Source organism: Furipterus horrens, unplaced genomic scaffold (assembly GCF_987537825.1).
Source record: "Furipterus horrens unplaced genomic scaffold, mFurHor1.1.pri manual_scaffold_12, whole genome shotgun sequence".
Taxonomy (NCBI): Eukaryota; Metazoa; Chordata; class Mammalia; order Chiroptera; family Furipteridae; genus Furipterus; species Furipterus horrens.
The window spans coordinates 42334265-42406353 of record NW_028327182.1 but is presented as its reverse complement, the minus strand read 5'-3'; the positions used below and the strand labels follow the sequence as shown (position 1 = coordinate 42406353).

Genomic DNA, 72089 nt, shown 5'->3' with positions numbered 1-72089 from the left:
TAAATGGGATATACAGGCATTCAATTCACCTCTACTTTTTGCCAACTCTGCTTTTTTTCCCCCTTGCTTCTGGAGTTATATATGGTTCTGAGAGAGGAAGCCATTTTCTATCTGAGGGAAAAAAAGAGCTGACAGCTTTAAAGAGAAACCTTCCATCATAAGGAGCAACATTTGGTTGGAGAGATAATGCCTTTGTTTTCAAAAATGGAATCCTGCTTCAGTGGTGTTACAGCCTACTGAAATTGACCCTATTTCTGATCAGATGCTAAGAACTTCACAGAAGTGATTGGTATCAGTGTACCTGTGAGGGCAAATGGAGGATAGATATGATCAGCTCCATTTTTCAAATGGGGATTTTGAAGCTCAGAGAGGTTAAATCACTTGTTTAAGATCAGAATGGAAGGCTGCTGGGGCAAATTGAGGTTAATGGAAAAACAGAGAGAGAGAGAGAGAGAGAGAGAGAGAGAGAGAGAGAGAGAGAGAGCGCCTGTGAGCTAGATGCTCCCCCTTTTAACCCACCCCACCCCCATCTATCTTGTGTACTTGTCCCTAGTTTGTGACACTGGTATTGTTGTGCTTGACTTGCAGATGAGGACAGTGAGTCTCTGTGACATTAGCTATTGGCTGAAAGTCACACACTTCATTATTGCCAAGCAGGTCTCACGCTTAAACCTTGAGTCCAGACCCTCCAGCTGCCTTCATTAGTACCCGCCACTCGACTGCCCCAGCTCTCACAGAGAAACTAAATGTAATGGATGGCTGCTGCAGAATTCCAGGATATTTTAATTTATAGAAAAGAATAATGGGGTTCAGGTGAATGCCCTCTTCTGTATATTCTCTTTGGAATGAGGCCTAGTTTTATTGTCCTTTCACTTCCCGTTAGTTCTAGCTAAAGTGATCCTATAATGACATATAAATCCAAACATGAGTAATTGATGGCAGCCTCAGGAGCTTGAGCAGGATAAAACCAGACCAACTAGAATCTCCAGGGTGAAGAATTAACATTTATTGGTTTAGTGAAATGAATTTATGTCCCAATAAAGTCAGTTACAAACTAGACATTGATTTAATGATGTGCTTTCTGTAAAAAGAGCAAATATGAACTTCTGGGCCTGGGTTAGATTGTAATTGATATGCCACCTACTAAACCAGTTTTTCAGATATGTTCAGAAAAGTCTATGAAATTTCCTTAATCCATGAAGCTTGTGTTTTACCCATTCTGTCAATGGAGTTGAAAGTTGAAAGGAAATTGAATCAGCATCTCTAAAACCATGAACAGTACATTTGTTCATTACTCCCACCAGATTAGGACTCAGAGCTCTCCTGGAAGCTTGAAGAATGAAGATTAGGACAAATGCCACCATAAAAATAAAGAAAATAAATACTGAAAAAGAAAGAGCATGATGCTCTTTAACTCTAGAGGGTCCTTGCTCCAGGTCTATAGGAGGATGGGAAGGAGGGCAGAAAAGAAAATGTACTTCTCTGGGCTGGGGTGGAGGGCAGAGGTGGACATCCTGACTACTGTCCCTTGGCCATTAGACAGTCCATATCTGCCATTGTAAGCCAAGTTGAAGCCTGCCTCCCAATACTGTTTTTGCTTCTTTATTAAGGGAACTGAGAAATTGGTTTTCTTTGATAATAAAATTCTCAGGGCAAAAACCTCATCTTGAGTCTTAGTTTTTATATATAGTATCTAACTCATCTACTTTCAAAATATCTCCTAAATCTGGCCACTTCTTACCATCTCCATTGCTACCTTCTCTTTGCCTGGGTAACTTCAGAGGCATCCAAATTGGTCTGCTTGCTTCTATTCCTGATTCTCTCTCCCAAACCCCACAGAAATATTTACAATCTGTTCTTAATACAGTAGCCAGAGGGGATGCTTTTAGAATAAAAGGCAGATTCTGCCTTCTCTCTGCTCCAAACTGTCAGTGGCTTCCCATTTCACACAGAGAAAAACAGAAGTCATTACCATGGCTCACAAAACCCACAACAGACAGGCCCTCACCCTCCAACCCCTACTTTCCGACCTCATCCCCTACCGCCTCATTCTTGGCTCTTTCTCCTGCAGCCTCACTGGCTTCCTTGCTGTTTCTGGAAGGCAGCAGGCATGTTTCTGCCTTAGTGCTTCTGCTGCTTGACTCTCTTCCCAGGTATCCCTTACCAACTTCATCTTTTTTCTCACTTTCCCCTTCTCAATTGAAGTTCACTCTGACTTTGCTTTTTATCATTGCAATTTCTCCAAGGCCCTCAAATACTTCTGCTCAAATACCTCCATCTCAGCTTTTTCCAGAGCACTCATTACTTTTTGACATGGTAACATTATATTTTTTGTTTCATTTCTGAGTCTCTCATTTGAATGTAAGCTCTGCAAAGGGCTGGAATCTGCCTGTTTTGTTTGCTGATACAGCCAAAAGCTTAGGACAGTGCCTGGTATGTGGGAAGTGCTCAGTAAATGTTTGCTGTCCTAAAATAGATTTACCACTGAAGTGAGAAGTAGGGCTGAGTCAATTTTGTTCTTACAGTCTGATATTTTAGCAGCCTGAATTTTGTCATATGTTATTTATTTACTTATGTATATTTTATTATTTATGCATTACAGTAGTCCCAATATTTTCCCCCCTTTGCTCCCCTCTGCCCAGTACTCCCCTTCCCTCCAGCAATCCCACACCCCTTGGTTCATGTCCATGTGTCATGCATATAAGTTCTTTGACTTCACCCTCTCCTATATTATTCTTAACTTCCTCCTGTCTATTTTGTACCAACCAATTATACTTCTTAATCCCTGCACCATTTCCTCATTTCTCCCCCCCGCCCCCCCCAGCTGATAATGCTCCAAATGATCCCCATACCTATGATTCTGTTCCTCTTCTGGTTTGCTTAGTGGGATTTTGTTTTTATTTTTTAGATTCATTTGTTGATAGTTGTGAGTTTGTTGTCATTTTAATGTTCCTTTGACATTTCATGTAATAATGGCTTGGTGATGATGAACTCCTTTAGCTTTACCTTATCTGGGAAGCATTTTATCTGCCTTTCCATTCTAAATGATAACTTTGCTGGATAGGGTAATCTTGGTTGTAGGTCATCGCTTTTCATCACAATGAATACTTCCTGCCAGTCCCTTCTTGCCTGCAAAGTTCCTTTTGAGAAGTCAGCTGATAGTCTTATAGGTACCCCTTTGTAGAAAACTCTCTGCTTTTCTCTTGCTGCTTTTATACTTCTCTTTATCTTTTACCTTTGGCATTTTAATTATTATGTGTCTTGGTGTGGTCCTCCTTGGGTCTAGCTTGTTTGGGACTCTCTGTGTTTCCTGGACTTGTATGTCTATTTCCTTCACCAAATTTGTCAAGTTTCCCTTCACTTTTTTCTCACATAAGTTTTCAATGTCTTGTTTTTCCTCTTCTCCTTCTGGCACCCCTGTGGTTTAGATGTTGGCACGTTTGAAGTTGTCCCAGAGGTTCCTAAGCCTCTCCTTATTTTTTTCAATTCTTCTTTCCTCATTCTGTACTGGTTGACTGTATTCTTCTTCCTTATGTTCCAAATCTTGAGTTGAATCCCAGTTTCCTTCCCTTCACCATTGGTTTTGTGTGGATTTTTCTTCGTTTCCTTCGTAGCATAGCCTTCACCTTTTCCCTTATGTGTCTGCCATACTTAAGCATATCTTTCAAGCCTGTGAGCATCTTTAACACCAGTATTTTGAACTCTGCATCTGTTAGGTTGGCTATCTCCTCATCACTTAGTTCTCCCACTGGAACCTTGATCTGTTCCCCATTTTGGGCCATACCTCTCTGTCTCCTCATCTTGACAGGCTCCTGTGTTTGTTTGCCTCTGTGTCATAAGTAAAGCTGTCGCACCTGTTACATTGTAAGGGGCGGAGCCTTAGGTATTCCTCAGTATAGGGCGACCCATTCACCACATTGTGGTGCTGTTTGTTGGGGAGAGGTCTGAGAGGGAACAATGTTGCTTGCTCAGCACTTGCCCCCTTTCCAGGCACTTCTTTCACTTTGCATGGAACTGGTGCCTTTCTAGCTGTTGCCTTGGCTGTTGTTCCCAGAGTGGGTAGGTCTGCGGATATTCCAGGATTGTGGGGTCCCCTCAAACAAGCAGACTCTGCTGAGAGACTGGCAGTTTCTGCCTCCACCCCAATCCCCACTGGTCTGCACAGTCAGGAGCAATGAGGCTTTATTTTCCCTGGTGCTGGAAACATGAACTGTGTTGTCTGGTCTTATTCTGGGAGCCCTCTCCAGGTGTCCCTCTCAACTTTTAAAAACGTGTGACTGCACTTTCTGCCAGCCTGCCACTGCTGCTGCTGCTGCCACCACCACACCGCGTCCTCTCTGCCCCAACTCCACTCCTCCTACCTGTCTGGATCAGTATTTTTTCTTTATAACTTTGTTGAACTTCCATGCAGCTTGAGTTTCTGGAACTTCTGGTTATCTCTAGTTTTGAGGTAGTTGTATTCCTTCTTGGTTGTGGAGGGAGATGCAGGGTGTCTGTCTATGCCTCCATCTTGGCTGGAAGTCCATTATATGTTTTCTTTTTAATTTTGGAAAGTAAGATACATTGAATTGGATTGAAGTTTCATTCTTGATGTCTATGAAATTTTCAGATCTTTTGCAAAAGAGCCTAAATTAGGTGAAGAGGATTTTTTTTAAGTATATTTTATTGATTATATTGTTACAATAGTTCCAATTTTTTCCCCTTTGCTCCCCTCCGCCCAGCACCCCCCTTCCCTGACAATCCCCTCCCCAAGTCCATGCCCATGGCTCACCCTTTCATATATTCTTCTTCTTTTTTTAAAAAATAATTAATTAATTAGTTAAATATTTTAACAATAAAAAATAACAATCCCTCCCTCTCAGACTTAAGACCCTTTAAAATCTTATAAAGGACAATGGACGAAGGTCTCGAGCTCCTCTAGCTGCTTCAAGCTGGACATGGTTGTCGTCCTACCTACCCTTGGGTCAAGAAATCCCTAATAAGGTTTCCCCCCTCTCAGGCCTCTGGGCTCTTTCTGTCCAAGCCATTAGGATAGAAAAGAGAAACCAGTTTTAAAGTGAAGCCCACAGACCACCCCGTTCTTCACCAACCCAGCCACTTAGTTCAGCCAAACCATTGAGTCTCAGGAGGCAGCAATGCAGACAGGATTAAGTGAGGCCTATACGTACAGACAATCACTCAGGTAATGAGATCGTAGGCTTATGCCCTTTGAAAACAGAAAACACATGTTAATTTATGTAACATAACCCACACACAAGTTTATAGATCTGTAGGATTGTCTTATTGGAAAGATATCCAGTTGCAAGGCATTTGACATTCTTCTTGCCTGTAAATTAAACATCTTTGATAATGCCACAGACATAGTTTAACTTTCAAATGAAAACAAATTTTAAATGAAAAGAAACTTTAAAGATGGTTAGCTGCACTACTTTATAGTCTACCACTGTGCATTGTGATCTTCCTTGAATCTTGATTTTTCTCCCTAAGATTACCCTCCTTGTCATTAAAGGGACTGCATTAAGTCCATTTTTAATTTATCCTGTTCATTTGCATAAACACAACAAGAGCAGCAAATGATCACTTATGATCTGTAGTTCTGCTTTGCTGGAACTTACGCAAGGAACATTTAGGGTGACCTTCAGTCTGCCCTTCAGGGCACAGAAGCTGAGCCACATACCTGGCATTCAGCCTTGCCTGTAAACACCTGTCTTTTCCGGGTCCTCCTGGTTTTCCATTGTGCCTTAAGGTCCCTTCTAGCCATCTTTCAGGAAAACAACCTTCGTTCCTTCCCTGGAAAGATTGCTATGGACCGCTCATCCATCCAAGGTACCAGGCCTTTTATCTCGTGGACTTTTATTACCTTTGAAAGTCAGTCCCAGTTGCTCAGGGCTTTTTGGTAACAACCAAAGCCCAAGCATGTCTCCTTTAGGCATGACATTCCATTCAAAGTCTTAGTTAAAAAAAAACCAAAAAACCTCTATTAACATCTGGTCTTATTAGTTTTATGCAAAGAAACTTAGGTCATTACTTACTTCTTTAGAATGCCAAATTCTGGAGGGATCAGATAGGGAGAAAATATATACAGTGTGAAGGAAAATCCTTGTCCTTCTAATAGTCACTGAACTTGCATTTCTATTCTTTATATTTTTATTTTTTCCCCCCACTAAAAATTTTTCTGTTTGTTTGTTTTTCCATTACAGTTGTCTCACTTTTTTCCCCCTCTTGCTTCCCTGAACCCTGCCCCCCCTTCTTCCACATTCAGTCTCCACCCATTTGTCCATGTCCATGGGTCATTTATACATGTTCTTTGACTAGACCCTTCCCCTTCTTACCACTTCTCTCCCTCCCATCTCCCCCTTTCTTACTGTTAGTTTATTCCTTGTTTACATACCTCTGGTTCAATTTTGCTCATTTGTTTGTGTTGTTCATTAGTTTCCTTTAACAGGTGATAGCATAAGGTAATTTTCTTTTGTTGCCTGGCTTATTTTGCTAAGCATAATTCTCTCTAGTTCCAATCATGTTGTTGCAAATGGTAGAAGTTCCTTCTTTCTTTCAGTACTTATTCATTGTCATTTTCCCCCTTTGTACTCGTGTTCCTCTCTGTCTCTCTCTGTTTCTTCATCTTCTTAAAGCAGACCCTTTAGCTTCTCTTGCAATGCTGGTTTGCTGGAGATGTATTCTTTTAACCTTCTTTTGTCTTGGAAACTCCTTATTTCACCTTCCATTTGGAATGAGAGCCTTGCTGGGTAGAGTATTCTTGGTTGTAGGCCCTTGTTTTTCATTACTTGGAATATATTTTGCCATTCCCTTCTGGCTTGTAGTGTTTCTGCTGAGAAATCTGATGATAGCCTTATTGGAGCTCCCTTGTATGTTATTAGTTGTTTCTCTCTTGTTGCTTTTAGGATTCTCTCTTTGTCTTTGAATGTTGGCATTTTAATTATGATGTGTCTTGAAGTGGGCCTGTTGGGGTTCATCTTCATTGGGACCCTCTGTGCTTCCTGGACTTGCATGATTCTTTCTCTCTTCATGTTAGGGAAGTTTTCTGTCATTAGTTTTTCAAAGAGGTTTTCTATCCCTTGCTCTTCTTCTTCTCCTTCTGGAATTCCTATGATACAGATATTATTACGTTTCATGTTGTCCTGCAGCTGTCTTAGAGCCTCTTCAGTCTTGTTCAGCCTTTTTTCATTTTGTTGCACTGTCTGTGAGTTTCTGTCTACATTGTCCTCCAGCTCGCTGATCCGATTTTCTGCTTCCTCTAGCCTGTTTTTAATTCCTTCTACTGTGTTCTTCAATTCAGAGATCGTATTCTTCATTTCCTCCTGGCTCTTATTGATAGCTTCCATGTCCTTTTTGATGCTGGTATAATTCTCAGTAAGTTCCTTATAGTTCTTCTGGAGTTCACTGTAGTTTTTCTGGAGTTCTTTGTAGTTTCCGCTGAGCTCATTGAGCTTCTCCATAATCCATGCTTTCAATTCCATATTTGATAGTTGACTCCCCTCTATTTCATTTAGCACTCTTTCTGGGGACTCTGCCTTTCCTTTCGATGGGGGGTTGTTTCTCTGTCTCCCCATTTTTGTGACTCCTATTGTTTGTTGGTGCTTCTTAGAATGATCTTGAGGATTTTTATTTGAATAATTATTGTTAAATCCTATCGCATTAAATCATATTAAAATTTTTGAAATTTGAAACTATGTGGAACAACATTAGAAAAATATAGACTCTTGTAATGTCACCACTGACACTGACAAAATATTTGAGCACTCACTTGGTGCATAGCAGTGGAAAAAAGCCCATTAAATATGTGGTACACACATCTGTGCAACTGTGAGTACAGATGTTCTAGTTGTGTGAGTTTTATGTTTCCAGTACTTCTACAGATTCATGCATTTATATGAACTTAGTGAGGAGTGGCTGTTAAGTGTAAAATGTGGTCAACAGCAAAGAAAGCACACTGGTTTGAGTGGAAATATCCTGCAGCACTTGGGATAATTTTTAAAAATTATACTTTATCAAGCAAAATGCAGACAATAGTTGTCATCCTAATTCATATTGTATAGAACTGTGCAGCCTAAAAAGCACTTGCTTATAATAGATCATCTCAAGTGCATAGTCTCTGGGAAAAGCTTTGCCAAAACCATTGTCTAGCACAGCCCGGATGTAGATTTTAGTTCTGCAGCCCTGGAAGCTAATGTTTCAGTGTTACATGGATGAAGAGCCCTCAGAAGGAGCCACACTTGTGTGTAGGTCACCAGGCAGCCACACAGCTGGTGTTGCATTGAGAGAACAGACTCCACCATCGTGCTGCCTGGTTTAAATCCAGGTTTGCCTCTAACTTGCTGTGACTATTTGTGCCTCAGTTTAGCCATCTGTAGAATGGAGTTAGTAACAGTGACTCCTTAAGTGCTCTTATGAGAAGTAAAAAAAATTATAAATGGGGAGTGCTTACAGCAATTCCTGGTACCATGGGACCCTCCCATGAATATCAGCTGTATTAAGAAACAGTGAAAGAACCTGCTTGTTTCTCATCTCTCCTTCAGTTTTTTTTTTTTTTTGGTCAGAATGCTAGAAAATTTTTCCTTAGAGTCACTCATTGTGTATATAATTTTAACATTGTTAAGGAATAGAACCTTATGAGAACCAGATGAAAAGTGTGGACCTTTTCTCCAGGACAATGAGCATATTTACATGTATATACAATTTTGCCTACAATTTCAAAGGATTTATAGATTTCTGAAGTCCAGATTAAGAATCTCCAGGTTAGGGTATTGTGTTTCCAGAAGCTCAGATCAGTTTGTGCCTGGTTTGACCAGCATATTAAGCTACTGATGCCTGTGACAACACTGCTATGTTATTTGACCTGTCTCATCTAGAGCATGGAGCATTGGAAGGGCAGACTCAGGGGGATTCTGGTGCATTTGTCCCCTGAGGGATATGCAACGGGCAACTCAAAGCAGACAGAGGGGACACAGACAATGGAACAGACACCAGATTTCTCAGTGTAATCACTCTCCTGGGGCACCTCTCCTCCAAAGCCATGGTAAGCCTGACACTCTCTTCTCTTCTGCATCCTCCCAAACTAAGTTATTTCTCCCTGGGGACAGCTGCTGCTAAGAAGCCCAGAGAGGGAGAAAGATATCCTAGTGAAAATGAAGAAGGTCTGCGCAGATCAGAGCAGAGACTGAGAGTGATCTGATAAAGACAGTTACACCATGGAAACAGAACTGTATAATTGGATGTCTATATATGTATTCAAAACAGTCTCCAGGTTTCCAACTTCCCAGGGAGATGAAAAGAATCTTTCAGTATGAAAGTTTGTTGCATCTCAGTGAAAGCGTGATGGTGCTTCCCAAGGACAGAGAAAGATTGTAGAGTGACAAGCTGTGTGACATGGGATGGCTTTGACAGCTTCTTCCATACAGCTTGGAAGAGTCTTCAGATTGCTGTTGTGTGACCCTTTCTTTTCTATAGCTTCCAAGGGTAGACAGGGTGGCCTGATGGTCAGAGTTTGGCTTGTAGAGGTAGCAGCCCTGTGGTTTGGTCCCAGATCTGCTCTGTGGAGGAAAACGCTGATTCTCCATATTTTATCTGCTGCTAGAAGAGGATAATACAAGGTTTCTTATTTTCTTTTCCTCTTGGGGATTTGAAGATTAATTAGATGCTACCTGTGAACTATGAAGGGTTTTAAGCTCTAGCAGAATAAGGTGCTAAACATTATTTATAAAGTTAGCTTCTTTAACCTATTTTCTGAAATAGGAATCTCCACTCATTAATCGGAGTGTCTTCAGAAGCCACCTATTCTTCATAGTAAAATGGCTAGTAGGTGTGGTGGTGGTCCTGGGGGCTTGATGATTAAAACAGTGATCAATTAAATCTATTTCCTTCCAATGGGAAACATTTTTATAAATTGTGGTACTAGTTGAATAAATCTGAAGTAGTGAGAGCAGATGTGGGCTGGGCTAGAGCAGCAGGATACCTCTGAGATTTCTTTTCCTAGGGGTGGGTGAGAAAGGGAGGGGGCATTGTGACTGAGACCAGGCAGCCAAAGACCCCAAGATGGGAGATTACACCTGTTTTTCTACAAGGCAGAGTGGCAGACAGAACACCTTGACCCAGAAGAGTCAACTCTCCTTGGCCAGGCAACTATACCTCATGGCATCCTAGTGTGCAGTGAGGCCCAGTGAGAAGGGTCTTATGACTTCCTTCTTGGATGGCCTTCCACACTGCCAGAGTGAAGCATAATCACATATCTGTTCTGATTGGAGGATAAGGACTTGAATCAAAAAAGGGCTATAGCTGTGATCAAGATAGTCAAGGTCCCTGTTCCCAAAGAACTTACATTTTAGCAGGAGAGACAATCAGTAAACCAGTTAAACAAATCCTATTTGTCTCCACCAGAATGTAAGCTCTACATAGCCAGGGTTTTTTGTTTTTGTTTTTGAATCTGTTTTGCTTATTGCTGTATTTATAATAACAAGAATAGGCCCTAATAGCTAGGTATTGGGCGTTCAATAAGTATTTTCTGAGTAAATGAATGAAAAAGATAATCTCAAATAGTGTAAGTATTATACAATGAAGGTAATGAATCAGTGTGCAGGTGGGAGATAAAGATGGATAAGTAAGCAAGAATTGGAAGATGTAAGGTCTTGAAGGCTTCAGTAAAATTTGGATTTTAAGCAGAGGAAAAATGCAATTTAGTTTACATTTTCAAAAACAAAAACAAAAAAACACTAGAGTGTTGGGGAGAACAGATAGGAAGGGGAAGATACTGGAGTCAGGGAAAATAGGGAGCTGATTTGGTGGTGCAGACCAGAGGTAGTGATGCCTTGCCCTGGGCGGATAGCCAGGCATGTGGTGGGAAGTGGTCAGGTTCCAGATGCATTTTGGTGGTAGAAACAGTAGAATTTGTTGATGTACTTAGTGTGAGGACTAGGCAAAAGAAGAGTCAAAGATGACTATAGGGGTTTTGGCCTGTGTGAGTACATAGATGATGGTGAATACTAGGGTTTTTGGAACACTGGCCCCAGAAATGGATGAGGTTGGGCCGGGTGGAGGTTAATTCTTCTGGGATGTATACTAAGTACCCGAGACAGTTTGGCCAGACTTGTTGAGGAGTGGCAGGGGTGAGTTTGCACTTAACAGGGCAGGGTAAGATTCAAGCTTTGGAATCATATATTTTTCAGCTTTATTGAGGTATAATGGACAGAAAAAATTATAAGATATTTAAAGTATACATTGTGATGATTTCTATATGTATTCATTATGAAATGTTTCTTTTCACTTGATTCATTGACACTTCTATCTCTTTGTTTGTTTACTTGTTTATATTTGTAAGAACAGTAAATTCTACTCTTTTAGCAAATTTCAATTATACAATGGTGTTATCAGTTATAGTCACCGTGTTATACATTAGATCCTCAGACCTTATTCATCTTATAGCTGCAAGTTTGTACCTTTTAACAATCTCTCCTTATTTCCCCTACCCTCAGTCTCTGGTAACCATTTTTTCTACTCTATTTCTATGAGTTTGATGTTTTTTTCTTAGAGTCCGTATGTCATGTAATATTTGTCTTTCTCTGTCTGGCTTATTTCACTTAGCATAATGCCCTCCAGTTTTATCCTTGTTGTTACACATGACAGGATTTCCTTCTTTCTCATGGCTGAATTATATTCCATGGTGTGTGTCTGTTCATATATTTTCAAAATACTTTATCCACTCATTCATTGACAGACATTTAAGTTGTTTTCATATTTTAACTATTGTGAAAAATGCTGTACTGAACATGGGAGTACAGATACCCTTGCAGTTTCTATTTTCATTTTCTTTGGATCTTATACCCAGAAGTGGGGTTGCTGGATCATATGGTAGTTTGATTTTTATTTTCCCGGGAAGTACCATACTGATTCTATATTAGCTGTACCAATTTACATTTCCACCAACAGTGCACAAGTGTATTCTTTTCTCCACACCCTCGACAACACTTTATATCTTGCCCTATTGATAATAGCCATACTGACAGGTGTGAGATAATATATGATGTCTCATTGTGGTTTTGATTTATATTTCCCTTATTAGTGATGTTGAGCATTTTTTCATGTACTATTGGCCATTTGTATATCATTCTGGGAAAAAGGTTTATTCAGTTTCTCTGCCTAATTTTTAATTGGATTTTGGCTTGTTTTTGATATAGAATAATATGAATTCTTTATATATTTTGGATACTAACCCCTTATCAGATATGTGACTTGAAGATATTTTCTCCTATTCTGTAGGTTGCCTTTTCATTTTGGAAATAGTTTCCTTTGCTGTGAAGAAGTTTTTTAGTTTTCTGTAGTTCCACTTGTTGATTTTTGCTTGTGTTGCCTTTGTTTTTTGTGGCAAAACAAAAACAAAAACAAAAAGAAAATAAAACTGCTTTCAAGACAGATGTCAAGGAGATTACATACTATGTTTTATTCTAGGAGCTTTATGGTTTCAGGTCTTATATTCAATTCTTTCCTCCATTTTGAGTTAATTTTTGTATATGTTATAATGGGTCCAGTTTCACTCTTTGGTGTACAGCTGTCCAGTTTTTCCAACACTGCATATTGAAGAGACTATACTTTCTTCATTGTATATTCTTGGCTCCTTTGTCATAAATTTATTCTATATATATATATAATATAGAGAGAGTATATGTATTTGTGGGCTCTCTACATATTCCATTGGTATATGTGCCTGTTTTTATGCCAATATATACTTTTTTAATTACTATAGCTTTGTAATACAGTTTGAAATCAGGAAGTGTGGTGTCTCCCACTTTGTTCTTCTTTCTCAAGATTGTTTTTGACTATCTGGGGTCTTTTGTGGTTCTATACAAATTTTAAGATTTTTTTTATTTCTGTGAAAAATGCCGTTAGAATTTTGATAGGGAGGTTCTCTTGAATCTGTAGATTGCTTTCGGTAATATGGACATTTTAACAATATTAATTCTTTCAATCAGTGAACATGGTAACATTATCTTTTCATTTATTTATGTGATCTTCAGTTTCTTTCATCAATGTCTTATAGTTTTAGTGTTCATATTTTTCACCTCCTTGGTTAAATTTATTACTAGGTATTTTATTCTTTTTGCTGCAATTATAAGTGGGAATATTTTCTAATTTTTTTCTGATAGTTTATTATTCCTGTAAAGCATTGAAACTGCTTTTTGTATATTAATTTTGTATCCTGAAACTTCACTGAATTTTTATTATTTCTAACAGTTTTTTTGTAGAATCTTTAGTCTTTTATATATAATACCATATCACCAGCAGATAGAGATAATTTCACTTTTTCTTTTCCAGTTTGAATGCCTTTTATTTCTTCTTTCTCTCTTTCTCTCTCTTTCTCTCTTTCTTCCTTTCTTCCTTCCTTCCCTCTCTTCCTCCCTCCCTCCTTCCTTCCTTCCTTCCTTCCTTCCTTCTTTTCTTTCTTTGACAAATTACTCTAGGTAAGACTTCTAGCATAATAATTACCGATTCAGTCTCCTTACATGTAATTTGGTCTATTCTGATATTCTATTTCTTTATGATTCTATCTTGGTAGGTTGTTATGTTTCAAGGAATTTATCTGTTTCTTCTAGGTTGTCCAATTTGTTAGGGTATAATTATTTGTAGTAGTCTCGTATAACATTGCTTATAACTGTGTGGTATCAGTTGTATTCTCTCCTCTTTCATTTTAATTTTATTCATATGAATCCACTTTCTTTTTTCTTGGTAAGTCTAGGTAAAAGTCTATCTATTTTGTTTATATTTCCAAAAACTAGCTTTTAGTGTCATTCACTTTTTTTCTTAGAACTTTTAATATTTAGACTATAAAGGACTTTAGAAATACCTAAAGTGTTTAACTTTCTCTTTCTGCTTTTAAAAGACAAGGAACCTTTTCTCTAAGTGATAACTTATAAAAAGCTCAATATGTAAGATAATTTAATTGTTCTCCTGAACCCAAATCCAGGTCTTTTATATTTGGCTGTCTTTTTTTATGCCTGTCTAGATATGCTCACAAAGGCAACAAATATGTCTTACTCCAATTTACTGGTAGATTGATATCAGAAGTTGCTCAGGTAGAGATTCATTCATTTGACTTAATATTTTATTATTTGTAAAACTGGGGCTAAGCACAGTAAGACATTATTAAGCCGCACCGATCCTTAAGAGCTTAGTGGAGCCAAGATTATATTTTTCTTTGGAGTTAGTTTTGATTGATGGAGGAAAAGTGGCTGAATCATGAGTGTGAGAAATGGGACAAGGTCTAGGGAGAAGCTCTGGAGAGGAGGAGGCCTTGTATGGTAACCTTGCTGAGGACTCTTGAATTTGTAGTGTGTAGTCATTTTTACTTTCTAGATTTGCCCCTTTACATCATCTTCAGGACCCTTTGTGCCTTAACTTCCTGTTGGCTTTGATAAATTACTAAGGCACTGTGTCCTCCTTCCTCTGCTTCTGGGCAATATTTTATGTTGCTGTTGGTGGCAAATAATTCAGAAAGGAATACCTGGGTCTTCTCCAGGTGAGACATTCTCATGGCCAGCTAGATCCCTCCACTCTACTACCCTCTCACTCTTCAGTTATAGAGAGGATCCATGGGACTACGGACAAGAACAAATAATGATTCTTTTACTTGGTTAACTGTAAACCTCCAAGGACTGTCTTAGTCCTGTCAGGTGACTTGTATATTGTAAGTAGGAGGGAATCCTTCTCCAGGAAATGATTGCCCACCAAGTAGTCACCTCACATTACTGTTACATATTCTGTGAGAGCTGATGAAAACTACAGGTATTTCCCTCAGTGTATGCATGTCCACCAAAATTGTGTGCTATTTTGTAGAGCTGACAGAAGCCCTAAAGTCCCATTCCTAGGACCTCGAGGGCTGCATGGAGGCCAGGTTAAGAATCTTTGAAGGAAGCTGGACCCCATCACTACCTTGAAGGCAGTCACTGGTGATTGCTGTTAATGTAGCCTATCAAAACCCCACAAACCAAACTGACACAGACCACAAAAAACAAAAAGAAAAAACAAAAATGGAGACATCATTTACTTCTTCCTCTCACTTCAGGTCCTCAACTAGAAAAATGGGAATAATAATAATACTCCCATAATTAGCTCAAAGGGTTATTGTGGGCATCAAATTATTCTGAAACTGTTATATATTACTGAAGAATCAAGCATCTAAATAAATGCATCTGGGCTGGGGTGGGGACTAGGCAAGTAACAAATCTGTTGGTTAAGGCCAGATGTAAGATAATAGAGACTGGTGAGGCCTGTGGCACATTGAGACATACATTTCAGAAAATTCAAATTTTATGAAACCATGTAGAGCCATGCAAAACATCTGTGGGCTGAATCTGACCTTGGGCCACAAGTTTTAGAATCCTGAAAAACATAAAGTAGGGCAATTTATTAGCTATTGTGTGGGAAGTCTGGATGGGACAACCAAGACCTGTTTTTTATGTTTCTAGTGTAGAAGAAGACTGATAATTTAATGTGGTTTAGAGGGGCTTCTTCTTCCCTCTTAGGCCTTCCAGAAACTGATATCCTAACTATTAAGATATGGGGTGGGGGTGGGGGGGGGAGTGGAGGAGGAGGAGAAGTTATGATTAAGGGATTAATGGTTCTTATTAAGATGTAAATATGTTATTTGTAATGGAACACCTATTGATTCTGTTTTGGATATTAACAGTTAAACATTTTAAGACAGTAATCAAAAACGTCTGTAAACGGTAATTATACCTTTTTGCTTTAATATTGCTATTTGACTACCTACTATGTATAGGTACCTTACTAGGGGCTGGGATTACATAGATAAATCCAACTTGGCCTTGTATTCAAAGGTGTTTGACTGCAAGGGCCAAGATGGTGCCCTTTTGCTCAGTACTGGATACCTGGTATCCCACAGTGCCAGAACATAGTAGGAACCTAAATGAATGGGAGCTAGGCACCACCACAACCTTGAAATATGTGACAAATGCTAAAACTAAGGTGTGGCAGGACTGTGAATGAGCTTATCAAATTAGCTCTGGAAGGGAGAAGAGCTTGGGGAGATGGGCACAGATGAAGGGAGAGTGAGGGGTTCCCTAATGAGGAAAGAGGGGATCCTGCTGGGTCTGGGAAGCTTGGGTGGTGGAATCCCCAGAAGAGGAAAATGTCAGTGAGTAGAGGGAGCCAGGAAAGAGCTGGAACTGGGGGAACCAACCTAGTCAAAGTGAATGTCAGGATGTCTCTGGGGGCCTGGTGGGGCTGGTGGTGGCCAGCTTGGAAGTCTCTGCCAGGTGGGCACTCAGCCTGCTAGAAGTAGGCTCCTAGCATAAGAGAGCATCTCGTGGGGCCCTTTTACACAAGCAAAGAGCCACAGAGGCCAGGAATCCCAGGCAGTACTGGACTCTGTGATGCCTGTAATGAGCCTCATAAACATTCCTGTGTATGAGTTACAGGTCTTTTCCCATGCCCATTCTTTCCTGGCACCTGGTGAAAAGGGTTATTATCTCACAATCCTTTCTCATGCTTAAGTGATAATTTTAATAATTTCAGGGTTTTCTGTTGGTAATTTGCCACTGATAATAGAGCTGCAGCTCTTATCAACGGCCATTTCGGTAAGACTGCTTGAAGTGAAAACAATGCTTTCAGGTATAACTTGGACTCTTTTCCAAGTTTAGCAACTTGACTTAGTTCAAGGTCAGAACATCCTGTTAGAGCCTGGAGGCAAGGATTTAAACTTGACTCATATATCTGTGGGCAGCATTAGTGGTTTTTCCTGGTTCCATAATCTCACCTGCACATTTCAGCCTTGCCTTCTGCCATTCCAGTGTGCAATACAGCACTCAGAGTAGTTGCCATTACTGAACATGCTTGATGGGGTTTTTTAAATTAATCTTCACCCGAGCACATTTTTTCATTGCTTTAGAGAGAGAAAAAGAAGGAGAGAGAGAGAAACATCTATGCAAGAGAGAAGCATCAATTGGTTGCCTCCTAAACACACCTGGATTGGGGATTGAATAATCTTTTTGTTATGGGACAACATTCCAACCAACTGAGCCACAACAGATAGGACTATACCCAATGTTTTCATATTTGGAACAACTGAAGGATTTCACTTCTTAAGTCTCCAAAAGCTTTGATTTGCTCATTTTAAAAATGGGGAAAATCACATCAAACTCATAAATTACTTTGAATAAATGTGATGTGGTTAAAAGAGCATGGATTTTGGAGTTAGATGGAGGAAAGTTTTAATTTCTTCTTCCCCATTTACCACATTACTGTTGGTCTCAACTGGTAATGTGCATATAGTCATACTGACCTTCATCAGGTACACAGAAGGCAAGCTTACATGACAGCACCCTCCCTTTCTTCCTCATCCACCAGGCTCATCCTCAAAGTCTTAACTCCCTTGTGGGCATGTAATGAAAGGCTCATTATGGAGTCTTATTCTTTTATCTTCACTGGGCTTCCAGAACATTCCTTCAATGGGCAGTTCTATCTTTCTCAGCCTACTATTACCCTTGGCTGCAAAATGACCACTCCTTTCTCCCTCATCCCACTCCCCCAAAAGTTTGGCCTCATTTAGGTGTTAAGAGAAAAGCAGTCTGATTAAATTAATTTATATCAATGTGCTAATGAATGATCCACCTTTAAGCTTTACAGGGATTATTTGCATTTTCTATCAGAATTCCCAATCAATGGCAGAATCACCCTGTAGAATTTCTGGCTGGAGGGCAAAGGAAAGTGTAGAATTTCAGGCATTATGGTGGAGGCCATGTTGTGAATGTTGGAAAGGTAGAATAATGTTGAGGTTGGCCAATTTTGCCTGTTTCCTCCAGTGCCTTCACCTAAAGCTATTGCTGGGCAGTGCATGAATTAAGAACACAGCTATCTGAGAGCTAAATCTAGAGGGAGATGTTATCTATTTGCACCCAAATGCTATTCCTTCAAACATTTGCAGGATTAAGATTTGGCTCACTGTTAAAATTATTGTTTAGAATTTGCATGGCCCATTTTAATTTCAGAGTTCTTTTAATTTATTAATTAGTTATTTATTTATTTAATGCAGTTTTTAATTGTGCACTTATTCCATCTTACAAAGGTAGAATTATTCAGAAGAACACTGAAAGGAAATTAACAGTATGACAAGGCTTATAATTGTGCTTTAACGTTAAATTAATATCCTCGTGTTTTCATGGTACCAGGACAATTATCCTGAACAAAACCAGAAGCAGGAAATTATGTATTGCCCTATATATGGCATTCCCTCCTAGAGAGCACACCATTTATCACAGCTTTTTAATCTCTTCCATGTGCAATAGAAGATAAAACATCTCAACAATATTTCAGTGTTTGGAAAAGACTAAATCCCTGCAAACAGTTGTGTTTATTTCACCCAGTTCCTCTGTTGCATCTAACTGGGTCAGAGTTCAGGTGAGTTTGGATACACCTTCAGGAGTGTGCCTGTTTATATGGAGTTTTGGGGGATGCTCTAAAAAAGTCACGTAAGTAACCCTAGCAGGAAAAACTGGAAACATGCAGGTTTCTCTCAATATTTCCTCACAGCACTTCCTCTTTTTCAGTGCTAGCAGGACATATGTGCTTGGTGACATTCACTGAGCTAAGAGTAAAGGGAACAAAGCCAGCACTTAGATCCTCAGACTGACCATGGATTTCTTTTTTCTTAGAGAAGAGCCCCTAGCTTTATGCTACAGCCCCAAATGGAAGTACTTGCCCTCACCTTGTCTGCCTCAGGGGAGGCTTGAGAAAGATGCTTTGGGTTCCTGGAAACTATATTAGTCAGTATTCTCCTGAGAAACTGAACCAATATGGTAAACCATTATGACCTATTAATACATATTGGCTTACATGATTGCGGGGACTGTTGAGTCCAAAACCTGTAGGGCAGGCTGGAGATTCAAGTAAGAGTCGATGTTGCAGTCTTCACTCTTAAGATTGGAAACTCAGGCAGAATTTCTATGTTGTAGTCTAGAGGCAGAATTCCTTCTTTTTTGGGAAGCCTTCATTTTTGGGAAGTCTTTGCTCTGAAACCCTTCAATGTATTGGATGAGGTCCACCCTCATTATGGAGGGTAATATGCTTTACCTGAAGACAACTGATTTTAAATGTTAATCACCTCTAAGAAACACCTTCCCAGTAACATCTAGACTAGTGTTTGACCCAAGACCAAGGCATCACGGCCTAGCTAAGTTGACATGTAAAGTTGACCATCACAGAAACCAAGGGTCCTGCTGATTACAGAGTTTATACTGCCTTCTTCACATGACCAGCAGTGACTCTAGAGCTGCCTCTCACCCTGACAGGGCCTGGTGGGCTTGCCTAGTTGGCAGTTTCCTCCATCTACTAGATTCCCTCTTTTGGAGAAAAGCTAAGTGTAGTCCTTGCAGTATGGTCATGGTTTCTTTCTGTGTTCTTCCTCCTCTTGTTGGTATCAATCCCCCTCCTCCTGTCCCAGGTCTCCTGACCTCCCAGTCAGGAGCACATAGTGCTTTTCCAGAATAGAACTTTAAAAAAGTAAACTACTTCACATACATATAATATACATAAAGAAAATTCCAGAAATCATAAGATGATAGCTCGATGGATATTCACCAATGTAATGGGCCCCAGAGCAAGAAACAGAAGCCTCCCTCATGTCAACATCTCATCACTACTCCCCAGCCCTAGGGTTATCTCTACCCTGACCTCTAGCACCACACATTAATTTTGCCTTTATTTTGAGTTTTATATAATGGGACTACACAGTAAGTCTTCTTTCATCATAGCCTAGTTTTGTGTGGAGAAATTTCATGATGGGAAATATCATGAGGTGTCTCTGTCCCCTCCTTCCTACTATCGTTGCAAATAACAAGCATGGCTGGTGTGTTACACATGGGACAATTGTGCCAGAGACGGTGGACACACACAGTTGCCCAAGAAATGTTACAGAACAGCAACCTGGAGGCTCTGTGAAGAAACCAGAAAGGGGCCTGGTTTCTTCAGCAATCTCAGAACTGGCATGAACCCCTAGTGTCTTCTCAAGGGGACCTGTGAAGGCAGCACTTCAGATTTGCCCCATGGAGAAATGACACTAGAAGCACTCTTTTGAACTTCCCCTTCTTGGCAGAGCCCCGGGATGGGTTATTCTGTTACTCTGGACCCACCTGTCCTTGCCTCTCAGGGCTCTAGAGATTCTCTGTAACTTTTTGATAACTAGTTGCTGATAAGCACTGTGGTTATAAGAATTTACTGAATTACCGCTGTGATAAGGTGCCTGTAACTCCATAATACCATAAGCCACCCAGCAGCTGTTCCTCAGTGGGATGACCCAGGGGGTTGTTTGCTTCTGTCTCCTTCAGTGGCTTCTTTCCTCCTAGAGAACCCAAGGTTGTATCCTCATGCCCTCTCTTCATTACATTGCTCTTGGTCATAGTTATCAGTTCCTTCCACACCTCTAAGAACCCTGGCTTTCCCCCAGGCCCCAGCCTGCATTTATATTGCCAAATGGACCACTTCCTCCTGTGAATCTTGCCCATGCCTCAGACTCCTGCTCCTAAAATGCCCTCTTTCCCTCCCCCAACCTCACTGTGCCACTCTCTTTGTCCAGCTCTCCACAGCTCACCAATCCTCTTCATTCTGCTTGCAAGGTGCTCATGTGCCTGTGCCTTCTTTCCAGTCTCCATTTTCAATTCTGTCTGGCTTGTTGAAAATGCTGCCCTTAAAGCTTCATCATTCTCCCTCCCCGTGATCCCTGGATCATCATCAGATGCATTTTGTAGTCAGCCTTCAATAGCTGCTCAGTGCTTATGGGACAAAGCCCCAACTTGTTGGTTGGATATCACAGTTTTCCATCACCTGTCCCCAGAAATTCATCTCAGCAGAGAACCTGTGATTTCCCCAGGTGCTTTCAGTCACAGCTCAGTCATTTCCGCTCTGCTGCTTTTGGTGTTGCTGCTTCTGTGGGATATAATACTTCAGCACTAGATGGCTGAGAGGTATCATGGAGAGCAAGTTCCTCATTTCATGCTATCCTGGTGTCTCCTGCACATCATACTGCCCATTGGCTGGGGAAGCCTTTCCTGATGATCCCGGCAGTAAGTGATATTTCTCTTCTTGAATTTCACTGCACTTATAATCTGCGTGGCTCTTACTTAATGTTAGAATTAACTTTATATCTAAGTGTTTAACCTCCATGTGATTGACAGAATAATACTTTTCTACCACTAAAGCTGTCAACACCCTAATCCCCTGTGAATATTATATGTTATCGTCGGCAGCCGTCCGTCTCGAGAGACGATGGTGTAGCTTCTTAAGAGTCTATCTGCACCACCGAGAATGGCTGTGCAGTCCGACTCAGGAGTGACACGGTATCTGTCTCCTCCCGTGTTGAATCGACATCTTGCGATGACGCTGAAGCTACAGAGCCTGGGCAGGGTGATATGGAGGGTCTGCTGTTGCCCATGCAGCAGACCCCCCCTCTCTTTGCAGCTGAAGGGTCCAAGGGAAAGACGGAGTTGATACAGCTTGGGTTCAGGTGCGCCGCAGGAGTTGCCGGTGTTGACTACAACGTCAAACCGCCTTAGGGACTCTGGCTCCGGATTTTCTGTCGGGGTTTACTCCCTTAGCCTTTCCCCTGAAGAGGTATGCCGCAAGGCAGCGGAGGTTTTTTGGAGTCAGAGTTTTCCTTCTCTGATGTGCCCTGACTGGAAGATCGAACCAGCGACACTTAGCTCGCAGGCCGACGCTCAATCCACTGAGCTAAACCAGCCAGGGCAGTATATGTTATATGCAATTGGAAATTAAGGTTGCTAATCAGTTGACCTTGAGATGAGAAGATGATCTTGGGTTATCCACATGGACCCAATATAATCACAAGGGTCCTTAAAACTGGAAGAGGGAGGCAAAGAAAAGAGTAAGTGTCTCAATGAAATAAAGTAGGAAAGACTTGACCAGACATTTCTGGTTTTAAAGATGGAGGAAGTGAACACATGCCAAGGAAAGCAGGTCACCTCTAGAAACCGGAAAATAATTTATGTTTGTTTTATATAAAAATATTATTTAAAATAAACACAACTGCAAGATGTGCCATATTAGTCCTGTGGCTTATCACACTCCTGGAACACTGAAGGGGAGGATACTCCAGTCTAGGTGCTTGGTTAGTTCAGCTACTCAGTGTCCACTTAGAATTCTATTACTATGTTAAAACCAAATGGGCACATTCTAAACTCGCTGTCTCACTTGCTGAATTTCTGGACCGGGTCAGTTCTTACCCCTGGTCAGTTCTTACCCCTGTTTCTTGAGAGGCCTGGAGTTACAGCCAGCAAGTTCCAAGGCTACTGGCCCTGCTCTCATTTTCACCTTTTTTTCTCACTGATGGGACTTCTCCCTTTGCCCAGATCCTGGGTGAAGGCCTGTGAGCGAAACTGTTAGAGAAACAGGGGAGTCCAAAAATCCCCAGAGCTTGCGGCTGGGGGATGGGGAGAAGGAAGCAGCTTTCAGAATGCCTCCACACAGCCTGAGGCTGGTGGCCAATGTCTTTCTTATGCAAAATGGCTTTAATGCATCCAAAGCTTCAGGTAGATGGGAGGAGTCTTGAACCAGGGGACGGTATGGAAAGCACACAGAGCCTACGTGGGGTTCTGTGAATGGTCAGAACTGTTTGCAACGCCCACTGCGTCAGAGGACACAGTCAGGGATATATAAGCAGCTGCGGACATTTTAGCTCGCGCTCTCGCTCTGGTGCTCTGGCTCTCGCTCTGGTGCTCACTCTGGCACTCTGACTCTCTCTCTCACTCGGGCGCTGACTCTCTCTCTCTCTCTCTCTCACTCCCGTGCTCGCTCTCGGGCTCTCGCTCTCTCGCTCTCTCGTGTGCTCCCTCCACGTGGCTTGGTGAAGGGGCCTTCTCCATGTGGCTTGAAGGAGGGGGCTTACAGGCTGCTTTAAGAAGAGGCTGTTGCCAGGCGGTTTTGAGGAGAGGAGATCCATGCAGTTTACAAGAAGAAGGCAGTTTCCAAGGAGGCTGAGAATCCAGGTGGTTCTGCATTGAGAGCTGGAGGGCACCACAGCACAGAAAGGACCTCCCCAATCAGAATTGAGTGATTGGCAGCTGCTGGTAAAGCTGAACTGTGTTTGGAAAGTAGGGAAACGGTTTCTCTGACTTTCCTAAAACTAGCCTGGTCTGGAAGAGGGGGAAGCAAGGATATGTGTTTGTGGGTATTTTAAAGAGCATGAGACTTAACAACAGAAATCCGCAAATAACTAAATCTATATAACTGTTAAATAAACTATTCTTTTTCTTTTCACTAAACTCTGGTATTGAGAGTTATAATTTTGGCGGCGGGCAATCGGGCCCCTAACTAAAGAGCCCGTGGGTTTGTTTTCAATTGGAGCAGCCCAGGGGTTCTGTAACAAAACCAGAGCTGGTCACTGCTTTCCTTCCTGGACAATCACACTTCTCTTTCCTTCCCCTGGGGTTAGTTTCTGACCTCTTGCCTCACCTCTGGTATGATCAGTAGTGTTACTTTGTCTGCTGTGTGGAGCAATGGCATTTCCTCCTCTGTTCAGACACATCTGTGTCCTGCCAGTTGGGGCAGTAGGATTGGGGTCAAAATAAGGGTTTTTGTCTCAGCTTAGCCATGAGCCAGCTGGGAACACTAAGCAGCTTTCCTCATCTCTACAAACTATTCATTCCCCAATTTAAAAAAGGGGTTTAAAGTAGATTGACCTAGACAAGGGGGCCATCATGAATCCCCACTCAGAATTCTTTGAGTACTCTGTCAGCCCCAAGAGGAAGCCCAGACTCATTATGGCTCACAGTATCTTTCATGATCTGGTCCTTCTTTATCTTAAGGGATTTGTTCTTACTCTCCTCCTCAGACTTTGGCAATAATGAATAACTTGAAGTTTCCAAAACATGGCATATTCTTTCTTATTTCCAGGACATTGCAGATTACACTTTCCAGTCTTCACAACATTTCTGGTGTCCTTTTCTGCTTCTCTCTCTCCTTAATTATTACTTTTGGGGGCTCAGCTAAAACTTCATTTCCTGAAGTAATTTTTCCGGCCCTGCCCCTCAGATCTGGTTATGTGCCACTTTCTTACAGACCACTGTCCCATTGCTTTTTCTCTATTTTGGCCTGTTTCTAAGAGTCTGCTACTTGTCTGAGTCCCCTCTATCCCTAATGGTCTATAGGCATCTTGTAGGCAACACATGTGGAATACCCAGTGTCTAAAGCTGTCCTGACCAAAATGGTAGCCACTAGCCATAGGTACTTGAAATTTGGCTACTCTTGAGTTGAAATGTGCTGGAAGTATCAAATACACACTGGATTTCAAGGATTTAGTATAAAAAAGTGCAAATTAATTTTATATTCTCATTCATAATTTTTTATATTATTTGTTGAAATGTAAGTCTTATGATATACTAAAATAAAGAAAATATATTAATAATATTAATTTCACCTGTTTCTTTTTTAGTCTTTTTAATGTGGCTGCTAGAAAATTTAAAACATTTGTGGCTCACATCATATCTTTATTGGACTGCCTGGCTGAGAGTATATTGCCTGGCACATCTTTTGAATGAATGAGCTGGTATATGGATCTGTAGTAAAGGGTAGGTGACTGGTTTCTGACCCCAGCCTCAGCTAATGCTGCTTTAATAAGTGCTGGCTCTGCTCTAGGTGCAACCCCATGGCTCCTTATGCTGAGTACTCTGAGCTGGTAGCCTGGCTCTCAGTGGTCTGTGGACCTGGGTCTTCAAGGGATGGCACAACTGAGGTGCAGCATCATGCCTTAATGAACCCAGTCCTGCAGGCACATTGTGCAGCTTTTCATAGCTCCAGGAATAAAATATTAACTTGACATTCTGAATTGAGAACAGGACAGATACTTATTTTGAACAACTGTTAACACTTTGATACTATTGAGCATTCATTCTTGGTAGCAGTGGGTGAGGACGGTTTACTGGAAATTTCTCATTTTATTGTATCTTGATACTGTAAACAAGCAAGATGTAATGATTGAGTTGGAAATTTTCCCAAAGCTCTGTAATCCTGAAGAACAAAGGACCCTTGTCTTAAGGAGTAAGTTTCCTTTGTGTGTAGAAGTTGGACTTTTTTTTTTTTATCCTGTACTTTGTGGACTGATTGTAAAACCATGTTGGGGAGGAGGATTTAGTAGATCATGATTATCACTGATTAGAGTCTTTGAACTTTAATGTTTTTAAGATTTATTGTTTGCTTGGAACAGCCATAGGCATGGTGAGAACAGTCTGCTGAGGTGCAAAGCTCTGGCTGGGAACAGAAATTCTTGAATCTGGGTGACATTTGGAAACCATATTCTTTCACCACAATGGGTTTAGGTTCTTACAATCACACCCAGCACTTACATAGTGCTTTTATAATTTTCAAAGTGTGCTCACACACAATATTTCATTTGATCCTTATGTTTATTTGGTGCTTTTTTAAACACAATTTTATGATAGAGTTGTCTATACTTGCTGTTTTTAATTTCTTTCTTCTCACTCTATATTAAGCCTTCTGAATAATGCTTTCAGGCCCATCACTTTACTGAAACTGCTCTCACAAAGTGTTACCCTGACCCACTCTCAGTCTTCTCATTTCACTTGACCCATTTGAGGTATTTGGCACAGTTACTCTTTCCCCCTTGAGATTCTTTCTTCATTTGTCTTCAAGTATGGCTTTTTTCTGACACCACAGACAGCTCCTTCTCCATCTCCTCATTTCAAACCTCCATATCTCTTTAACTTTTAACCTTGAATCCTTCCACGTCTTAGATTTCAGACATCTTCTTTTTTTTTTATCTATTGTCTATATTGATGATATTTAAAACTATGAGATGCGATGCACCTAACATACTACATATTTATTCTCACATCTCATGGTTTTAAATATCATCGATATGCTAGTAATTCCTAAATATTTATTATGAACTTGGACTTCTCTTCTTAAATCCAGACTCATATATTCAACTACCTATACAACATTATAATTTGGATGTTCAAAAAGTACCTCCAATTTTACATTCCCAAACTGAGTCCCTGAACTTCCCCTTCAAACATAATCTTTTTGTGGTCTTCTCCATTTCAGTTAAGCAAATTTCATCTTTCCATTTGCTAAGACCAGTGATCTCAGAATAAGCCTTGCTTTGTCTTATTCTTTTACAGCCCATAGCAAGCATTTTCATCTCTAACATCATGTCTCATTATATCCACCTCTGTTGCTCTGTTCTGAACCACCATCATTTGCTGCCTGGATTATCTCAGTAGTCTCTATAACTTGGTTAGCACTCTCTGTTCTCAACAGAGCACTCAGAGTGATGCTGTTAAAGTATCAATCAGGTTATGTAATTACTCTATACAAATGGGCCCCACTTACCCAGAGTCAGAGCCAACACCTTTCTGATGATCTTGAAGGCCTGATGCAATGGGGCACTCTCTCAGACACCATTGACACCTGTCTTCCACTTCATTTCAAGTCAGCCATATTGGATTCTTTGCTTTTTGAAAAAGTCCAAACTGGTTTAGCTCGGTCTACCATAAGCATTCTTGCATTCTTTACATGACTACAAGGAAAAGCTATCCACCTTAATATGCATTCAACGAGTTTAGACACTAGATGATGGGTTCAATATGGTAAAGATTCTGTTTCATTTGATTCCAGTGGCATACTCGTCCTGCAGTTTGCAATTAACTTTTCCTTTCAGACAGCCTCATGGCTTTTTCCTTACTTCTTTTACACATTACTCAATATCTCCTTCCCACTGAGGCCTTATCTGACCCTGTACTTGAGCATGCAACCCCTGTCCCATAAGTTTCCCCATGTCTCTTTCCTACTTAATTTTGATTTTTTTCCTTTATGGCACTTCACACCATCTAACATACTGCATATTTTACTTATTTATATTTTATTGTCTGTCATGTATTAAACTGTTAGATCTATGAAGTAGAAATTTTAATTATCATTACTATATCACCTGGCACCTAGAGACATGCTTGATACATAGAACATTCTCATTAAAAATTAGTAAAAAAAATGAATGAATAGTTCTATCAAATAAGTATTTTTATTCTTCTCTCTACTCTATGAATAAAGGAATTGGGCACATAATCAGACCAAAACCAACTCCAAACATTCACGAGGACACATAGATACTCACACATACAAAAAAAAAAAAAACAACAAACAAACAAAAAAAAAAACAACCAAGCCAAAACAAAACAAAACACAAGACTTAACCAAGCCTGGATATAGCATAAATATGTGTTTGACCCAAGGAAGGGCAGGGGATGTTGTATCAAGATTATGTATACACTATTTGTATTTTGTTATGTTTGGTCAGGTCACCAGATGATTGTCACTAAGCAATGCACTTTAAAAACTCAGGTTAATGTTTTATAAATGTTACTTATTTTTAAAATGAGCTTGGAAACTTTTTATTAAATGTCAATTTTATAATGACATCAGAGTCACCATCATTCTAACTCTAAGTATATAGCAAGCTTCACATCTATAAGGGAAGTTAAAACTGTAAAATATAATTTGATAGCAAACACAATGCAAAGTTCTTAAAAGTAAGATTAAATTGGGGAAGCCTCAGTCTCTCATCACAATATTGCTGAATCTATTAGCTTCCAGCTGTTAGTTGCCAATGGCTGCTTGATAGGCACAGGGCACAGCTCAAAGAGTTCCTCTCTCATCACAATGCTGCAAAGTCCATTTCTCGATGATGCAGAGTAGAAAAAAAAAATGTTTCAAGTCACAACTTGGGATTCTATCTCCTATAGGAAGACTTTCTTATCTTCTTAAAATTGATTAGACGTCCCTGTTGTAGTCAGGGCCAACTTCATGGTCCTGCAACCTGTGCAGTCCCACAGGGCTCCCCACTTAAAAGGTCCTCACCCCTGATTTAATGCGTTGCTATCATTATGCTAAAATTCTTAATCATTTTTAGAATAAACCCACATTATCATTTTGCATTGGGCTTGATATGGGCCAAGTCATACTGACAAGTAATAGCTAGTATTAAGTGAGCCCTGGGTAGACAAACCAATAGCCAACTTCAGTTATATTTATTTATTTATTTATTTATATTTTAAGACTGAATTTATTGGGGTGAAATTGGTTAATAAAATTATATATATTAGATTCAGGTGTACAATTCTATAATACATCATCTGTATATTGTGTGATGTGTTCACCACCCAAAGTCAAATCTCTTTCTATCACTACTTATTTCCTCCTTACCCTCTTCTACCTCCCCTTACACCCTCTTCTCTCTGGTAATCACCATGCTGCTATCTGTTTATGAAGGGTGTTTCTTTTTTTCTTCTTAATCCTTTAACTTTTTTCACCCATCCCTCCCAACCCCCTTCTCTCTGACAGCTGTCTGTCTGTTCTCTGTATCTGTGAGTCTGTCTCCACTTTGTTAGTTTATTTTGTTCATTTGATTCCACATATAAGTGAAATTATATAGTACTTGTCTTCCTCTGATTGGCTTATTTCACTTAGCATAGTATCACCTCAGGTATGAGGTGGTTTTAATTTGCATCTCTCTGATTATTAGTGACTTTGAACATCTTTTCATATGTCTAATGGCCATTTGTATGACCTCTTTGGAGAAATGTCTATTCAGGTCCTTTGCGCATTGAAAATATTTTTCTTTCTTTCTTTTTAGAGAGTGGGGAAGGGATAGAGAAAGAGAGTCAGAGAAACATCGATGTGAGAGAGAAACATCGATCAATTACTTTTTGTATGTGCCCCAGCTGGGGATTGAACCTGCAACCCAGGCATGTGCCCTGACTGGGAATCAAATGGTGTCTGTTCTGCTGGATGATGCCTAACCAACTGAGCAACACTGATCAGGGCCCTTTATCCATTTTTGAATTGTATTGTTTGTTTTTTTAAAGTTGAGTTGTATAGTTTTTTAAAAAATAAATTTGGGATATTAACCCCTTAACAGATATATCATTGATGAATATGTTCTCCCATTCAATGGGTTGTCTTTTAATTTTGTTGATGGTTTTCTTTGCTGTGGTCCCATTTGTTTATTTGTTCTTTTGTTTCCCTTACCTGAGGAAATATATGAGAAAATATATTTATATAAGAAATGTCTGAGATTTTACTGCCTAAGTTTTCTTCTAGGAGTTTTATGGTTTTGAGTGTAACATTTAATTCTTTAATCCATTTTGAGTTTATTCTTGTGTGTGGTGTTAGTCTAGTTTTGGTTTTTTTACACATATCTGTCCAATCTTTCCAACATCATTTATTGAATAAATTATTTTACCCCATTGTATATTCTTACCTCCTTTGTCAAATATTGACCATAAATGCATGGGTTTATTTCTGGGACCTCCATTCTGTTCCATTGATATATATGTCTGTTTTTATGACAAAACCACGCTGTTTGATTACTATGGTCTTGTAGTATAGTTTGGTATCAGGTACTGTGATTCCTTCAACTTTGTTCTCCTTTCTCAAGATTGCTGTGGCTATTCAGGGTTTTGTGGTTCCATATAAATTAATGAAATATTTGTTCTAATTCTGTAAAATATGACTATGTTATCTTGATAGGAATTGCACTGAACTATAGCTTTCTTTAGGTAGTATGGACATTTTAACAATTTTAATTCTTCATATTCATGAACACTTTCACTTATTTGTATTCTTCAATTTTTTTCTTCAGTGTCTTATACTTTTCTGAGTACAAGACTTTACAACCTTGGTTTAATTTATTCTTAGGTGTTTTATTATTTTTTATGCAATTGTAAATGGGATTGTTTTCTTAGTTTCCCTTTTGTTAGTTCATTATTGGTGTATAAAAATGCAACCAATTTATGAATATTTATTTTGTATCCTCTACTGACTTCATTGTTCAGTTCTAGTAAGTTTTTGGTGGAATCTTTAGGGTTTTCTATATACAGTATCATGTCACCTTCAAAAAATGACAGTTTTACTTCTTCCTTCCAATTTGGATGTCATTTTATTTCTTTTTCTTGTCTTATCACTGTGGACTTCCAGTATTATGTTGAATAAGAGTGGTAATAGTGGACATCCCTGTCTTGTTCCTGTTCTTAAGGGAGATACTTCTAGTTTTCTCCCTTGAATATAATTTTAGCTGTTGGTTTGTCATGTATGGGCCATTATTGTGTTGAGGTATGATCCCTTTATTTCCACTTTGCTGAGGGTTTTTTAATTATAAGTGGGTGTTGGATTTTATCAAATGCTTTTTCTCTATCTATTGATATGGTCATGTGGCTTTTAGCTTTCATTCTGTTTATGTGGTATATCATGTTTACTGCTGATTTGTGAGTATTTTACCAACCTTGCATTCCCCTGAATAAATCCCAATGGACTGTGGTTATAATCTTTTTAATGTATTGCTGGACTTAGTTTGCTAATACTTCATTGAGGATTTTAGCATCTATGTTCATCAGGGATATTATCCTATAATTTTATTTCTTTGTAGTGTTTTTATCCAGTTTTGGAATTAGGATAATGCTAACCATGTAACATAATTTGTGAGTCTTCCCTCCTCTTGAATTTTTTGGAATAGTTTGAGAAACATAGGTGTTGATTCAAGTTTGAATGTTTGGTAAAATTCACCTCTGAAGCCATCTGGTCCAAATCTTTTGTTTATTGGGAGTCTTTTGATTACTAATTCAATTTTACTAGTTGTAATCTGTCTATTCAGTGTCTCTGATTCTTCCTGATTTGGTATTAGAAGATTGTATGTTTCTAGGAATTTATCCATTTCATCCAGATTATCCAATTTGTTGGCATATACTTGTTTCTAATATTTTCTTACAATCATTTATTACTTTGGTGTCAGTTGTTATTTCTCCTCTTTCATTTCTGATCTTATTTAGCTGGGTCCTCTCTTGTTTTCTTGATGAGACTGGTTAAAGGTTTGTTAATCTTTTTTATCTTTACAAGGAAACAGCCATTGGTTTTCTTCTTTTGTATTTTCTTAAGACTGTATGTCACTTATTTCTGCTCTGATTTTTATTATTTCCTTTATTCTATTCACTTTGGGCTTTATTCATTGTTCTTTTTCAAGTTTCCTTAAATGTTAAGTTAGATTGTTTATTTGATATCTTTCTTGTTTTTTGAGGTAGGCCTGTAATGATAGAAATTTACCCCTTAAGACTGCTTTCTCTTTGTCCCATAGATTTTGGGTTGTTGTGTTCCTGTTTTGTTATCAGTAGTCTTGGTTGTAGGTCCTTGTTTTTAGCCACTTTTAATATTTCATACCAGCCTCTTTTGATCTGAAATGTTTTTGTTGAGAAAACAGCTGACAGTTTTATGGGAACTCACGTTTAGTTAACTGTCTGTCTTGAGGCTTTTAAGATTCTCTCTTTGTCTTTAATCTTTGCCATTTTAATTATGACGTGTCTTGTTGTGGGCCTCTTTCCATCCTTCTTGTTTAGGACTCTCTGTACTTCCTGGACTTGTGTGTCTTTTTGCTTCGCTATTAGGGGAGTTTTCAGTCATTGTTTCTTCAGATAGGTTCTTGCTGCTTTCTTCTCCTTCTGTTGCCCCTATGGTGCAGATGTTGTTATGCTTCATGTTGTCCCGGAGGTCCCTTAGACAATCCTCTTTTGTAAAAATTCTTTTTTTCTTTTTTGCTGCTCTGATTGGGTGTTTTTTTATACCTTGTCTTTCAAATTACTGATTCAATCTTCTGCTTCATCCAACCTACTGTTTATTCCTTCCAGAGTATTCTTCACTTCAGATATTATATTCTTCACTTCTGATTGGTCTTCTTTTATTGTTTCTATGTCATTGTTCATGCTGTTGAATATCCTTATAACTATTACTTTGAACTCTATATCTGATAAATTACTTGCCTCCATTTCACTGAGCTCTTCTTCTGGAGATTTCTCCTGTTCTTTCATTTAGGCCTGTTTCTTTGTCTATCCTGGCTGCTTCTTTGTATTTGTTTTTATGTATGATATATCTCTGCTATGACTCCCCATCTTTGCGGGGTGGTTTATGTAGTAAGTGTCAGTAAGTGTCCTGTGGGGTCCAGTGGTGGAGTATTCTTAATCTTCTGGGCTAGGTACTCCAGGAATGTCCCTTGTGTGGGTTATGTGGTTCCTCATGTTATAATTGAGTCTTGATTGCTATTGGCATGTTCATGCATGGGATTGATCCTGAGGCTGGCTGACTTTGAGGCTCAACCCCAACCATGGCATGTGAGGTGTTGTGTAGGTGCTGCCCACAAGAAGCAGAATTTGCCTCAGCAGTGTTTGGTACCTGCTGAGATTTTCCTCTGTATATGCTGCTTATGAAGGTTACTGGATGCTGTTCTAATGTTTTCAGAAGTTGGCCACTGGGTGTGTTGGTTCTGGGTTTCTTGAGAGGGACTCTGGTTCAGTCCAATGTAGAATGCTGCCTGTGACTGTCCCTCAGCAACCTGTTTGAAGTTGCAAGTGATCCATAGTTTGTTGCTGCCTCTGCTGAGTCTGGTGTGATTAGGAAGGACCAGGCTATGCACTAAGGTCAGCTTTTACTAACACTGGGCCCAGGAACAGATCAATAAAAGTTCTAAGGCACCCCTAGATCTGCTTTTGCCTGCCTCCACCTGCCTGCTGCCTGTTAGACTCAGTCACCGAAAGAGCCACTGGCAGTATTCAAGTTGCATCTGGTAGGCTCTCAGCAAGGCAGCAGGTAGGAGCGAGTAATGTTCACTGGATTGATAGTTTCAAACTTGATGCCAGTGTTGGGTCTGAGGCCACTCAGCAAATGTCCCAGGGTACACCAAGTCTAGCTGCTACCCACTGGATATTTGCACACCTTTGTGGTTGGGTGAGTCCAGCAAAGTTTATCAGGTCCAAACAGGCCAAGATTTGGCAGTATGAAGGGAGGATTCTGCTTCAGTCAGGTGTGTGAGGGGAAAATGGTCTCTGTCCTAGAGCCATACAACTCAGTCTATATATACCAGATTCTGCCAAGATCTTGATCTCTGTAGGGTAGGGTTGCTGAGAGTCAAAAAGATGGGTATAGTGGATCTCCTGTGAGGAGGAGGTGCCAGTCAGGCTTGGAAGGTGGTGGGGGTAGTGGCCTTAATCCCAGAGCCGCAAAACTCAGTCTGTCTAGGAATCTGCCCAGACTTTGGCAGGGTGAGCCACCAGAAGTCAGAAGGGGCAGCCACTGGGAACAGGAGAGTGGGGCTGGCAGATGTCCTATGAGAGGGACACACCAGTCAGGTTCATGGGAAAGTGGAGGGAATGGCCCTACCTCAAGGCTACACAGCTCAGTCACTGACACCCCCTGAGTCTGCCTACATGTCTACATTCTGGCCCAGGCAGCTGACTCCTCAATAGGGCACAAACTCTGAGGGGTTGGGCGTGAGGGCATCTGGTGGGTGGAGTTATTGCTTTCCCCTTAGTTGATGCCATATTGCGGGGAATGCTTCACCCAAGAATGATGGTGACTGCAGTGTGGGAGTGTGACTCAGCACAGGGATCTTGGTGCTATTCCTTTAGCTCTCTACCCAGAGCAACAAAACCCAGTCTCTCTTTGTGTGACTCTAGTCTGCTCTACCCTCCCTCTGCCAGAGCCCAGGATGAGTGGCTGTAAATAAGATTTTTGCATTGACCTTTTAAGAGTGTGCCAGTGTCTCTAGCAGACTCCTGTCTCTCCCTGGCAGACAGAAAATCCACTGGTTTTCACAGTTATATGCTATGTAGATGTCTCTTCCTGGCTCTGGTGTTCTGAGCTGGGGAGCCCAGAATGGGATTGAAACCCCATGTTCCTCAGGGGAACCTTTGCTGCTGAGATATCCCTCCAGACTCTTAGCCACTGCCCGCTGAAGAGGGCCCAACCCATTACAAGTCTTTGCCCTTCCTACCAGTCTCAATGTGGCTTCTTCTGTTAATCCTTGGTTATAAGACTTCTCTTCATCTAGTCTTCAGTTGGTTATTCAGGTTACTTGGGAGGAGGTGAGTGTAATATCCACCTACTCTGCTGCCATCTTGGATCCCAACACAACTTCAGTTATATTTAAATGACCATAGATAAGGTTGAGTTATTTGATATTTTTGTGATCATATTTGCATAAGTTTCTTGAACATGTTTAGCTATTGCTTCATTTTATGATCCATTAAATTTTGTTCTATTTAAATAGCAGTTTCAAAATTTGTTCCCTTGAGTTCAGATTGTTTTTCAAAGCTTATAAATCTAAGTTTAGTGATATGACATGTAATTCTTGGTAATACATTTTAATACTACTCTGCTCTTTTGATGAAATAGGGGAAATGCAATATCTAAATTGTCGTTTTTTTTTTTTTAAAGAAAATTTTCCTTGCTGGCTTTTCAAATGTAAAATCTTTAGAACAGTAATTATATATCCAAAAGGCCTATAAAGACTAGACAGGCCACACACATAAAAGAAAAAGACCTGGTATGAATGATAGGAATGAGACAAACTGGGGAGTAAGTGTGTGATTTAAATAGTCAGCTGCTTCCCAGCTCTACCTAACTGGTATGGGAATTTAGGCCTGTGATTATCAGATCTTCCTTTTGTCCCCAAAGGAACTCCAAACATAGAAATTTATGTGAAATCTCTTGATTTTTAAAAATGTAGGCTCAAATAAAACACCATATGACTGCTCTTGTAGAGGTAATTTTTACCATGATTCCTTTACTTTGTTCCATATAGCTCTGAAATATTTTTCCTTTCTTTTGTATGATAAGCTTTTAAAGATAAAGAATAAATTATCTAAAATTTCATTTTAAACCTCTTTAGAGAGAATTTCTCTAACATTTAACATTAACATTTATGAAGAAACTTTAAATTTGAAATTCAGTGACAGCAACCCAACTGGTTAGCTAATCTCCTGTCAGTGGAAAGAGCAATTTGCTACAATTTCCTATGTTTCAGTAATCTCCAGACACTTCTTCTTCATAGCTAATAATGCTGTATGCTTCACCATTGCACTGTACAATAGAAATATAATGTAAGCCACACATGTAATTAAAATTTTTCTAAAAGCCATGATAAAAAAAGACAGGTGAAGTCAATTCTAGTAAAATATTTCACTTAATTCAATATATCTAAAATATTACCATTTCAACATATGATCAATATGAAATTACTAATAGTTTTCATACTAAGTTTTTGAAATCCAGTATGTATTTTATGCTTATAATACCTTTTGGTTTGGACAAGTCAAAGTCACACTTCAACTGCTCAATAGGCACACCTGGTTGGTGGCTACCATATTGGAAAACAAAGGTTTGATATGCTCTGTTGTGTTTAGGTGCCCAAGGTCACACAGCTAGGAATTTGGCATATCTAATAGTTTTGATCAGTATTTTTGCCTCTTTGCCCTTCTCACTACATTGACTTGTCCCTAAGTGCAGAATTCTGACACCTAGTATGACCTTGGCAATTGCATGTTTTGAGAAGATTAATGCAGAGAAGTAATGGAAACAGAAAAATAAAAAATGTGACTAAATCTGAAAATGCTATAATAGTTGCAGTGGTCATGTTTAGAATTTCCAGATGACAACTTCTCATAGATGCAGAAAACGTTTGCCTCCTTCTCTCAGTGAGAGATGTATGAGGCTAGTCGTGTGCAAGTAATTATGGAAAAAAAACAGGCTCAGCTGAGAATGCTGACATTATGACTCAGGTGGTTTGAATGTGAGACAAACAGAGCTTCTGCAATGGGACAGATAAAAAAGAGGAAGAAGTGTCTTCATTTCTGGTTGAGGAAACCTATTCAACTGAGCTTTGAGGGATGACTGGGTGATTTACAAAATCCAGTAGGTGTGGAAAACTCAAGTGTTGCTGTAGGGATGCAGAAAGGGTGTGCCCCAATGCAGTGGTCAGGAGATGGCAAGAGGAACTTAGGGGACAGCCTGTGGTCTCTGGGCAGAGACTTTCTGGTGAGGTCCAGAGATAAGCCTGAGGTTTAGTGTCTCCTGAGTCCGTCTGCCCCTGGTGATAGAGATGGCTCCTGACTCCACACTTATATCCCTGAGGGAGATACTTCTGAGCCCTCTTGTGTCTTATTAGTCCAAATTTTACCTTAGAATATGTAAAGTTTCTCTTTTTTTCCCTAAACAATTAATATATAATTGATCAACACTTTTTTTGTTAGCATTTGCTTAGAACTTTGCACTGGTTTCCATCAATTGTGTTCTTCACTAGCTTGGTTCTTTATCTCATTAGTGTTGATGATTTTGCTGCAGGTTGAAACACATAGGTATTTGGTTGTAAATTCTGTATTTTGGGGTTTGAATCTTCTCAACCATGAGGGATGACTATATCTGTGTATCTCCAGATATAGAATATGCTTAGGGAACTGGAATGTTGAGTTGGGGGTTGGGTCAGGCTGAGGAACAACCTTAGGAACGCTGATTCGAGGATGAATTGTTAGGGTTGGCTACATGAAGTTGCAGAAGGCATCATCATGACCCTGGAGAGAACTCAAGTTGCTTGAGGCTTTTACTAATGTAATTTCTCTTGCTTGGAACTTACTCCCTTCCACCCAATGCTAATTTAAAAAATTAGTATTTTCTCTAATACTAATTCTTATTGTCAGCTCACTTATTCACTCACTCATTCATTCACATGTTTATTAAATATGTCACTTTAGTGTGCAAATGTTTGTTGGGCACCAAGTGCCCAGCAGTGACGTCAGTGCTGGAGGTTCAAAACCAGTAAGGCCTTCATCGCCATCCTCTAGAAACTCGCTGCTTGACAAATTCTTGCATCAACCCACCCGGATTAGGCCACCACAGTCTGTACAGTTATTCCTCAGTATTCATATAATTGATGTTGTGTTCACTTTGTTTTTCTTATTTCTAGCATAGAGGCCTGCTTCCCCTGAGGGATTAGAATTTTTTATTGGCAAAAATTATGCTTTCTTCTTTTTTTCTTTATAACTATTTATAGAGCCTGATACTTTGCAGTCAGGCCCAACATACATTGCTAACCTTCCTTCTATGGTGCATGAATGGTGTCAGTTGATAGTTATTTTTACACATGATTGCTGGTATTGTTAATAAGAATTGGTGTGGTTTTGGGGACAGATTTAACAGACATGAAACTGGTCACCCCAACACAGCCTGTGTAAGTCATTTGTAGACTAAACATGGCCTCTGTTGTCCCTTTATACACCAGATGCCTTCAGACACTCTCTTCTGAAAGTGCTACATTTATGTTTGGCACTGGTTTCTAATGACAGGGTGATTAAATGAAGGCTCTATCTACCTGGGTATCTCTTCTGTGTGTTGCAGCTGTTCAAGAAATACAGCATCAGGAAATTCCCCTAATGAAGTGTATAAACAGTAACTTTCTTTCAAGCCATCAGTGAAGAATGCTATTATTCAAGTGAATTTCAGTGACCCCCTTACTCTAGAGAAAATCCAGTGTGGGAACAAATTTTTATAAATCATACACTGTTTACTTTGCCATGTTGATAATTTCCTTTTATCTTTGAGGCTGTCAAATAACCAAGAGGCTTATTGTTTCTCAGGACAAAGTTATCTGCAGAGGAATTAATCAACTATTATTATTAATAATCTCATTACTGAGGCATCACCAATACTTTTGTGCATTTGGGGCTACCACATAGATTAAAATTTTATTCTGAAAATTATGGAGGCATACAGGAGCAAAGAAGCTTATGAGCAAGTATTGGGGGTTGGTTGTTTCCTGGCTGTGGCACACTTGTGTTTGGGAGAATTGCTGCCTCATTTCTGAAGAAATGCAGCCTCTCTGGCAGGGGTCTCCTAAAGGTAGTCATGACTGTGGGCTACCATTGTTACTGAGTTTTATTTTTTTGTTGTTGTTTTATTTATTTTATTTTTTTTTCTGACAAGAGCACTGACATGCTCCTTAAAAAAATGGACAACGAAAGCTCATTATGGCCACAGACAGAGGCTACTAACAAATGAGATGAGATTTTTGCTCTTTGCTTTGCTGGTAAGCAAGGGGAAGAAGAGGGACTGTGATGGGAGGGAGAGAAAAGCTCTCCTCCCTACATCCATATTCAGTGCATTCAGTTGCAGGATGCTGGATTCAGTGTTCCCATATTTCATTCTCACACATGCTTTTCCTGTCTTTAACTGGCCATCAAAGTTGGCTAGAACAATTAACCAAAGATGCCATAGTTGAATCTCTTTTCATAGGGAACAGTGAACTTCACGGTCACATCCAGCCCCAGGAGGCTCTGCCCAAGTTGAGCAAGTATGCTCCAAATATTGCATGGGACGTATACTGAAAGAGAGGATTTGTAATTTATCTAAAATTCAAGTTAGACTGGGTGTCCCATATTTTCATTTGCTAAATCTGTTAACTCTGCATAGGGCAGAATATGAGAGGTGGGGGTTTTAAAATAATCCTACTACCCTATAAGAGCTAGCCATGGATCACCTGTCCTTGACCTCAGTCTTCACCCTAGATTAACTTTGGAGAAGTTTTATAGGAAGACCTTGTTTTTTCCAGAAAGCTTCTAGGAGAATGCTCCTGTCCTTCCTGGGTTTACTCTAACCATCTCTAATCACTACACCCACCTGAAAATGGGTGTAAGATTGGCATGAGAAGACACCCTGTGTGATTTGGTGTGTTTTAATGTGGAGGCAGCAATGACAGCCTGGATGGCTGGAAAGTGTGGACCTTAAAGTTGAGAGACTGACTGATCTAGGTGTGGTGTCCACTCAGCCCTCAGGTGAGGGGGAAGCATGGGACACTTGACCATGGATGTAGCCCCAGTGAACCTTGGGTATACCAAAAAGAGAGAGTTGCCCTTCTCTCCTCACTTTTACTCTCTGTCTCTTCTCTCACTCTCTCATTTTTTTCTTATATTCCTGCTTATTCCTCTCCTGAGTATCTGAATAGTATTCCAATGATTTAAGACTGTTTCTCACATCAGGAGTATTTATTCTGAGAGTTTCTGGAGCCCATGAGGAGAAAGAACCCTTCAAAGCTGGTCTTCCAAATGCTCCAGAAGTGGGTGGCAATGAAGTGGGGCAGAGATCTTTCCTCTCTGTTTTGAACCCAACAATCATGCATATTGAGCCAGGCTTTAGGAAATTAAAAAACAAACAAACAACAAAAGAGCACAAAAATCTGACATTTGTGTAACATGTCAAATCTATGAGCACTCCCCAAATAATATTTTACTTAATTCTAACAATTTAGAAATTTGTTACAACACTACAGGGGATAAAGGTCTTGCAAAGGCCACAGAGTGACAGAGCTGGTTTTTAATATTCAGGCCAATACCTTTCTTACTCCGCAGGGAGGAAGGGATAGGACACAGAAGTGTGAAAATTGGAGAGGTGCAAATGGGGCCTAAAGACCATCCCTATCTCTCAATTTCGTGATGAATAAGCATTGAGCTCTTGAACACCTGACCAGCTCACAGGAGAGTCTAGAACAATGGAGTGCAGACAGAGACCCCTGGAGAGAGAAAGTGCCCAATGTCATCCTTCCTGTCTCTGTCTAGGCAGCCTCTATTTGGGTTCTCTCTCCTACATGGAGCCCTTAGTGGTGAGTGCTTGATGTACAGAGCCCTAACTGAATTTTCAGGGTGCAGAGCATGGATGGTCCTTCCTTCAGCATGGTTTGTGGAGAGAACTTTGTCTAGAAGCAGACACTGCCAGGGAGAGAACCTGGACAGTAACAACTGAAGAGGGAATCACACCCTGGGGAGATGCACAGTTTTTGAAAGGAGTTCCCCACTTTCCTCTAGAAGCAGCATTCAGTGAAATGGGCTTCAGAAGTGGCTTCTGGGCAAAGCACAGAGGGTTGTTTCTCCTTCCTGGGACCTACCTCCAAGCTCTGTCTCGTCCACAAAGACTACTTTGATACAATCTCCTTCAAGGAAGTAGCATGTTGGAAATGAGATATTCGACTTGAAAAAGCGCATTTGAATTAATATTTGGCAGGTGATAACCAGATCAAGGGGCAGCTGACAGAGTGGGGGCTCAGTGACAAGGTGTGGAGGTGACTCAGGTTCCTGGGTGTCCTGACCCTCTCAGGGCCATCACGTGCTCCCTGGTGACTTCCTCTTTCCCCACAAACTGGCCATGGGGAAATCCCCACTGGGCACTATAATAAGCCCCTGGACTCTGGGCTGAAGCCAGCTGCTTCAGCCGAAGCACAAGATGTGGACCTGCCTTCCCTTCCTACAAGCCCTTCTTTTCCTCCTTAGCCCAGCTTCAGGGGCTGCAGAGGGTCTGGGGGTTTGGGGGACCTTGATCCCTTACCCGAGCCCCAACTCCTTACCCCCCACTGATTTAACTTCTAACTTCATCTCTGGCTCTGATTCCAGCTCCAGGACTGGCACCAGCGACAGCTCCAGATCTGGTTCTGGCTCTGTGTCCCAGGTGAGTAGGCCCCAGAGTCTGAGAGCTGCAGTCATTCCCTTCCTCTCGCTTTTTGAGGACCTGAATATAATTTCATGGATGGCTAGACCTGAGAACTCTAAAAGATTTAAGACTCCCTTTGTTAACTGTAGGTGCCAGGGAAATAAATTAAAACCTGAGTGAAATAATTAAATTGTTAGCAAGAGAGATGACATCTCAGTTCAGAAAACAATCTAAGCTTTAAAGAGGGTCTCCAATCAGGCTGCACTTTAGAATGGAGAAAGGGATAGAAGGGGTGCTCTTAAAGTAGAGATGCCCAGATTCTATCCTGGATGAGAACTGTTAGGGAAGGGGCCCTGCCAGTAATAGCTCTAGAAAAGTTTGTCCAATTGATTTACTGCCCAGCAGAGCCCCTGCAGATGGTGAAGTTTAGCCCTGAAGGGATTGAGAGCCATAGAGGTCTGACTGGAGCCGTGACAGTTTCCCAGAGCCTGGTTTGTAAAGGAGACGGTGACAGAAATATGGGGAGGAGATAGTGGTCTCTAGGGAGGTGCTATTACACATATATTATTTCCCTGGAGTGGTAATAGATCTCTTTCAATATTCCTTATAGGGAATTTTTAGAGCCATTTTCAGCTCAAAACAACAGCACAAGTAGCAACAAACAAGCATATCAACAAAGCAAACCATGCACTAGAGGTTACATCACTAGAACGTGTAGTGAGCCCAGTCCTTTGGGATGAGTCCTGTGGACCTCCTTTAAGGAAATAAGAAGAGGCATGGAGGGATGAGAAATTAAGAGCAGAAAATAGTTCCTCATTCTCCTCCACCCACATCAGCTCTGGGTCTTTCAGTAGGAGTTTTGCTTTGCAAAACCTAGGCTTTCCATACTAAGGTGTGACTTGGGGTGGGGGAGTCTTAAGTCCCCTGGAACCCAACCCCCTGCATTTCTATAATCTTTACTCATAGGTCAGGTCTTATATGATCATGTATGAATGGAAGGGCCAACAGGAAAGAGGAGGAAAAGGCTTTTGTTTGTTGTTTTTACCATCAGGATTATATAGGAATAAAAATTTGTTGATTAAAAAATGACTTTGATAGGACCCAGATAGAAATGTCGGCAGTGGTGTTCATTGGGTGCCTAACAAATGCCAGGACTCATTAAGTGCATAATACATATCATCTTATTTAACTCTATAAGAGGTAGATAAGATTAATGATCCCATTGTAGAGATGTGAGAACTGAGGCTTGGAGAAGTGAAGTCATTGGCTTAAGGTCACTAAGCTAGCAATTTCTATAGCTCAGACTGCCCATGTCCTTCCCCATCTTTTTCTATGCAGTTTACTGTTTTTCAAGGCTGATAGATGAAAACTGCTTATTTTTCAAAGGAGACTGCTTTGGGTATCATGAATATGTGCAAAGATTCCTTGTAAGCCAGAAATCAGATGCATCATTTAATTTCATTTAAACACATGATTTTCACAGAGACAATTAGACTTGTTAACATTTTTAAAAATGAAATAGTAATAATTTATTTTGAAATTTTATCACCAATCAGAAATTAGTATTTGAGTAAGATGATCAGCTAAAATAATAGAAAAAAAATGTAGGTCAAAAACCAGAAATCCAAAATGCCTATTATCTGATAAGGCGATAAATATTTAAAAGTAGATGAGAAATGGTAGTTAAATTGTACTTAGAGGTTTTAATCTCTTTACTGGTTTGCTTATCTTTCTCTGACGTATCAGTATCTCAACTCCAACTTCTTTTTTACAGCAGACTATAAGGTGTCACTTCTACTAGAAACCCAGTTTTCTAGGGCTGGCTGTCAGCTTGATGAGCTCTTTGGAAAGTGGTGGAAAACCCCTTTATAGCTGTCATTGAGCAACTTCAAAGTGTATCATTTTCTGTACTTTGGAAATGTTGAGTACTATTATTTTATGCCTTGAATCTTCACAGGCACTTAGACTTGGCTCCTAATTAGAGCCAATTGCCACCTCAAATCACAAATGTGAGTCACACCTTCTGCTGTAGTGCTCAGAGCACTCTACAAGCCTCAGGTGCCACCGCTCCATGAAGGGGCCACTCTCAGGGTCCTCATGTCACAGATGAGAAAAGGCTCCATTCTTTGTTCCACACAGTAACTGACAGAGTCCGAACCAGAATGAGTCATGTGTTTCTGTCATCAGGCTAAGGGGCTTGTAGAAAAAAATAGACAGCTATTATCGTGAAAATGGACCTGATTCACTAGGCAGGAATTAGATATTGTCTATCTTGCCTAACACCAGAGCCTGGCACATTGTAGGTACCAATAAATGTTAATTGAACACATGCTGAGGGAGTGAGGACCTATCAGTGTAAGGTGTCTTGTGAGGCACACAGTGTCCTATTTGCCCTGCACAAAGGGGGGTCACATACCCTCCCAATAACCAAAGGGACAAGTACTTGCCTTTGTCTTCCATTCCTCACATTACACACACATAGAATTTAAGCATTCACCACAGAGAGAGACCCATCACCATTAGCTTCATTGTCTTTGAATGCAAGGAGCAGAAATATCTCTAATGGGAGACACAGATCAAACTTATGGACCATTTTGATGTCAGCTGGGTATGCTGGACTGATGATAAGCAGGATGGCAGCTGGGGACTCTACAGCCCTGGGACAGAGATGTTCAATAGGAGCCGGCAGAATGACTGTCAGCAGGGCTCATAATTATTTGCCTGCCTTTCAGGTGAACTTCAGGATTAAAAGTTGTTAGCTAGTGGTTTCTAGTTGATTGACTAAGGCTGCTGCCCAGTGTTCTTTGAGTTGACAGAGCTTTCCAGAGAACTCAAAGAATGGTCCAACCTTGTCTTGTGCAGCTAATTAACCTTCCCTTCTCAAAATGCAATGCAAGACTTTTTTTTGGCAGACAGTTATTATAATAAGCTATTTCTTCAAAAGTCCATAATATATTGGTCCTTCTGTAAAAGCCTTGGCATGCTTGAGCTGGAGTCTTTCTATTTTCAGAGGGGATGATAAAGCTGGTTCCAAGGGAAGCTGGTCTCCATGACAGGTTCCCAGTGTGGCTTGCTCAGTCCTTATTCCTTATTCATGTACCCCACCTCCCAGCCCTGGTGTTCAGTATAAACCGGCTTATCTCTCTTCCTTACTCTTCAGTTTCTGAAGGTGTGGGTAGGATTGGCAAAGAAAATTGAGGCCATTGTCAGGAATTTGCTTGGCATAGAGAGTTTGTGATATATATACTCATCTTAAAGAAGATTAGGTTAAATTAACAAGCAATTTAATTGCTAAAGCCAGAGATCACTCATTACAGAAACATCTAGGTCCAGCTTGCTTGGGAATCATGGAGGTTGGTAGACATTAAATGCACAGAACATAAAACTTTAGCTGCAGCCAGCTGACCTCCTAAACTTTGAGAGGTATAGCCTGGGTCTCTTTCAGAATGTGTAAACCATTGCTCTCCTCACAGTGGTTTCAGAAAGAGTCACTTGAGGTTGATGTTCCACAGGTGAGCTTTGGGCTGGCCATCAGATGAGATCATTGAAAGGTACAGCCAGTTGACTGCCAATTGTTACTCTATAAAGCAATAGTAGTAATAAAAAAAATGTTAATTGTGGTGGGATCCCCTTGGAGAAGTTCAAAGGGGACAAAAGAGTAACAGAATCTTTCAAACCTGTCATTTAAAAATATGCAGTGGCACCAAAGTGTGAACCTGAATATTTTAAAGAAACATTAAATATTTTAAAGTGACTTTTCTGAAACTTCAAAAATATTTTTTATCCTCAACTGAGGACATTCTTCAGAGAGGGGAAGAGAGGGAGAGAGAGGGGAAGAGAGGAAGAGAGAGGGAGAGAAACATCAATCGGTTGTCTCCAATACACACCCCAACCAGGGATGAACCGCAACCTAGGCATGTGCCCTGCTTTACTGGGAATCGAACCCACAACCTTTCAAGTCTATGGGATGACACTGCAACCAGCTGAGCCACACTGGCCAGGGCATAAGCTAGAAAACTTTTTAAAAACTTGCACAAAACCTTCAAACTCATACATCCTTTGGTGTTTAACAAATGGCTGGTTTGTTTCCATTTTGAAGGATGTTAATTATACAATTTCCCAGGTGAAGAGGGGATGTGAATTTACATTGTATATTTGCACTGTAAACTATATTGTTGATGTTTTCCTCATTCCAATGCGGAGGAATTGGGTTGGAGTTTGGGTAAAGTGAGGAAAAGAAAATGAGTAAGTAGAAGGAAAAGGAAGGAAACATTTACTGATCACCAACCCTGTGCCCGGGACTTGGTTTACAATACACAGTTAATCTGGAGGACAACCTTGTGATGTAGGTTTTCTTTGACAGGTGAGGAAACTGGGACTTGAAAAGGGTTCATGTCCAGTAAGTGGTAGACTTGGAATTTAAAAGTTAGGACCCTCATCCATTCTTTCTCTCTTTTTCCTTACATAAGGACAGTAATAATTTCCTTTAAGTCTCCTCAATAAAGTCTTTATCTTTTAGATAAAGGTGGCTGACACAGTGGTTTAGCCAAACAGGTGAAGATGTGTCTAAAATACTAAGAGTATTTATTGCCTATGCCCTAGCTGGTTTGGCTCAGTGGATTGAGCGTCGGCCTGCGAGCTAAGTGTCGCTGGTTCGATCTTCCAGTCAGGGCACATCAGAGAAGGAAAACTCTGACTCCAAAAAACCTCCGCTGCCTTGCGGCATACCTCTTCAGGGGAACGGCTAAGGGAGTAAACCCCGACAGAAAATCCGGAGCCGGAGTCCCTAAGGCGGTTTGACGTTGTAGTCAACACCGGCAACTCCTGCGGCGCACCTGAACCCAAGCTGTATTGACTCCGTCTTTCCCTTGGACCCTTCAGCTGCGAAGAGAGGGGGGGTCTGCTGCATGGGCAACAGCAGACCCTCCATATCACCCTGCCCAGGCTCTGTAGCTTCAGCTTCACTGGAGAGGACACTCCAGCGTCATCACAAGATGTCGATTCAACACGGGAGGAGACAGATACCGTGTCACTCCCGAGTCGGACTGCACAGCCATTCTCGGCGGTGCAGATAGACTTTTAAGAAGCTACACCATCGTCTCTCGAGATGGACGGCTGCCAACGATTTATTGCCTGAGCAACATGGCGGTTTTAGCTAGTTTCTATGATTCTATTCATTTATGTATTGAACTCCACTTGCTTGCTCTAAGTACTCTTTTGACAAGCCAATTTCTGTCACTCCAGTTGCCAAAAGCAAATTTCTCCACTTAGTATTGATGTTGAACTTATTTTTATTTACAGTTGTTTTCCAATTTCACTGGCTCCCAAGATGACCGCGGGACCTGCCTGTGCTCCGTTGCTCTGCCAGACACCACCTTTCCGGTGGAGAGGGTGGAACGCTTGGAAATCACAGCTCACATTCTCTCCCAGAAGTTTGAGAAAGAGCTTTCTAAAGTAAGCATTTTCCCCCTTTCCAACAATATCTCAATAAGAATGAACAAAACAAAATACAAATTAAATTTATTGGGATAACATTGGTTAATAACATTATGTAATTTTCAAGTGCACATTATAATTCAGCACCTATGTACTCTATTGTGTGCTCACTACTCCAAGTCTAATCTCCTTCAGTCACCATACATTTGACCCCCTTTACCCAGCTCCCCTCCCCCCACCCCCTTCCCCTCTGAAACCACTATTCTGTTGTCTGTATCTCTGTTTGTTTTTATTTGTTTTGTTAGTTCACAAAACACTTTTTATTCAGGACTTTCTAAACAGCTGTTCTTCACTGTATCAAAGACAGCATGATTGCATCCTATGGAGGCTTTAGCATTTATTTCCAGTACAGCTATGGAGTTCTTTATTGCAGGGAAAATGAGGGCACAGGAAGAAAATGGATGAAGATTATGCACACCATGGATAGACTCCCTTCAGCACTGTGGTGCTCATACAGTTGGGAAGAGGGCTCGAGTTCTCCCTGAGAACCCCAACTCTATAAACTTTTTGTTTTGTTGTGTTTTTTTTCCTTTTGGTCTTCTTGGTCTTCCCTCCAGCTTCGCTTCATTTTCTTTCCTCCATCATCTTTATATTTTATTTTGTCTTTCTTCTCTTTCAGTTTTCTTTTCTACGCCTATTCCTTTACTCTTTCTCTTTTATTCTTTATTTCTCTCCTTGCCTCAATCCTTTCCTTTGTCCATCCCCCTAATCTTTCTTTCCCTTTCCTTCTTAAATTTTTGAAACTCTTTTTGGTTTTCTCTTACTTTTGTAAGGTCCCTTTTCTTCCTCTTCCTCTTTCTTCTCCTCCCGTATTCCCCCATATCTTTTGCCTCTATCCCTTCTTCTTTCCTCCCTTTCTTCTTTCTCTTCCTCTTATTTTCTCTTTCCAATTTACTTCCCCCACTCTTTTTTTTTGGGGGGGGGTGATTATTGTCTTTTTTCTCAGTGGGAACATTACATTAGATATGTTCAGCATTAGACCAAACCTGAAGGCTTCCCTGGGAATTTGAATAAAAAATAACAGGTCACTCAGCCTTGGTAAATAAAGACCTTGACTCAATCCTCCTGATTAACACTTTCCTCTAGTGGAGGAAGTTATACAGGGCTTGTCTTTCTCTGAACTGTCTGGAGTAAGGGGACTTTGCATTCCAGTTTTTATCCTTTTATCTTTCTAGCCAAGTTAAAAATCAATTTGAAAGACTCCTATTATCTGCAGAGGTGAAGTTCATGCTAGGCTATAATCACATTATACATTATTTAATATGCCCTGGCTGGTTTGTCTCAGTGGATTGAGCATCGGCCTGCGAGCTAAGTGTCGCTGGTTCGATCTTCCAGTCAGGGCACATCAGAGAAGGAAAACTCTGACTCCAAAAAACCTCCGCTGCCTTGCGGCATACCTCTTCAGGGGAAAGGCTAAGGGAGTAAACCCCGACAGAAAATCCGGAGCCGGAGTCCCTAAGGCGGTTTGACGTTGTAGTCAACACCGGCAACTCCTGCGGCGCACCTGAACCCAAGCTGTATTGACTCCGTCTTTCCCTTGGACCCTTCAGCTGCAAAGAGAGGGGGGGTCTGCTGCATGGGCAACAGCAGACCCTCCATATCACCCTGCCCAGGCTCTGTAGCTTCAGCTTCACTGGAGAGGACACTCCAGCGTCATCACAAGATGTCGATTCAACACGGGAGGAGACAGATACCGTGTCACTCCCGAGCTGGACTGCACAGCCATTCTCGGCGGTGCAGATAGACTCTTAAGAAGCTACACCATCGTCTCTCGAGACGGACGGCTGCCGACGACGACATTATTTAATATGGCTCCATTAATTTACAGGGAGCTCTGGCCTTCCAACAAGATTCAAAATAAGTTTTCCAGAGATATTTAAGTTTAGCTGCCACAACATCCAGCATAGTTATCCTTTAAGACAAAAATTATGGTGAGGCTGACACCCTGCTTTCAACTTGAATTGATAGATAAATATTCTAAATTTAAATGAGTGTCCAGGAAAATGTGTTTGACTATTCTAGGAATCTAGCTTTTTAAGAAATAAATGTCCTTGAATTAATCAGCAGAAAAGGCACAGCACTAAATTATAAATTCCTATCATTAATATTCATAGCTTTACTCCAGCATAATCAAGTACAGATAAGAAGTTATGCATTAAAACATAATAAGCAGAGGATAATCGTAGGTAAAGATCTTTTCAGTTAGTCATTGCTTTGAAATGGTGCAAGCTACTGATTTGCATGTCTTTTCTGCTGGCAGCAGTGTGAAGGGCAGCGTGAAACCCCATGCTGCTCCAGGGAGAACATGTAGCTTGCCAAGTTTGTGAGTGTGAGACATTTAATTTCAGTTCTGTGAGGGGGGCAGGTGGCATTTACCTTGCTAATAATTGGCAGGGAAGAAGTGTGGAGTAGGTGGGAAAATTTCTGGTTCTGAAAATGTCAGTAGCTGGTCCTAAAAAATTTGTAATTGAGCCCTAAGAAAGGAATGGTCCTGCCTGCTGAAATTTGCATAATAGACCAGTGTGAGAGGTGATAATAACAATAATAGTAGCATGTTATGTTTGTGCTTTTCTAAATGCTTCCATTTCTATTCTCTCAAGGCAGATATGTTTGTGTTCTCCTTCCAATTTTAGGGATGGAAAAACTGAGGTTCATAAAGGTAAAGAGACATATATGTAAAAGTCATTCCTCTCTGGGCTAGTTAAACCAGGTTAGGAAGTTGGGTCTTCAGAGTTAATCTCAGTTCTCTTTTTTCTCAGCGTACTGATACCATTCTCCAGTGCAGACCCAAGAGGAGAGGCAGTAGGCCACCAATGCCTTCAAATCTAAAGTTATCTCTTCAGCTAAGGGCTTTTGAATTTCCAGGTGAATGATTATAGCTGTCCCGAGCTTGTCTTGGAAATCACCAATTAGCTAGAGGCCTGGGAGAATGCCCATTTGGGAAGGTCAGTAGAAAGGTTTTGACTGCCTTATATTAATTCATTATCTGCCAGTACACAGAGAAGACCTGTGTCTCTGTCTGAGATGCTGAAAGCATTTTATACTTTTCTGATGTTTATAATATGTCCTCTTGTGACTATACTTTGGAAGGGGATAACAAAAAAAGCAGCTCAGGATTTTATTTCCTCTGGAAGGTTAATGTCTGTGGGGCAAGTTATTTAATATCAAGCACTTGCTAACATATCCTCATGCATGAGAAGGTCGAGGCAGGCTGCGTGACATTTAGGTAACTCATAAACAAACAACATTAATTGAGCAATGTTTTGTGTAGTAAAATATAATAAATTAAAAGGTCAGATTGAACAAAACTGAAATAACTGTTTCTCTAATAATTGTTGTAATTTATATGGTACCCATTATACTAGGCATGAATATATATTATCTCTAGTCTTTACAATAATCTTTTAAGCTTGATAACATTACTCCTAACTTATGGGAGGAAACTGAGGCTTAGAGAAATTAAGTGATTTGCCCACTAAGTACTGGTCAAATTAGAGTTTAGGTGGGTGTAACTCCAAAGTGTTCCATGTCATGATAGTCAGTTCAAGCTCATTTAATCTTGTTGCATTTATTTTGAGGCTATATTAAAATAAGAATATGCTGCAAAGTACATTTCCTTATTTCAAATAACCCGGCTATATTTATGATCACAGATTTTGAGGAACTGGCATAAACATGAGCCAGACTAATTCTTTAGCTTAATAGCCTTCTGTATTGCACCCTATTTATTGCAGGACCATACTTATAGTACTGAACAATGCAAACATTCCAGGAAAAAAAACCCTCAGACTTTGATTCTTAGAACCCACCAATGACATATATGCGCACAACAAAAATAAGCATAAAAGCTCTGAATGTCAGGCTGTGAATTGAAAATAAGCATAGATGAATCTTCTAAAACTCAATCTGTAGTGATAAGGAGCCTTGGATAGAGATATTGACACAGGGATGTATTCTGTAAGGGCTAGACCCGTATTCTTGGTACACATCCAAGGGCAGCTTCTAGAGAGAGCTGGTATGCTCTCAGAATTTTCCATGCCATTTCAGTATTAGAGATCTGTACAATCAGCTTATATTAGTAAAGTTTACATTGTGAAGTTTTTCTGGCTCATCTTCAAATTCTCCCCTGCCTTCCAAAACTCCATGGATGATTCCAGGTTCCCAAACATCACCGAGCTTTTCTTTAAATGTCAGGTGAAAGAACCTAAGCATTTTCCCAAACAGATCTTCAGAGACCTTTCATTTCATAGCCAAACCATTGCAGACACACCGTGCATTCTCATAGGAAACAAACTCCAAGTTCTGCCTTGGTTTTCAGTGAGAGCCACATTTTATTTAGCAGAGATGACAGTTGAATCACTCATTTTTGTAGAACAACAGCTGCGATCTGCCATCAAAATGTTCCAGGAAAGCAGAGGGTGTTTCATTTGTTCTAAGAGCTGGCAAGGCCAAATGCCAACAAGAATATTCATTTTGCAAATTTCCATTTCTGGAATGGATTGGCACTTTATTATTATTATTATTATTATATTATTATTATTATTATTATATCATAGGCAAGGTTTCATGCTTTTTTTAAATTTTGTAAGTTAAAATTTGTTTACTTTATATCTGTGTTTGTAGTTTTGAGGGGAGCTTGTAAGGTTTTATATGTATGAGGTCTGTCCAGAAAAAGTCCAGCCATTGTATATATAACAACCAAAAAAGGTTTGTGCAACATTGATATAACCTGGCAGCCAAGAAGAGCAGACCAGAATGTGCATGCATGAACAATGATGACTTCACTGTACTAATCAATGGGGGCAGTAGATGCTGTTAAGTGAGCATGTGTACTGTGTGGCCATCAGATTCAAAATGATTGCGTGAGTAGAGCATTGAATCTGCATCAAATTGTGCATTAAGCTTGAACATTCCTCCATGGAAACTATTTGGATGATTCAGAAAGCCTCAGCTGTGGGCAGCTGGTGATTGGCAGCTTCATAGTGACAACATGCCTGTTCATGTATCACAGCTCATGCAGATTTTTAAGCAAAACATCAAGTCACCCAGGTGACTCAGTCCCCATACAGCCCAGATTTTGGTGCCCTGTGACTTCTGGCTTTTCCTGAAAGTAAAATCACCTTTGAAAGGGAAGAGATTTCAGACCATTAATGAGATTCAGGAAAATACGACAGAGAAGCTGATGGCAATTGAGAGAACTGTGTGAGAGCCCAAGGTGCCTTTATAGGGGACTTAAGTGTCTTGTCCTGTGTACAATGTTTCTTGTATCTTCTTCAATTTTTCATAGGCCATGGCTGGATACTTTCTGGACAGACTGTGTATACACATATATACATATAAATATATATATAACTTTTAACCTTCTTATCTGCCAAAATGTCACCAGCCTTATCATTCTCTGAGTGATGGCACATCAGATAGCAGTGAGCATCAGTTGCCCGAGGAAATACACAAGCAGTGCCAATGGCTGTATTTCCAACTTTAATTAAAATCCTCTTTGCCTGAAGCCCTAGCCCTTTAGGTCTGCGGCCTATGAGTCTATACTAATTTGCACAGTGGGGTTGGGTGGAAGGGCTAAAATGACAGAAGTTAGGGCTGCCTTTAGTAGTAGAAGGATTAGACGCCAACATCTGGCTCTGAATTCATACAGGTACTGTGGATCAGCTGCTTGACATTAGCATAGTTTGAGGAAAAGTATCACATATGTTCAAATTTTTAAAAAGAATGTAGAACTAGAAACTTTTAGTGAACAGGTCCTTAAAAAAGCCATGGCATTTCTTTTAGAGATCAAACACAGAAAGAACCACCAACTATGTTTATTGAAATATCCATTTGGAGATTTCAATTATACACTAAACCATCAAGGAAATTTTTGAAAGTATTTTAACTTAATGATCAGAAATTCAAATATATGCAACAAATATGTAATTTAAAGGTCTGATTGCAATAATCAGTTCTTGGAATAAATGTGGGTGCATTTAATGAAATGTGCACTTCACAGTTGCACATACACACACATTGTGTAGTAAGTTGGGTCTTTATGCCATTTTGTAGAATGAAGAGGGGCTCAAAACTCATTATATACAGTGAACAAGAAAAGAATTCTGCTAAATGCATTTCTCCTTCTTCTAGAAAATACATAGAGCAATGGTTTTAAGTGGAAGAAGGGTGGTGGTCATGATAACTTTGTCCCCATGGAACATTTAGCAATCTCTGGGGCATTTTTGGTTGTCACACCTGGAGGGGTGGATGGGTATTATTGGCATATAGAGGCCAGGGATGCTGCTAAACATCCTATAACACACAAGAAAGCCTCCCACAAGAAACAGTGATCTGGCCCCAAATGTCAATAGTGCTGAGGTTGGGAAGCTTTGATTTAAAGCATGTGCTTTGAAGGGAGAAGGGAAGGCAAGAGACTCAGATTCACACTAGTTTAATTTAGAGAGGTAATATCTTCAAATATTAAATTAGAGATGAAAAATGTACTTGTGAATGATGATGACTCTGAAGCACAATTATTTTTAGTCTATGCAAGTGCAAAATCCACTTTCTCCCTATTGTAGTAATAAGTCCTTTTTAATTTGTATTTGGTTAGATTAAAAAATATATTATGAAATATAATTCTGATATATTTCTTTTAAAAATGATCAACAGCAATCGAATTGCTCCCAAGAGTGTGGTAGTGGAGGAAAACTATATAATATTACTCTGGGAACTGACTTGAGCTTTTTGATTCCCTTTCAGGTGAAGGAGTATGTCCAATTAATCAGTATCTATGGAAAGAAACTTTCAAATTTAACTGTCCGAATAGAGATCATGGAAAAGGATACCATTTCTTATACTGAATTGGACTTTGAGCTGATTAAGCTAGAAGTAAAGGAGATGGAGAAACTGATCATCCGGCTAAAGGACAGTTTTGTTGGAAGCTCAGAAATTGTTGACCAGTTGGAAGTAGAGGTAAGGGGTGAACTTACTTCTCAGTGTATTAATAAATGTCTTCAGTTATCAGTGTTAGGACAAGAATATATGAATTTCTCTCTTCTGACTTCTAATTCTGTACTCTCCCCTGATGACGTGACATCGTGCTGGAGCTGGATGCCTGTCTTTGACTAGTAAATTAAGCACAGTGGGGACATATTGACTAAGGAGTAGGTGTCAGCTAATGATCAGGGTACTGTCCCAGAACCAATGGCCTTTTATTGTCTCTAGAAATGAGATGATATTAACAACTTCATGGCCCAGGTAGCTCAAGTGTCTTCTCTGTTCTGGATTTATCCCCATGGGACTAGAAAGTCACAATATACCTGATTTTGGACTTACTAGGTTGGTTTTCTCTTTTGAATGATTATGTAATCCTTGATCCCTCTTGGAATGTCTCTTTATATCCTGGCAACCCTTTTTAAAGGAGTTCCTTTGAGTATGTTTTAGTGAAGCTTTTTAAACTCTGTGGATAAAGACCATGACTGGGTAATTTATATCAATGAGAACTTATTAGCACAGTCACGACATGGGCTGTAATTGAGAATTCTAGTTACATACTTTAGAATTTAAGTTTTCTCTGGTCTTCACTATTCATTAGAAACTTAATTATGACACAACAGGCGTAAACACGAGTTTATAGGAAAAGGTTATTAGAAATGAACTTTAATGGATATTTGTGGATGCTTAGACTGAGCCTGTGCTCGATTATTAAAGCTGTTAAAATCTTTGCTATTTTCCTCTTGTCACACATATTTGCCTGAGATCTGACAGGCATTCATGCTAAACCATAAAATGTATTCTTCCAAGTGAAACCATTCAGAAGAATCTTGGCTATATTCTCTAGCAATGTTTTACTAAGTGACAAATTCAACCCTGGAGTGTTTATGGAATAAATTGCACAAAAATATAAAGCCACCCTGAATTTTTATCTCCTTAGATAAGAAATATGACTCTCCTAGTAGAGAAGCTCGAGACACTAGACAAAAACAATGTCCTTACTATTCGCCGAGAAATCACGGTACTGAAAAACAAGTTAAAGGAATGTGAAGCCTCAAAAGGTCAAATCGTCCCTGTTGCCCCACCTCGCCCTGCACCAGGTAGGCATGCCATATTTCTACCACTTGAGCCAGGCCCCCAGGAGCCTGGAGTGGGGTGGGAAGGGATCTGGAATTGTAACCCTGAAGCAAGGATAGGCGTTTTGCAGTTCTGAGTTTACCCTCCCATGTTTTATATCTCCTTCCCTAGTAGCTTTACAAACTATCACATTCTGGAGCTCACAGAGGAAAAGCACAAAAAATCAGTTGGTTTAAAACAAAACCCACACATTACATATTATCTCCTTTGCATTTACTTAACAGGACACATATCCCTCTGCTGTCAGGGGCCTGGTGAAGCCTCTGGAATCCGTGTGGCCTCTACACTGTCTGTGGATTGTGAGGGCTGATTGGCTCAGTTATCTGATGAGCTGGGGTTATGACTTGAATCTTTCTTTCCTTTTTCTCCTACCCTCCCTCCTTCCTCCCCTTTATTTTACCTCTTACAAAAATTTTTTTAATCCTTACCTGAGGATGTGTTTATCAATTTTAGAGAGAGGAGATGAGAGATGGAGAGAGAGAAACATCAATGTGAGAGAGAAATATTTATGGTTTGCCTCTTGTACACACCATGACCAGGAATCAAACCTGCAACCTTTTGGTGTACAGAGTGATGATCCAGCCAACTGGTCAGGCCTCCTTTGTGCTTTTCTTAAATGCATGTTGAGCACCTGCTGTATAGTGCATCCTGAAATTGCATGAGGATTTAATGGATGCCCCCACATGTCCTGTTCTTGTGGGTATCTCCTGCGGTCCCTCCTGGACTGAGTTCCTGGAGGATAGGACTGGCATCTCACTTTGTAATGCATCACCCTTGGGGTCCAGTATAGTGTTGAGGTGGATGTTCTGTAAGTACATTGTGAATGTGAATGGAGGCAGTGGGGTGGAGAAGTCAGGAGCATGGCTTTGGAACCCCAAAGACCTGAGCTTCCCACTGTGTGGCCACAGTGAAAGATCCTTAATCTCTTCACTAATAAAGTGGGAGAACTAGAGTGCCTGCCTTGCAGGATTGCTGTGAAGATAATGAAACAAGGCTTGGGAAGCTCAGAGCTCTTATGATAGGCACTTAGACACTGGCAGTTGTTATGATTACTAACGAGGATAATTGAAGTGAAAACCTTGCTGTGAACAAAGGCAGTGCCAGGTCCTTGTGAGCTTCAGCACAGCCCTCCAGGTGAACTAAAGTCAGCCTCTCAGCCACAGCATTCAGCCTTGTCCTTCAGAGATGCCTTGTCACAGAGAAACAATTGTTACAGGTCATCAGCATCTCAGCCTGAGTGAGGACTGTACCTTTTCATCACATGTTCAGCTCTTGTTATTTTCATCAATTCCTATTGTTATAACCTGTTTCCTTTTAGGTATTGCATTTCTGGATCCTTGTCAGTGTAGCTGGCTTGTTTAAGGCTTTAATTAGATACTGCCCTAGTTAGCAGCCTCTTGATCCTGTTCAGGGGACTCTCCCTCCTTCTGTAGTTGGGAATCTGTCATAGTGACATAGGAGGTTTAGGACAAAGGCTATGTTCTGTCTTAACAAAGTGAAGCTAAATTGTGGCTGGGATCAGTGGTGCCAACATACATTGTAAATGAGAGCTCATTGTGCTGGGCCACCAAGGGCTCCCTGAGGGCAGGAGTAGAAGCAATGACAACCTCTGATAATACCCGAGCAAGACTTTCTTTCTTCCTTTTTAAACATCAGCAAATCTCCCTCATTGAATAGATTTTTCCGGCACAGTTTTCTATACATGCGTTAGAATGAGGACATTTTAGAGCAGAATGAACATTCAAGGCTATCTAGCTTAGACCCATCATTTCCCAGAGAAGGGAACTTAGATAGTGAGGATGCTACTTTTCCTGAGGCCACACAGGTAGTGACAGAGCTGAGGCTGAAATGTATGGCACCCTCCCTTCCTGGTCATCTGAGGACCTGAATGTCAGGTGCCAATAACTCAAGGACAGTGGTGGGGAAGAAAGTACACTGCTTAGTAGCTAAGGAAGAAAACAAGAGAGTCTGTTGGGTTATTTTTATTTAAATATTCTTTTTCCCAGAACTTTCCCCTAGGTCCTCACACTTAGACTTTTGTCAGCCATACCAGCCCAGCTGTGTTGTTTAAGCAAATTGGACCCAGATTTCTTCTCGATTTCCTAAAACCTTGGCTATACCTGGATCCCAGCCAAGCCACTTGGCCCTCCTCCAGCTTTGTTCATATTATATTTATGATTTTTATATTAAACTGACTTTTTTGTCATGTTTTTAAATCAATTCTTTCACTTGCTCTCTTTCTGTTTGGATTGGTTGATAATGCAGAATTGAAAAATCCTCAGGCACCACCAAGTTGTGAGCCTGTGGAGACTTTAATTAAAGTTCTTCACTATTACGGGACTTTAAAATCTAGCCTCTCTGCCTTTAGGACTGCAGAGTTGCATAGAACAAAATAGACTGGATGCAAGTCTCAGCTGTGAAGTAGTTATGTGCTCTGTTGGCCCCTCCCTTGCAGCTGTGGTTTGCTATTCCTGTGGTCAACTTGATCTTAGAACCAGGACATGTAGTAAAAGTTCAATAAAGTGCACTGAACATTTGGTTTATGCTGCAAATGCCATCTTTTTCTGCTCATTTCTTAGAACTTCCTAATCTAAAATAATTGACCTTATGCTCATTAACTTTTTTCCCTGAAAACAACTGACACTATCTCTCTCTGTTTTTCCCCTGAGTCCAAATGACAACATAGGCAAAATGTGATCAAAATGCTCAGGGGTTGATCACCATGGTGCTCGGCAGTGCTAGGCTCTGTGCTAACACATCTTAGTGCTCAGGAAATGGTTGGTGATTGACTAGGGTATGAAGGATTCAGGGTGACCTGCCCAAATCCCAAGCTTAGGGAAGAGCAGAGTGTTGGGTAGCATATATCTAATTATTCAGTCAATTCAGTCTTAATTACTTTATGATTATTACTGTTTTAATTGCCTAATTCTCACCAGTCTATTTGTTCTCCTCTTGACTCAGAGTTCACTTGCCCAGGTGAGAGAGCATATTGATAGATCTAAGATTAAGTTTCCTCTGCAGGCATGTAATGTTTGGCTTTGAAGAAAAATACTAACCACGATTTTCTAAAAAAGCCAAGTTATAGTATTTTAAAGTCTCATCGTGTGGCTTCCCAGGATATTTTCAGAGTGCCATGCAATATCTAATGAATTACATGTTGAAGAGCCCCTGGCTGGTTTGTCTCAGTGGATTGAGCATCGGCCTGCGAGCTAAGTGTCGCTGGTTCGATCTTCCAGTCAGGGCACATCAGAGAAGGAAAACTCTGACTCCAAAAAACCTCCGCTGCCTTGCGGCATACCTCTTCAGGGGAAAGGCTAAGGGAGTAAACCCCGACAGAAAATCCGGAGCCGGAGTCCCTAAGGCGGTTTGACGTTGTAGTCAACACCGGCAACTCCTGCGGCGCACCTGAAGCCAAGCTGTATTGACTCCGTCTTTCCCTTGGACCCTTCAGCTGCGAAGAGAGGGGGGGTCTGCTGCATGGGCAACAGCAGACCCTCCATATCACCCTGCCCAGGCTCTGTAGCTTCAGCTTCACTGGAGAGGACACTCCAGCGTCATCGCAAGATGTCGATTCAACACGGGAGGAGACAGATACCGTGTCACTCCCCAGTCGGACTGCGCAGCCATTCTCGGCGGTGCAGATAGACTCTTAAGAAGCTACACCATTGTCTCTCGAGACGGACGGCTGCCGCCGCCACCGACAACATGTTGAAGAGACTGCCAACCAAAGCTACCATTGTGTTAAAGGTTCCTTGCATTATATTCTGTGAAGCAAACACAAGGGTCTTAAAAAATTCAGATAAATAGTGGGATAGAGGGCTGGTATTTTATAAATATGAGTAGGTAAGTTGGGTTTGAGAGATTTGATTAGCCTTTCATTTCTTTATTCCACAAACACTGTATGGCTATCCTTGTTCTTAGTATTGAGGTTACTGGAATGGGTACAAAATCACTCCAAAACTGCTATCCAGGAAGGAAGACAGTTATATATACCTTCAGTGGTAACATGATGTGAGTATGCTGCTGATAGTTACCATTTATTGAATTATATGTACCTACATTCTCTCTATTTTTCTAATAGTCTTGCAGAGTAGGTATTATTATTTTTCTTTTAACATGAGGAAACTGAGGTTCAGGTTAAGTAACTTGCTCAAGGATATACAACTAGTAAGTTTTGGAGTCAGGACTGAATTGGAATCTGTCTGGTAATATTTTCACTATACCAGGTTGCCTTCCATACAAGCTCTAATAGAGAGAGGTACACCTGTGATTCTCAGAGTGACAAAAAAGTTCCAACAATTCACCAACCTGATTAACACCAAATTATCTTCTCTTCCTTGCTTGTGGAGGTGCTAAAGGGGTACTTTTGCTGTCAGTTCTATGCTGTGTCCTCTTCCACCAGAAAATGCAAAATGATTCCTTTTCTTTCACAATTCTTGAGTTATGGTGGACAATGGGTTGTTATGTCAGTGGCAGGGTAAAGTTGAGATAGGATGGGTAAGGAAGGTTATGGAGTATCTCTAACATACTCTTGAAATGAAGGAAGGGTCTGGGAAAGGGTGCGAGATAAGGGAGGGTGGGGAGAAGCTTAGGGTGGATGTGTAAGTAGGGGCAGGGTTGGAGACTCTGGCTGGGCTAGATGACCAGTGGACACTGGCTGTCAGTTTCAGTATTGTTTCCAAGACCATTTGCTCTCAGGAAGCAGGGAAGTCTGCCATAGCTTTTCATTGCGATAGCCATATCTGTGGTATTGGCAACAATGCTTAGTTTTCTTCCCTGTATTCACTTCCTTTTGACCAGAACCAGCATCCTAAAAATGGCCCACAAGAGACACAGGGTAACGTGAAGATAACAAAAAGAAAAGGAGGGTTAGGAATTGTTGGGAGGTGAGAAAAAGAGATTTAAGATTTATACCAGTTATCATTTTAATTTCCTGGCCAACGTGTAAAATGATAAGCCATTGCAATTATTAGTGCTACTAGTAGGGGCAGTGATTTTAAAGAGAAGATAATTTTGACTCATTCATATCTAAGGATTTATACATCTAGGACATAGTAGTTTATTATCTTTAACCTCATGATAATGCTTGAATTAGTTATATGCACCATAAGTTTTCTTTGAATATTTGTTGTTATTGGCTTGGGATATTTCCTGTTCAGGAAGGCAAGATTCAATTAAGCAAACAATTTCTAAGTCTTCTAACCTGCAAGGAAAAAGTGACTTTCTCTCACTTCCTTGGAGTGAAATGCAGTTGAATAAATAAATTCTTGGGAAGGTATTTTTAACTAGAAAATCCAGTTTGTAACATATGGAAACTCAAACAGTTTTTGTTATTATTAAACTGAACACACGGCTAACTTTATTTTAATAATTCATGCATTGTTTCATAAAAAAAGCAAACAAGCATTCATCTGAGAGATCACTTTTAGGGGAAATAATAATTTATAATTTTATTTATTATTTCTTTAGTGGGAGCAGTCTCTCGGCTGAACACATGTTGCTTTTTTATTTATGAAATTGTGCATGCATTATTAAAATAAACCCATGGCTGTGTTCTACTTAATGATATGCAAAATTTTTTGAGGTTGGGTACAGAGTTGTTTCATTTCTCTACCTGTTGTATGGTTGGCTGGCTTTCCCCACAACTGCAGACTTATGAGACCATTTAAGGAGCACGTACTTAATTCTGGGACCAAAGAGCATCAGCAGGTTGGAAAAAATAAAAACAGGATTTCTAGTAATGGTTTCACCTCTCAGCAGTCCCTGAGTGAGGCAGGGAGATGGGGAGACATTTAGCAAGGAAGGGAATAGGTCAGAAACAGAGACTTGGAGGCAAAAGTTTTGCACCCCTTGCCCTCCCCAGTGCTAACCTTGTGCAATTCTTTAGAGCTCTGCTTTTGGCTCCAGCTCACCACATATGCTTTCCATTGCTCTCTGATTCCCTCTAAGCATTTAAAGCCAAAGCCAGTGATTCAGGTTCTGTTCCTTCCTTCCCTCACCTGCTCTGCTCCAGGCAGCCAGATGAGGGGAAATGACCTCAAATGTACTTGAAGTTGCATTTTTTGTTGTTGTTGTTATCCAATAAACTATCTCACCCATTTTAAAGGTATTATTAAGATCCCAGAAAATGTATGTTCAACTCTTTGAATAGTTATTATAAAAATAAGGAAGAACTTTATTTTATTTTTTATAGCTCAGAAATGGTTTTCATTCATAGGCATTTTAGAGGAAATACAATGTGAAGGGCCAATTGCCCAGCCTGAGTCTTTCACCCAAGTGTTACAGGGGATGTAGATTCAGTGGACCAGTGAGTCTGGTCCCGCTTGATTGTACACATTATGACAACAACAGTGTCAGAATGGGAATGGTGAAGTACTAGCCTGTCATTCTATGGTACAGTAGAGTATGGGTTATAAACAGCAAGACCCACCTTATAACTGCAGCAAGATGATTACCAAGTGATCTATGTAAGGGGCTAAGCTTTGGGCACAGAGCAGGCATGTTGTCCTAAAATAACTCATGACTTCTCAAGGCTGAAATCCCACCATTATAGGACCATCTTTTTGTATCTTTAAAATACCATATTCAAAGCTTCCTCTGTTAAGATTAGCTTGGGACAGCACTGGTACTTGGTGTGGATATATACCTGGGGTCCCATGGCAGGGTAGAAAGGTGAAGGGAAAGGATAGTTGCACAGGAAAATCTTCTCCTTCATTATGATTGATTTTCCTTGACCCTGATGAGTGGCACTTCCTAGCTTTATGGAAACAAGGTGAGATTCTGGGGTGATCCTACTTTCTTGATTTCTCTATAAGAAAAATAAAATAAAATACTATTTGCAAAATTCTTCTTGATAGAAGAAAATATATTAGATTTACCTTTTCTGTCTTTGGGCTATCCCTCTAACCTTAGTGGTTTCACTATCCTCATTTTCTAGATTCAGAGCCAATCCATGGAAACATAAGCTAGTTCTTTCTAGAGCCAACAGCATGTCTGCGCTAGGATGGAAACCGAGAAAAGGTTTGGCTCTTCTCCATCAGAGCCACTGTAGTCATTGAACCTTGACAAGAAAAATAGATATGGCTTCCTTTAGTTCTTAGAATATTAAACTGTTTGTGTCATTCATTTTCTCTAAGAATGCTGTTTTTATTTTCTTGTTCATTTAGGGAGCTGTGCTCATGGTGGTGTTGTGAACATCAGCAGACCTGCTATAGTTCAGCTCAACTGGAGAGGGTTTGGCTTCAAGTATGGTGCCTGGGGTCGGGATTATTCTCCCCAGAATCCAGACAAAGGGCTGTATTGGGTGGCACCTTTAAATACAGATGGGAGAGCCTTAGAATATTACAGACTCTATAATACACTGGATAATCTGCTATTGTATGTAAATGCCCGAGAGTACCGAATTCTCTATGGTCAAGGAAGTGGTACAGCAGTTTACAAAAACAACATGTATGTCAACTGGTACAACACCCGCAACATTGCCAAAGTTAACCTGACTACCAACACGGTTGCAGTGACTCAAACTCTCCCTGATGCTGCCTATAATAATCGTTTTTCATACGCTAATGTTGGTTGGCAAGATATTGACTTTGCTGTAGATGAGAATGGATTGTGGGTGATTTATTCAACTGAAGCTAGCACTGGTAACATGGTGATTAGTAAACTCAATGACACCACACTTGTGGTGCTAAACACTTGGTATACCAAGCAGTATAAACTATCTGTTTCTAATGCTTTCATGGTTTGTGGGGTTCTGTATGCCACCCGTACTCTGAACACCAGAACAGAAGAGATTTTCTACTACTATGACACAAACACAGGGAAAGAGGGCAGACTAAATATTATAATGCATAAGATGCAGGAAACTGTGCAGAGCATTAATTATCACCCCTTTGACCAGAAACTTTATGTCTATAATGATGGTTACCTTCTGAATTATGATCTTGTCTTTGAGCAGGAACCCCACTAAACTGTTTAGGTGTTGGGGTGAGAGAGAAATAAAATGTTAGTTAGAAAAAAATGGTATTCTCCACTTATTTAGAGACTTTCAGGGGGGATTAGGAGTATATTCACTTACTACTAATATTTGGGAGCATAGTTCTATTCTACCACACTAGAGACTTAAGATATTTGCCCTGATTTGTTGAGTTCTCTTGGAAGCCATGTGCCTCCTAGGATGCATTTCCCTACTGAAATAAGGTCCTTCCAGGGTGGGATTGTCAGGGGTCTAGGGACATTATGAATCCAAGAAAGTCTTCAGTGAGGTGACATCTGGAAATTAAGAAACTTAAAGAGAGTTCTGTTTGGCTTCTGGGTATTCTTTGTATGGGTGAGAGAGCTCAATGACTTGTCTCTTTCATGTACCCCAATTAATTCTTCCATACCTGAATAAAACTGGAGTCATATTAGGCAGATTAATATCTGAAGCTCCTTGAAGAACAAAATCTCTAACTTTGTTTTTCTTGCTAGTACCTGAAATGGTGTTTTGTACAGAGCAAAAAAGTAAATTTAGTATGCTTACATTTTATCTGTAAAATGCTCTGAGTTTTCTGGAGAAAGGCCCTTTTATGCATTAAATTGTACACTGCAAATCAGCCCCATATAGATCTGCAGATGAGGCACTGGATTATTTTTTTCCCAATTGTCTGCCTATATAAGAGTCAGTAGAATTTCCCTATCTCATTACTTTACTACAAAGGCAGCTTGGAAGATTGGAACAGACTTACCAATCAATTCCCTACTTTCTTCCTACCTTTTCTGCTCTTTATAAAAATTAACCAGTTTCCTTATGGAACAGATAAAAAATAAAGTTAGTTTTATTCTCATCATGAACTTTTACTTACATGACTCTAAGATTGTGAGAAAATCAGATGGCAGTGATAAAATTACAGCATTTCTGATTATATAAAAAAGCTCTTGGAGCATATGTGAGACTTGTGTGAAGTCATGTCAATTGTTTCATGCAATTTTTGTCTTTAAGACTGAAACTTGTAAGAAAAAAAAATATATATATATATATTTTGTTTTTGAGGAAGAAATGTAGAAAACCTGCTGCAGGTACCTTGTAAATCAACGCAGTTTGAACAGCTTGTAGGTATATGTGCTTCTGTGCTTTTGGAGGCTTTATCATCTGGTCTCAGTTTATTTTCCTTTAGTGTTCATGAGTCCTGGTTTATAGATTTGGTTCCTTCAATGCTGTACTCTTCCCCTTTTAATAAATGATTAAAATGTGCTTTGAAAAAATTGTTGTCTTTTGCTTTATTTACTTTTCTTAATTAGAAAAAAAACCCCTCTTAATAGGATAGCTCATATCTTGCTATGAGGTACAGAGAATGGCTACCTCCCAAACAGCAATGCCTGGGAGCTCATATACATGATGGCAGTTAACATTAATAGCTTTTAAAGGAGTCCAAATTCAAGCTGGTTTTTAATTTCCCTTTAAAATCTATTCTTTCTGGCAGCTTTTGTTGTATGAGACTGCACTATTTTCTTTTGGGATATGACCTTATGTACTTATTAATTTGCATGACTGATCTGATTATTTCCAATGTTAGATTATATTTGTGTGGCTTATGTTCCTTTTCCAAATGAGCCATTAACATGAGTCAGAAGCCTCCAGATCTTTCTCAAGCAGGAGGTCTTGTACAAAAAGCAAAGGGACTAACTGGCCATACTGCAGAGACAGTACCTTTATCAAAGAGAATGTGTAGGGGATGGGTGACCCAGAGCTGGAAGGACAGACAGGGCTGGTGTAGTTAGTATTACTAAAATACTAAGTTTTAAACCCATGCCATGCCTTTTGAGTGAGGTGATAGCTGAAATATTTAGTATTTTTAGGAAGATTTTCCCCTAACTTTCAGAGCTGAGCATAGAGACAGGTATGGCCTTCAAAATGCAATAAGATATGAAGATGAAGACAGGTATGTCAAGTGAGATATAAGTTAAAAACAGTGACGTTATGTTTAATCTAGCTCTAGGCAGTTTTCTAAATGAATGTTTCTACTGAATACACAGTATGACCTCTAAGATTTGGGAAAGGAGGCCGGAAGCCAAGGTATCTCTAGCAATCAGCTTCTTTCTTTTTCTTTTCATTGAATTTATTGGGGTGACACTGGTTAACAACATTATACAGGTTTTAGGTGCACAGTTCTACAACAATTTATTGTATGTTCACCACCCAAGTCAAGTCTTCATCCATCACCATTTATACTCCCCTATACCATCTTTCACCTCCTCCTCCCCAGAAATCTCCACACTGTTGTGCATGTCCATGAATTTTTTCTTTTTTGTTCAATTGCTCCACTGTCCCCACTAAGTCCCTCCCCTAACAGCTGTTAGCCTGCTTTCCATGAGTCTGTCTCTATTTTGCTTGTTAGTTTATTTTATTCATTAGATTCCACATATGAGTGTAATCAAATGTTACTTATCTATCTCTGACTGGCTTACTTCACTTAGCATAACGATCTTCAGGCCCATCCATGATATTGCAAAGAGTAAGATTTCCTTCTTTTTTTAATGGCTGCGTAGTATTCCCTTGTGTAAATATACTACAGTTTTAATCTACTTATCTACTGATGGACACCTGGGCTGCTTCCAAATCTTGGCTATTGAAAATAATGCTGCAATGAACACAGTGGTGCATATATTCTTTTAGATTAGTGTTTTGGCTTCCTTTGGATAAACCCAATGATTGTACTACTAGGACTCAGCTTCTTATTTAAACTAGTAAAGAAGCATTTGTCTGAAAATTCCCTTCAGAATCTTCTTCCCAGTGGATGTGGTGGATCAGCCAGCAGTGGCTGCCTGTAGGAAATTATCCTGCTGGGAAGACTGAACAACCGAGGGAGTAAAGTTCCAGGGTTTATTGCAAAAAAGTTACACAACAAAAATTTTAGCTCAAGATTCGTTTAGCTAGCTTTCTTTTGGGGGAAAAAAATTGTGTACATATATTTAAATCAGCTTTATTGAGATGTAATTTACATGCCAATTGTAAATGTATGATCAAATGAGTTTTGACAGAAGTATACATCTGTGTCAAGTCTACCATAATTAGCATATAAAACATTTCCATCCTCCTCCCAAAAGTTTTCTTGTGCCCTTTGCCCTCAACTTCTACTCTCTTCTTCTATCCCCTGGCAACCACTGATCTGCTTTCTATCTCTATGGAATCATATGATATATAGCCTTTTGAAACTGACTTCTTCAGGTTTCCTCTTGAAAAAGAGAACTTGTGAGCTCAAAGTACCCCAGTGACTCTCAGGGTTTCCTACATTTTTATTATTTTTGGAGAGGGCAGTTGGGGGAATTTAACAGCTGTGGTGACCTGCTTGCCTTTATAAGTGTCCCCTAGTGGCCTGAAATTGCTGGGGTGGAGGGGATGTCTAGCTCCGGGCATCAATCGAGCCTACCTGGCAGGACTTTCCAAATCTTGAAAGCTCCCCTGCCACCAGCTTTATTCAATGCATGTTCTCTCATCCCTACCCCTGTGCAGCAAGTATGTCTACCTAGGTGAGTCCTGATACTAATTAATGATGCACAGAGGTTAAGAATGTAGGATTTGGAGTAAGCCAAAGTGGATTTGACTCTTGGTTCAGCTGCTTACAAGTGATGTGGTATTAAGCATGTTCTTTAGTTTTTCTGATATTCAGTGTTGTTTTCTGTGTAATGGGGTAAAACCACCTACCTCAGAGTCCTGTTGGGTGAGTTAAATAATATGAAGTACATAAAGTGTTTAGTACAGTCTTTGGCACATGCTCTACCCTCAACAAGGAGTTATTATCCCTATTTTTCATTGTGAACTTTAAGTTCAGATTGGTCATTGGGCTGACAAGATACAAAGTTAATTGGGATCAATTAAAGGAGAGTTCACATTTTCTCCCCTTGAAGAATTTTTGCAACTATTGACTCTTTAAGCAGGTGCCATTCTGGTATGAAAGAGTTCTAAAGGCTAGAACACCTTCTCTCTGTATTCAACTGCATGATTGATCCTTGGGGCTTATGTTTTCTGTGTTGTGATTCCAACATTAGCAACAGAAACTGAGGCTGTTTTTTCCATTGTTTTGAGCCACTGAAAACCTAAATGAAGTCCAGCTTTCATAAAGCCCTGGATGGGGGGACCAAAACACATGCATGTGTTCTTCTACTTGCTTTGCTGTGGTCAATGGAACATCATTCTTCTCTGAACAGCTGCAAGTACTTTTTTTCTGTACTCTACTTTTAGTAACATATATTTATCTTTTAAGGTTAGTTTCAACTCCTAGTTATAGGACTGCTTTTCTTCTCTTCTTGATTGGTGAGCCATTAAAAGGGAAATGACACAAAGGGATGGACAGAGGGTGACTGTGTGGCCACCTTCATGATGACATAGGGAGGTTCTGGGCATGAGAACCCAGTCATTTTTAACAGATGTCACACCATTAAGGATGATTAGCCTCCAGTTCTCCAGAATGTTCCGGAACAACAAAAGGGTGACTCGAGACACATAAAAATATAAAATGGAAGCACGTTTTTCAGGAATGCTCCCAGCCAGTGGAACAGACCAGCTGGCCTGGCTCACAGATGAGAGATGCTATTTGAGTTGTCAGTTCAGTTGCCAGGCCTCACATCTGTACCTCTGGGTGCTTCTACTTGTCTCTGAGATCTGCATCTGCTCCTGGAATTCATTCACAGTGACAGCCCTTGGAATCAAGGTCCATGATGGAGAAAGATGGCTTTCAATCTGTCCAGCAGGGAGGCTTCTCCTAGGATGCCACCCCTGGATATCTTGAAACAAGTGAGCATGGTTTCCTAGACCTGAAATGTTGGAATATTAAAAAAAAAAAAAAAAAGACCTCTGGTCTGTTTGGGGACTTCTAAGTATTTTTTTTCTGAAGTTCAGTGTATGTGAAGCATGAGGATGGGATGATGAACAGGGGCCAGGTTTTATGTGACAACAAAGAAATTTGGCCCTTGAAATGTATACTAACCCCCAAGGCTCTCTAATCTCCTTTTTTTTTTTTTTTTAAGTTAGATTCTACCAGCTCATGTGTTTCTTTTGGTTGTGGCCTCTATTGTGTTTATAGCAGTGTTATCAGTGACTTATTCTGACTTTTACTTTGGGGACTGTCCTCAGTAAGAGTTCAGTGCAGAAACAGAAACAACTTCTTTTATCTGGGGTGCTACTAACTGCCATCTTAGATAAACCTCACTATCCCAGTGACTTAGAAAATAGCAGGGTTTTCCCCCTTCACTTCAGTGACCACTGCTTTTCCATTTAGTCCTTGATTGTTGCTTCTGTAATATGTTCCTCATCCCAACACCTTTTTTTTCCCTCAGTCACATACTAGTTGTGGTTTTGTCTGGTGCTGCTATGAGGGGAGAGAGCTTCTCTTCTAAGGTGACTCTCTTCCAAACAGTGATTCAGGAACCCAGGCCCATGCCATTCCATTCCATCCTGTGGCCCTCCCCCCATTACCCATAGCGCCCAAAGTCACTGTGTTTTTCTGTATGAGACAAATAGAGGGGAAAAGAGCAGGGAGGGTCTTAGGTGGGGATTGTTTAGCTCAGGTCTGAAGGGGACGCCCAACACTCCCACTCACCATCCATTAGCATAGGGTCACACCTAACTGCAAGAGGTTGGGAAACACACAGGTTTAGCTGGGAATAGAGGAGAAAAGAAAATGGGTTGGAGAACAGCCAGCCAGTCTGCCTTACCACTCTAGGTATTGCAAGGAGAAAGGATTTAATACAGAGAATTAGGTGCTTACAAAATCATTGGAAAGGCTAAGGAATTGTAACCAGTCTGCCATTTAACATTTGTCTTTGAGGTCACACCCCTGTCTTCAACCCAGAAATCCAGAAACTGCATCTGCCACTATCACTGGCAGCATCTCTATACCCTCCAAACTGGTACCGAGACACTGGGACATGGAGTTCATCTGCTGCCAACCTGTGCCCGTGCCCACTTATCCACTTGCACACCTGGAAAACCTTCCTCATTCCAGGTGTTATATTGTCATGTGAATCTCATTGACTGAACCTAAAATAAACCAAGAACTGTATCTATACAGGGGATTGGAAAATGTAGTTTGAATCTTCCCTGCCCTGTGATACGAGGAAGATTATGAAAGAGGTTTAAAATTGAGGCCAGTGGCAATAGATAGTATATGGCCAGCCACCTTATTCAGTGACCACTGCTTTCACCATAACTAGGCTCTAGCTTGTCTCTTCTTTTAGCACCTTCTTCATTCCCTAATGATTTGTCACTTTTTAAAAAAAAATACTCACACCCATTGGTGGCTTTACCTGATGCCACCCTAGTGGGGAACATTTCTCCTCTCCCAGTGCTCACTCTGAATGAACTTTTGAAGGGGAGCTGGCTTTTACAACTTTATAGTTCCTCTGCAAGACTCCATCAGAGATGTTGCAATGGTATTCCAATGATTGAATCCATCTCAGGGATCCACCAGTGTCCTAGGAGAGGTTGGGCTCCTCAATTCCCTTTTGATATTAGAATAAAAATCTCTTCTATTTGTGGAATGATCCAGAAACTTCCAGAAGTTGGGGTATGCCATGTTTCCCATTTTCCTTCTGTTCATCATCCCTGGAATATTGGCTGATATTTTTCCTCAGCAGACCTAGGGGGTCCTTTTGCCAAAAGGCTACCTTTGGGAGGTGATGTTTCTCCCAGAACTCCTGAGGTGAAAGAGCAGATAGGGACCACCACCACGCCTTCAACAGGCTCTGATCTGCTACTTAGGAGAATCCCAGTTAGTATGGTAACATGGAGCTCCTTTCCAATGATACCACATGGTTGGTTTTCTCAGAACTGTCCTGGGCAGAGCTACACTGCATGGCCCCACTGACACCATCTGCTGCTTGCTGGAGCCTGGGTGACAGGTTTTTCTAGTAAAATCTCAGAAGTCACTGAGTGAAGGCAGAATTGCCTGGGACCAGAGCAATTCTGGCAGCATAAGCTCGGGGAATTTATTTGGGAAAGAAAGTTTATAATAACAGTGTTCTAGTTCCTGCTGAATAAAACATTTGGAAAGCCTTTCTCTTCCCAGAAGAAAAATAGAGTACTCTCATGGCAATAGAATGGTTGTTCTTTTTAAATGTTGTGTTTAATAAAAATCAGATGATTGCGGTCATTTGACCTCTATACTGCCCTCCCTCCTGATCCCGTACTGGGCATCCTGTGGGCACATGTGGGCCACCATGTCCTGGGGCTGTACCAGGGCTCTCTTATTTAAGCAGATGGGGGAACAGCTATTTGAGTGAATGGATCATGAGCCCAGAGAAGCTACCACCAGCTGCAAACAGACCAGTAAATATGATTGTTACACATCTGGTAGGTAGTTCTACAGTGATACAGCTAATGGTGCTGATAGTTAAGTGGTCATTAGTAGACTGTGGATTTTGTGCAGTCAATGAAGCAGTACCCTGGAAGCTCCTGGTGCTGCTCTGTAGTCATTTGGCGGTGGACCCCACCAGCAGCAGGGCTTGGGTTTGCATGGCTGTCATCATTGTCTGCAGGGAGAAAAACTGCATTTTATCAACGAGAGAGAGAGAGGGAGAGAGAGAGAGAGAGAATTCTAAAGTGGGAGCCACACCAATGGGGCGTCTCAGAGGTGATACTTACCTTGGCCCTCTCCTGCGTGGTTCAGAACGCCAGCCTGGCATGTCATGCATTTCTAGTGTCTGGCTCCTATTAACCCTGACATGACAAAATCCTAGTGATTAAATATTCTTGAGAGCCAGGTTATTCCCTTTAAGCCTCTGGCAAAGTGCAGAGGGGGAAGGTGTTTTTCCTTCTGAAGCCTCACCTATCCAGAGAACTGAGCTGGCTTCTGCCAAACTTGCCAACCTCTGGTAAGACCCCAAGGGCCCAAGCTCCTTTGCCACAGGGGTTTGTTCACAGTTAAAATGCAAATATCTTTGGCCAGGAGGATTTATTCAAAATGGTGTGTTTATTTTTACACCTTGCCTTAGAAATTTGAATAATGGAGAGCTTAGAGATTTTGAGGAAGGTGGGGCTGAGAGTAGATGAGGGACATCTCTGACAGCTTGCAGGACAGGAAAAAGGGGAGACAACGGCAGGAAGACACATTTTATCTACCTTTGCTGGCCACCCCCACCCCTGCCCCCTGGGAAAAGCTCTTGGTTTTTAAATTCTTCTTTGTCTTAGGTATTATTAAAAACAGCCACCACCCCTACCACCACCTAATATGCTACCTGCTGCCCTGAAAAGGGTGGTGATGCGGACCCTGCTCACTGAGACCTTCATTCTGCCTGCACATTCTGTTGGCCCTGGGCCAGCGTGGGTTGTGCTTGTTTTCCTGGTGTAATTATTAATACAAGTAGTGGCCCTTTCACTCTCAGAGGATCCAGTTTGAACTAGTGATTGTATAGTCACATTATTTATAGGCACCTCATAGGAAAATGTAATGTGTTTTGTCTCTTTTGTTTAACCTCTTAATTTATTTTCTTGTTTGGGGGAGAAGCAAGGAGACATATGCTTCTACTTTCACAGAGTAATTTAGTGAAAAGGAGAAACGTGAATCAATTGGGAAAAAAAAAAACAAAAAACAAGGCAAGCCTGAAATAAAACTAGCTACGCAAAAATTCAGATTACAGTGGAACATGGGTCCCTGGTTCCTCCTCAGGCCCCTAATGCTCACTGGAGTCACTGCTCAGCACCAAAGTTGCAGTGGCAGCAGGGAAAAGCTTTGGGAAGCTGGGCTCTTGATGACCCAGTGGCCTGAATGGAACTTTTTTGGGTATAATATGCTAGTGATACATCTATGTGGTAGGAGTAGCATGTGACAGAGCTACTCACTGGAGTAGGTCATAGTCATATTTGCTGCCAACCCCAGCAGTGAAGTAAGGGCTGGTAACTCAACCTGCTGCCTCAACTGGGGAGAAGGAGTCTTGGAATTAGGAAAGAAGGGCTGAGCATGGGCGTGGGAAGTTTGCTGAGCTGGATGAATGTCCCCAGCATTCGGGGATCTGTATAAACACACTCACACACACCCCCACACACTCTTACATCCATAGTATTTACTATAGAGCAGGCAAACAACATATAAACATATAGAGAGGAGGTGTTAGTGTGGCAGACAGAAACAGATCTGATTTGGGGGGCAATCCAACTTGGTTTCAAATCTTCTCAGTTCCATGATTTACTGGCTGGGTTACCTTGGTCCATTCTCAAACTTTCTGAATCTCAGTCTCCTCAACTATGACATATAGTTGTGAGGATGAACTGATAAAATATCATCCAGTCCTCAGCTCCAGGTGTGGCCCATAGGATCAGTACATAAATAGCAATCACCATTTTTTCCCCCTCATTCCTACTCCAGCTTTAGTTTTAAAAACCTTTAAGTTGAGCAGGGGGAGGCTTGCAGAAGAGAAAAATGTACTCTCCTCTGGCTAAGGGAGCATGCCAACAGTCAATCTTTTATTTAGTTACAGTTTTTATATTCCTTACTGGTAGCATCTGACTGACTCACCCCACTTCATATATGCCATGGGGGCCTAGAGTATGCCCGGCCTCTGGCTTCCTAAGTGTGTAATTGTTACTGCTGCTGAGCGAGGGAACAAAGTTAGGTCAGGAGCAGGGAGAGTGTTCACTTTACCAGGGGCCATGGAGCTCAGAGTGATGTTTTGGTTCTTTAAGGTCCTTGCAGGTTGGTCCTGTAAAGATTTAGCATAGGGGCTTGTCTCTCAAAGATACTGCTGAGGGTCCCATTTCTTTTTCTGTTTCCTGCTGTTCCCGAACAATAGGAAGGTAACGAGATCTGTGCCCCATAAAATGGCCTGCCCTTGGCCTGTTTCTGTTGTGCAACATCTGTGTTTGGCCTTGTCTCTCCTGTGTTCTGCGCTGTGAGCAGAATATCAATTGACACTGGGGAAGGAGCAAGCCAGGCGCTGCAAGCCCAGCGTGTGCATTGTCAGGGGGACATCATGCTACATGCAGGGAAAATAACTTCCTTCTCTCATTTTATAAATTAGCTCAGGATACCTGGGATTATGAACCTTTATTCCCATAGATAGTGCTTTAAAAGGAAAAAGCAAAACCAACAGCAAAGGAATCAGAACACAGTTCTCTTGGCAGCTCCAAAAAGCAAGCAGAGGTAGAAATGTGATCTGACAAGTCCTTA

At 40.6% G+C, this 72089-nt stretch overlaps 1 protein-coding gene and 1 long non-coding RNA gene across 2 annotated transcripts; one reads left to right on the top strand and one right to left on the bottom strand.

The window, feature by feature from the left end:
* The first annotated feature begins 40063 nt into the window (after nt 1-40063).
* OLFM4 (olfactomedin 4) lies at nt 40064-62920 on the top strand. Its single transcript, XM_090258156.1, has 5 exons — nt 40064-40356; nt 45640-45792; nt 52579-52791; nt 53753-53912; nt 61116-62920. The coding sequence occupies exons 1-5, from the start codon at nt 40135-40137 to the stop codon at nt 61916-61918; spliced, it is 1551 nt and encodes a 516-aa protein (XP_090114282.1). The 5' UTR covers nt 40064-40134; the 3' UTR covers nt 61919-62920.
* A 6162-nt stretch (nt 62921-69082) lies between these two features.
* On the bottom strand, nt 69083-69807 carry LOC149996059 (uncharacterized). Its single transcript, XR_016507512.1, has 3 exons — nt 69753-69807; nt 69569-69643; nt 69083-69456 (listed from the first exon to the last, which is right to left on the bottom strand). It is a non-coding gene; the product is annotated as an uncharacterized LOC149996059 (long non-coding RNA).
* Between the last annotated feature and the right edge of the window lie 2282 nt (nt 69808-72089).

Excerpts from the sequence above, each read along its gene's own strand:
- OLFM4 (XM_090258156.1), top strand. The coding sequence starts at position 40,135 with ATGTGGACCTGCCTTCCCTTCCTACAAGCCCTTCTTTTCCTCCTTAGC. Across the intron at positions 45,793-52,578 it reads TTGAGAAAGAGCTTTCTAAA|GTGAAGGAGTATGTCCAATT; the intron begins GTAAGCATTTTC and ends ATTCCCTTTCAG. Across the intron at positions 53,913-61,115 it reads CCCACCTCGCCCTGCACCAG|GGAGCTGTGCTCATGGTGGT; the intron begins GTAGGCATGCCA and ends TTGTTCATTTAG.